The sequence below is a fragment of the Gordionus sp. m RMFG-2023 genome, chromosome 5 (genome assembly GCF_954871325.1).
Source record: "Gordionus sp. m RMFG-2023 chromosome 5, tfGorSpeb1-WG-v2, whole genome shotgun sequence".
Taxonomy (NCBI): Eukaryota; Metazoa; Nematomorpha; class Gordioida; order Chordodea; family Parachordodidae; genus Gordionus; species Gordionus sp. m RMFG-2023.
In genome coordinates, this window is record NC_088779.1 from 27,257,687 (window position 1) to 27,329,775 (window position 72,089).

At 29.4% G+C, this 72,089-nt stretch overlaps 2 protein-coding genes across 5 annotated transcripts; one reads left to right on the forward strand and one right to left on the reverse strand.

Moving 5' to 3' along the window:
• Positions 1-3,834: 3,834 nt before the first annotated feature.
• LOC135930018 (uncharacterized) lies at positions 3,835-41,945 on the forward strand. 3 transcript variants are annotated; one of them, XM_065466783.1, is made up of 32 exons: positions 3,835-4,273; positions 12,651-12,837; positions 13,403-13,585; positions 15,964-16,176; positions 16,269-16,307; positions 17,473-17,667; positions 22,047-22,226; positions 22,492-22,842; positions 25,339-25,462; positions 26,029-26,234; positions 26,831-27,418; positions 27,594-27,821; positions 27,920-28,021; positions 29,000-29,095; positions 30,683-30,805; positions 30,916-31,113; positions 32,368-32,433; positions 33,560-33,808; positions 33,988-34,053; positions 34,626-34,796; positions 34,850-35,234; positions 35,448-35,560; positions 35,663-37,195; positions 37,397-37,504; positions 37,985-38,148; positions 38,450-38,570; positions 38,932-38,970; positions 39,380-39,498; positions 39,586-39,763; positions 39,913-40,061; positions 40,139-40,262; positions 41,346-41,945. In XM_065466783.1, the coding sequence occupies exons 1-32, from the start codon at positions 3,998-4,000 to the stop codon at positions 41,867-41,869; spliced, it is 7,398 nt and encodes a 2,465-aa protein (XP_065322855.1). In that variant the 5' UTR covers positions 3,835-3,997; the 3' UTR covers positions 41,870-41,945. The 3 variants fall into 3 exon arrangements, with proteins under 3 accessions (XP_065322855.1, XP_065322856.1, XP_065322857.1); XM_065466784.1 differs by lacking the exon at positions 16,269-16,307 and having other exon boundaries at positions 3,836-4,273; XM_065466785.1 differs by lacking the exon at positions 13,403-13,585 and having other exon boundaries at positions 3,836-4,273.
• A 5,018-nt stretch (positions 41,946-46,963) lies between these two features.
• LOC135930015 (uncharacterized) lies at positions 46,964-49,922 on the reverse strand. Of its 2 annotated transcripts, XM_065466781.1 has the most exons (6): positions 49,805-49,922; positions 49,674-49,763; positions 49,500-49,629; positions 49,418-49,458; positions 49,322-49,372; positions 46,964-47,313 (listed from the first exon to the last, which is right to left on the reverse strand). In XM_065466781.1, the coding sequence occupies exons 1-6, from the start codon at positions 49,850-49,852 to the stop codon at positions 47,074-47,076; spliced, it is 600 nt and encodes a 199-aa protein (XP_065322853.1). In that variant the 5' UTR covers positions 49,853-49,922; the 3' UTR covers positions 46,964-47,073. The 2 variants fall into 2 exon arrangements, with proteins under 2 accessions (XP_065322853.1, XP_065322854.1); XM_065466782.1 differs by lacking the exon at positions 49,674-49,763 and having other exon boundaries at positions 49,805-49,908.
• Positions 49,923-72,089: the final 22,167 nt, after the last annotated feature.

Genomic DNA, 72,089 nt, shown 5'->3' on the forward strand with positions numbered 1-72,089 from the left:
AATGTTACACGATGGATTTGGATTGGAATATTATCCATCATTTTCCCATATACATTATATTAAAATATTGAGATTATTTTTAAACAAATCATCGAAAAAATAAAATAAATATAATTAGAAACATTACCGGTTATTCCTAAAAAAATTTCCCAAAATAAAATATTTAAAACATGAAATAATAATTTTCTCTCTTTTTTTTATTTAGAAAACAGATTTTTGATATGAACTTATGTTGCCCCAATTAAAAATAATATACACAATATGCTGTGTTTTTTTATAATTATTGGGATCGGTAATAATCTATATTTATTTTAATTGATAAAATATTTAGCTCGCATTTATTATTAGATTTTTTCATTTTGCCTATTTGTGTTATTTGTAATTGTTGCGAAAATTTTAAAAAAATTACAACAACAAAAAAAAAGAGAAGGAAGATAAATCTAAAATATATAGAATGGGCATTGGAATATAGCAGAGTTGTTAACGCTCCTTTTTAAAAGTAGCTAGCTCCCGCTCCTACCTTCTCAAAAGGAGCTAGCTCCTTCGTTCTACATTTTTAAAAGGAGCTAGCTCCCGCTCCAAGTAATGGAGTGCCACTCCATAACCGCTCCTTTGATTTTCCTTCTTTTTTTTTAGAAGATATACGAAACAAACATATTATTTTTATCAAAAAGCTTTATTTATATTAAATAATCTATCAAAATATTTATAACCTTGTATTAGCTTTTAAATGTAATAAATTTTTTGAATTAGAATCTAACAAACATCCACGCCTCTCCCCCAAGACCTCTTGCAATACTAAATAGGCGCTCCACAGGAGCACTAGAGGGAAGGGTGTTGTATTTTATAAAGATATTTTTTAATTCATGGAATTTATCAAAAATAGTAATTTTGGTAACATTATTTAAAAAATATATGTCCAATATATTATCTTCCTGATGATTAATTTCATGAAATTCACAAAATCATTTTGTATTTAAAAGAAAGATTTTTTACTTTTAGATACTTTTTTATTGTAGCTGCTCACTTTTGAAAATTAAATAGTTTTATTTAAACACAAAAGGCATTTTGCCCTTAAATTTGTTTGTTTGGATAAACATCTTTTAGAAGTTTAAAATATTTTTTGTATGATGGAATGGAAATTCTATTTCTTCATCTATGATCTCTAAATCCATGATATGTAAAACTATTTTTTATTATTTATCTATAAAATGAATATTGATATGACTTACAAGATTTTCCAAAAAATTTCGATATAAAAAGGAAAAACTTGATGTTTAATATTTAAAATGATCAGATGAAAAACCAATATAAATCTCGGCTAAACATTTAATAATGCATAAATTTAAAATAAAATTAAAATTTCATTTTTATTGAATTTTAATTAACAGATAGAATTAATATTTAAAAAATAATTTAAATTATACATTAAATTTAAAGGAGCGGTGGAGCGGTGCTCCTTCACTCCAGCCCTAAAGGGAGCAAGCTCCCGCTCCCGCAAGGGGCGCATTCAAAATGAAGGTCAGCGAAAGCTGTCAATCGGGCTAAAAAAAATTTTATTAAATAAATTTTTATCCCGTGTCTCGACCACTCAATTCAAAATAAGCGAGATACAAGTGTAAGCTCACGTGATAAAAAGACCTAGGTCAGCTGGAGGAAAGAAGTAGAAAATGGGGAAATATCTTTAAACTCTTGAAAAGAAAAAAAATAGTCGTTTCGGTGTAGCCTTCTGACATGCGCATTAAAAAAATAATATATTGAATAATCTATCCATCTTTAAAATTGTACTTTAGATTTAAGGAGATGATGGATGGTATAGGATATACCATTTTGCACTTACCACGAAGGAAGAATCTACTTACTAATTTTAGTTGGGTAGTTAGCCGGCTAAAACTAGTTTTTAGAAAATGTAATTCACCTTATGAGAAAGATGTTGAGTGGATTTTCTTCGACCGACGTCTGTAGATTCCAGTAAAATTAGTCGGAATGTAACCCCTAATTCATACTTCGCGGCGAATTTGCGCTAACCGTGAATTAAGGGTACTAGCCATTCATTAATCTAATATTTCACTCACTAGTTATAACTCTTACTGTTACCATAAAATAAGTGGAATTGGAAAATCTTCCATTTGGTTCCCAGATCATCCAAAAAAAGAAGAAGCTGTTTAATCCTTGGACCGGTATGAGTTAACCGAAGTTATAACTCTCTTTCGTTCGGAACAATGTATTTTTTTAGTATTAAAAAAAATATATAGGCTGATAATGATGGCAAATTTGGAGAGGGGCTTTTTTGGAAAAGAAGAAAATTTATTATTATTTACATCATATATTAAAAATTTTTTTTTAAACATTTTTCAAGGATAATTACGCGTTTTTGTTTGATATAAAAGAAGATTTTTTTTTAAAAAAACAATATAAATTTAACCTATTTTAAACTTTACTTTATTATATTTATCTTTTGTTTTAATAAAAAAATTGTGCTATAAAAAAATATCTAAATGTAGAAAGTGTATCTTTATATTTTCTAAGGTAAATAATTATCAAGACTTAGAGTGCCTAATAGTTTTATCCAACTAGTATTTTTTATCATTGCTACAAAGTCCCCAAGCTAAGGGTGGGCTGAAATTTAGAAATAAATTTCTAATTCAAAACAGATATTGTTTTTTCTAGATGGCATTTTATTAAGGAATTGATAATTGAATTTTAATTGTCCAAATTAATAATGTCGGTTATCATCTTTAATAAAATTGCGTATATATTTGCTTAGATACTTCAAAGATATAAGGATTCGTATGAAATTACACAGTAATTGGTTTAATTCCAGGTCCAAATAGATTTTTTTCAATATTAAAACGCATTCTATTTCTTATTATAAACTTTCCGTGCTTGGTAGAATTGAGAATTATTCAGAATATTTAATAAAATAAATACATGGCTTTCTTAATGAAACTCATATGTCCGTTCTGATTCTGATTAATATTTTTTCAAAATAATAATAAATAATATTAATATGTAATTATCAGTTACGGCAACAATCTGGTCTTTTTGAAGCGACGTTTATAATTGCTATAGTGCGTATTAATGAATTGATAAGCTATAAATAATAAAATTAACATGGATAAAAGTTAGAATATTTTTTGTTTTTTTATCAAAAAAGGGACCTTAGTTTTTGTCCAATAAAAAAAAGGTTAATTTAAAACACCGTATACATAATATAATTAATTTCACTTCCCTCGATCCGATGAATGTGCCATACTTAAAAAGAGATAAAAATTTATATAAAAATAAAAATAGAAAAGAAGAAAAAAAATAAAAGGAAAAATTGTTTATATAATTTTTTATAAAAAAAAATAGACACATTAATTACTTATTATATACTAGGAAATGCCCATATTGCAATTGCGAAAAAAAAATATTTCAAGATTCTTTTATACAAATAAACGTATTTTAAATTTGCTTATATAATACTTTCTTCTAATTTTTTTATTTCAGCCTTCTTTTCAAAGCCTGTTTTTCTTCTTCATTCTTTGTAATTGCATTTTGCATTATGAAAAGTAAAGTATTTTTTTTTTGTTATTAGTTAAAGTAACTATCTGTATCTGTTTTATTATGCAAAAAATATATTTAAACATTTATTATTTTATATAATATTTAATTCACAAAAAATAATAAAAATTAATATTAAAATTGCTTTAAATTTTACTACTTTTCTTCCCCAAATCACAAATAATAAATAAATATAAATATCGTAATCCAGTAAATTGATTTAAGTTTTTTAAAAAAAAAATTAATAAAATATATCATCAACTCCAGTTATTATTATTAATTTGTTTTATCAATATAACCCATCGAAAAATTCTTTTTGAGAATAATTTTTATTTTTTTTGCGACAATATAATTTCATTAGCGAAAAATAATCTTTCTTTTTTTTACCCTATATTATTTAATAAAAATATAAAATCTTCTTCCCGGAAATAGGGCAAGTCCCGACACTGCCATGAAAGAAAATAGCTGGTCCGAAGAAGCTGGAAGGTTTACATTTTTTTCCGATCAGATCATATTATCCAAAATGGATTTCCCAAAATCGATCGGTAGTCGCCGAGGCAAGAACATCGACACAAATGAGAAAACCGCGTCACCCTTCGCTTCGCCGTGTAACAGTCTGCTGAGAACTAACTACAATATTCGTCACATGTTATTCATCTCTCTTCTAATAGCATCCTGCATTTCTAATTCCTTATACGTAGCTGGAGCTGCTATCGACTGCCAAAAAGTTTGATTACCTTTTTTTTTTAACCCTAAAAAATATTTCTTCCTTCATATTTTGAATGTTACATAACTATATTTTATTTCAAAAATAAAATAATGGGAATGGTTCGGTCTAAACTTATCTCTCTTTTCTAGCATGTTCAGACCGGCCCAAAATGAGCGAACGTGAATTATATGGGGGCCTCTCCCCTGTCAATTTTTTTTTCTTCTCAAGGGTAAACTCAGATGTATAGTTATTAAGATGAACGGGACTACGCCCTATCCAATTGTAGTATTTTGAGTGAGGTATAATAATGACTTATGTTAGGGAGGAAAAAAAAGGCAAGAAAAAAAAACATCCATTTATTTATTTAATCAAATTATTTTCGTTCAGGTATATTATACGTATTTTGTAATTAGTAAATGGCGTAATATATTATTCTTACGATATATTACAATTTCACTTTGTAATCGGAAAATTTATTTAGAAATCTAATGATTAAGAGTCGTTAAACGGCTGCTAACTCAATATTTTAGGCAGAAAAAAAATTATTGATTATCAGCTTCGATATTTTGATAATATATATGTCTAGGCCATTGTTCCTTCTATAAACAAAATCTTCAGACTTGCGTAAGATTTTTCTGGATGAAATATTGAGTTAGTCATTTTTAAAAATCGGCTCATAACGAACCGTTTAACAACACTACGTAATGATTAATCATTTCTCTTCTCTCAAATTATTGATTGATTGAAAATTTAAAGAAAATATATATATTGCTTCACAAATGTCATTTTTTAAAAACTAAGAGAACTGAAGAAGGGGGGGAAGTGAGGGGGTTATAAATTATTTTAAACAAAATTATAGGCCTTATATGGGTTATTAACTTTTAATTACGAGTTAAAAGGGCTTCCTAGTGGTATTGTTAAATATATTCCTTTTAAAAATTTCTAAATTGTCTGGATAGTAATTTTTAGACTTAAAAAAACATCATATTTTTAAGCCCATTTTAAAGATATCGTCATCTCATGTCAAGATCTAAATTCGAACGAATGAAAATTATAATATTTTTTTAAAATATAAATATATTAAATCGGATTTTCGTTTATAGACTTGCAAGCCAGATACAATTTTAATATTTAAAAAAACCGGGCCGGGATTGGGCCTAAAATAAATTTTTTTTACAAAGATTCTAACTATCTATGCGAAGTTGAAACGTTGGTGTTAGTTGATAAGAGGAAAATGTGCAATTATTTTTTTCGAGGTGAAAAATTATTTCTCCATAACCCTTCACATTATATACCTTTTTGGGTAAGGCGATAGAAAGAAGAAGAGGGTTTACACAACATCTGACGTTTTCTGGGGAAATATTGTTTATCATTTTTTTTATAATACTTCAGTCTGCCTAATTATATTAGTTGGAATATAATTACTATATTTTAAACCTTTAGTCAGAATTTTTATATATATTTTTCGCGCCTAAATACTTGGGTAGAAAAAGAGAATATTATTATTTTTATTATTATATTTCAAACTTTTTCAACTAGGCCTAAAAATATGTAAATCGTGATAAATTTATTTCGACTAAAAAATATAAACGGATTAATCCAGGAGAATTTCGCCGAAAAATGGCAAGATAATTTTGGTCCTTATTATGGCAAAATCTCTTACGCTTGGATTATTATATTTTTTTTTGACTAAAATTGACACCTTGCAATCGCAGTTAGCTACACATACACAATAATGAATGGTAAAATTATTATATTTATTATCATATTTTATATTACTTTGTCATGAATTCTCGCTAACTATGAATGCAGGGTTTATACGTTTTTTTTAAAAAAAATCAGCAAAATCTAGGGTCTTTAATAGCCCTACAAATCACTATATCACAGGTAGGCCCATTCAAAAAATAACGAATATTAACGAATTATACTAAATAATTAAAATTGCTCATTCTGTTCGAATATGAATAAATAATTATAATTTGTGTTATTCGAATTGAATTATTTGATGCAATATAGCGAATTATTCCGAATATAAATTGAATCAACTGTCATTTCTATAGACCTATCAATTTGACACGCGATATGACTGACAAAGGTACACTTCTATCAACTAATCGTGAAAGGTTTTATTTAAGTTCCAAGTCGCAACTTATTTTCTGTCCAAAAAAAAACAAACGGAATGTTTTATAAAGGAAGAAAGAAAAAACTTTATTTGCCCATGCGCATTAATCTTAGTCCATCATCAGAGTTTGTTTAAAACTAAATTGTGCATAAAAAACAAATTCTTGTCGATATATTATTCGTATTGAATTATTTGATGGAAATTATTTGAATCGAATACCTTCGTACGAATTCGAATAATAAATGATTCGTTTCATTTACGAATAATCCGAATTCGAATATAAAATTATTCGATTCGTTTACTAATAATTCAATATTCGATTTATATTCGTTTTCGAATGACCCCTACTAACAAAACTGAACAAATTAATCAAACTTTTCAAAGGTTATACCAAATTTAATCAGTCAGAAAATTATGTATAATTGGGATTATTTTTTAAATTTCATTTTGCTGGTTCATATCTTCAATTTCCTTTTTTTAAGGCTAATGTTCAAAATCTCTCTTTTTTTAAAAAAAATATTCGAAAAGTTCCAAAACTTTCACAAATTTTAATGGAATCCGAGTTTATTGTGTTAATTATTTTTTAGAATCATATTTTGGACATTATTAATATTTTTGTATTTAAAATAACTTGTTTATTTGTTTTTCATTAAAGTTTCAAAAGTTTTGTGAAATTTAATTTTTGGATATTATGAACACAACTCAATTCTGCCCACCCTGAGACCCATAATAATTATATTACTAATGAAAAAAGACATAGATAAGGCTATTTCCTATCCTTAACAAAATTTTTTGCCAATTTTAGGCACGGCTCTGTAAAATATTTTGCGCAAGTTGTCCGGGGCAAGACCTGCCCCGACCTCAAAAAAAAGGCAAGCACAAAAAAAAACTCATAACTTAATTAAGTTTTAAAATATAAAAAATTAATCATTTTTTAACATTTTATCCAAAAAATCCGAAAGCCTAATAAATAATTCTCACGAACACACATAAAAATGTGTAACAAATTATGTTTAAAATAAAAAAAAACGTATTGAGGAAAAAAAAGGTTGATGATCCTCGTTATTCCTTCCATTCCATTTCCCTTCCATATCCTGATTCGAAGGATATCTTCTCTTTCAAAAAAAATCTCTCTTTCTTTCTATCTTTATAAAGTTAGTATATTATAATTTATTTTTTTTTGTAAAAAAATACAAAAAAATTATCAAGGTAAAATTTTATAATATTTCGCATAATATTTTTAAAGATTATTTTTCATTTATTTAAAAAAAAATGAATTCTAAAAATTCTAAATGTTAATATTAAATTCTTTCCTTTCCTTTTTTTTCTTCCTACCACATTTAAAATGGTAACAGAATTTTATTTGTTTTTGTATGTTCTTGAAAAAAGTTAAGTTTTTTAAAGTATTTTTTTTAAAAATCTCAATGTATAAAAATATATATAAATATATTAACTAAATACACCTGCCTTAATTAATTTCACTTCTCAAACTTTTCTTCTTTTTTGATATCCTATCCCTATTAAAAAAAACTAAATTTTTTTTAAGAAGAATTTCATGTAATTCAAATACATACTTTTTAAAAACAATATATATTATATATTGTAAATGTGCAAAGCAAAGCAAATCAAAATTTTTTTTTAAAATATCCTCATTTTATGTTGCGTAAGATTAATCACACAAATATGGCATTTGTTCCCCTCATTTATTTTTTTTTAACGAGATTTTAACCGCATAATTTTATATTATTTTGTGTAAATAATATGAAATAAAATTATTCAATAAATGGAGGAATCAGTAATTATAAGAAACTTAAAAATAATTTAATTTCCCAAAAAGTTTTTTTAAGAAAAGGAACCTATACATAAATTAACTAATGTCACCAAAACTTAATACGACATTTGTTCGTTCTTTTTGAGTTTTTTATAGTTTATAAATAATTAATTTTAAATTAAGATTTCTTTTAAAAAAAAAAGATTTCATGTCAAAAATTGTTAAAAATTGTTATTTTAATAACGGAAAAAAATAAAATAAATTTAATGCCTTATAATCATAGAATTAAGCAATTTTAAGAAAAAATATATTTGAGATGAATAATTGTTAGGAAATGACTCTTCTTAAAAAAAATTAGAATATCACTTCGCAAAAGACGATATACGAGATTTTGTGATCAGTTAATCATGATCGAAGGAGCGGTTCCTACTTGCTTCGATCCGCGAATTCGTTCTCAAGACTATTTAACAATTCCTTACCGAGTCCTTTACATAATGGCGTGGCATAGCGCTCAAAAATTAACTTAAGTTTAGCAACAAATAAAAGGAAAATTTTATAGCCAATGGCGGGAATAAAATAATGAAATCTATATATACAAATTTTTTTTAGCAAAAAATTCGAGGTGCTAAGATGAGCTTCCCCCCACTACCTTCCCCCTTCTAAATAAATTCTTTTATCTACAATGCATTCCAAGAGACCAGTAGTGCGCGCAAATTTAGCGTTTCAAAAACGCCACGCAAATGATACATTTTAAAATGCATTCGTTCAATATGGACAGCATTTTGTTTTTTTTTGTTTTAAATTTAGACGTATCATAATAAAAAACCTAAATCAATGGTTCAATTTAAACATGGCTGCGTTTACGTTTTTATTATTCGCGTTTTGAAACGCTGCGTTAAAACGTTCAATTTGTGCGCACTATAAGGTCTCTGATGTTATCAAAGGGGTTTAGCGTTGTTTCGCTCTCAGAATCTCATTTATAGAAAGTAGGGCTGAACCGATACCTAGCATTTTTATAGATATCTGATCGGGCCGATATATTTTTATTTATTGTTTAGGGTTTATTGTATGATTTGTATATGTTTTAGCGGGCAATGTTTTCTTTTTTTTCCCCGGCGAAATCATTTTTTTGAGCGCGTTTTTTTTTTAAAAATTTAAAAATATGGTTATAACCGGAAATGTATTTCCACCATGTTTGGAATACACATATTCCTATGAATATCACGATAATTTTGCCATAAACCTTTCTACTTAATATAATTTTATATCAGTTTTTTTTCGTATATATTTTCTCGTAAATTATATACTCGAACGTTAAGCGGTAAAAAATTATCTACAATTAGTAAGATAGGTATCCAAACATGCTTGAATACATTATGATCCACGCATGAATTTTTATAACACGTATGATAACCCAAAATAATAGTAATCCTTTATTAATATGATAGGAATAATAATTTTCCATTCCAATAATAAAATCGAAGAGAAATTTTTTTTAAAATTACATAACAATTCGTTTTCCCTTTTATTAGGGAAGCTCTTCTAATTGTAAAAAAAAAAATTATAAATTCCCAGTATCACGCCGAAAAATTCATAATTATAAAATATAAAATTAACTCATAAATGGCAAAACATCGTTATTATACAAAGATTAAATTTAATAAATCTAAAAATATATATAAACTATAATTTACTTAATAATGCCTACAAATGATGATTAAACCAAAATATTTTAACCCTTTTTATACATAATTTCAATAATGATAGATCCAAAATTCAAGTTTATTTGTAATGTAAAAAAAAAATAATGGTAATATTTTAAAAGATTGTGTAGAGCTAAAAATTAGATATTTTATTTTATGTTTATTTATTATCTCCAACAAGATCTAACGAGGTCACACACATCTAGCTAACTGCTAGATTTCTCCAATTTTTTGAAAACGACAGACTCAAGATTTTAGTTTAGTGTAAATTATCCAACCTTAGAGATTTTGCCCACAGATGGCAGAAAGGTTTTGGAAACCTATTGGCGAAATTGGTTTAGGTAATAATTTGGCGATTGATTTAGCTGTTTTTTTAAAAAAAATCTACTAAATAATCTAGCCGTTCAACAACATCACAATTAAGCCCTATAAACATTGCCTCATATTCTAAATGAAATAACTAATTTTTTGGAGAACTATAGAAAATATTGATTTTTCTATGGCATCGATATGAAGACATATGGTAAATAAAAATCTGACTTAATAGTGCTCACAAATTGAGCGCTTCAAACGCTGCGTTGAAGGCGCCAATAATGCATTTCAAATGGCCTCGTGGCAAATTGGTAAAATTACTGTTTGGCGTTAGCAACCATTTAAAAAAACGTATAAATAGTTTTTATTCTTCGCTTTTCAATATTATATAAAAATGTAATATATAAGTAACTTACTACTATCCTAAAAAAGGAATATTTACAAATTAAAGAAATAAGAAGGCAGACGATAATATAATTTGCCAAGACAAATCTTTTTTTTTTTAGAACTTATTTAAAATTTTGAATCGACGGATATTAATAAAAAGGCGACCTCAATTTAAAACAAAAGGGATGCGTTACGTTACGCTCAATTTGTGCACTATAATATCTATATCGGTCACCGGATCGGTTTTATAGTATAATAAATATCGCAAAATATCGGAACGAATAGGTAAAAAAATTTGTGGATCTGCACGGTCCTAATATTAGGCACGATAAAAGCGCGTATCACGGCTCGCGAACAAAATAAAATAATATTTTCGATTTCTCCTTGAAACATTTTTTTCACAATATATTTTTAAAAAAATACCATATCTATTTAAAACAGAGAAATTGTTTAACGCTAAAACGTCTTCCCCCCCCCCCCCACCAATATAAATAGCAACCTGCTTACTCTCTGAAAAAAAGTAAACCAGATACAAAAACTTCAGCAATTTCATATTCTCGCCAATTGCAACTTCGACCAACGGACAGTTCGCTCCTATCACCTTAAATTTAGCTCGCAAAATTAAATCACAAACCTTAAACCTACGGTCTTATTCCTTAGGCAAAACATACAAAGAAACATTTTAAATAAAACTATTGTTCCCTTTTCTTTAGGAACCCAATTATGTTTTTCTTAAAATTATTTTGGTTCAAAAAAAGCCTTTTTTTTGACAAACCAAAAAGAATATATATTAATCTCTTTTTAAAATATTACAAAAACCTATTGATGATAATTATGGTCTTAAGGATTTGATAAAGTCAATATAATTTCGAGTCATTGTTACAATACAATCAAATTACTGTATAATTTAAGTATTATTCGAGGCCTATATTTAGATCTTAGACGGTGCCAAAGATGCGGGTAATGCTCTAGAGTTTTATGATTACTTGCTATTTTTGGGCAAACAAAGTTATTAAGGATATTATGTTTTTATTTATTTTGCTATAATTGAGAAGAAAAGTAAAACAGCTAAAAATTGATTTTATTATATAGCAAAAGATGGGATTTCTAAAAATATTTTTTCATCATCGAAACTTTAGTAAGATTAATTTATAAATAATTCTAATAGTGTTATAAACATCAGTTTCAGGATCCGTTGACCCCCTTTGGTAAGAGATATGGGAGTTTAAAATTGTTTAGCACAAATTTTGCCGAAATTTCGAGAAAAATGATTTGGTCCTGTAAAAGTCCATATTTAATATTTCAATTGTAAACGTCCATTTTATTCATAAAAATATCTAATTAAGATCATAAACTATTTAATAATATAAAACAGTCATCAAATATAATAATAATTATCATAAACTATCCAAAATATGAATTAATTCCAGCTTCCATGTCTTCTCCACCCCAAAGGACACACAAAGAAAACTCCATTGTTCTTCCCCAAAACCCCATGTGATCACTCCTTTTCACTCCTCTCCCTTTAGGAAAAGTTAATCCTCCTGTCAGAAAATGACTGACATTTAATATATTATATTAAATTTATTTCTTCTTTTTTTTCAACGGCTACAACAGTCCAGTTATTCTTTATAATAATATTTAACGAAAGTCACATAAATATTATTTATATATAATAGAAGCTTTTAATATGCATTTTATCATCATAATTATTACCATCATCATCATATAATATTTTCAATAATAATATATATAATATATATTAACTTTCGGATAAGATTGCAATAAATGGAGTAGAAAAATAAGATTTTCTTTTGCATTTAATACCCAACTTTCAAATGTAACTATCATTATTTGTATTTATTAAACGTTTTTGAAGAGAAATGAATTTCTTTGTTTATTAGGAATAAATAATTGATATTTATTTTTTGTTAAAGTGTTTGATTTCCATTGCAGATTTATTTTCTCTCGAAAAGAGGGAAGGAAAGAAAGAAAGAAAGAAAGAAAGGAAAGGAGGGAAGAATATTCAATAAAATATATATTAATATTCTATTCCAATATAACGTAAAATAAACTCAACCAAAAAAACAATTATAATAGAACCCAAACGACCCTCAATGCAAATCAGGGTCGGACATCAAATTGCTTAATATACCGGACTCGCGTAATCTCAGTAAGGAACCCCCACCATCGACATCCGAACGCATACCACCCATACCTGCCCCAAGGCCGGGGGTTAGTGGCCACCCGGATCACGAAAAGAACATGATCAAAGATGAGGATAGAAGTAAACCATTTTATTTTTTAAAAATTAAAGGTTAATCTTCTAATCGATTTTGAGCAAATTATAAACTTCGCTGAGAGGGGATGGCAATTATACAAGTAGTCTTAGAGTTTATAAGTTTAAATTTTAAAATAAAAGTGTTACGCATGAAAATGAATAAAAATCGTTAGTAATGTGTTGATATTCTACATGACTAAGTTTAGATTCGTAATGTGAAAACTCTCGATGTCATAATCTAATATTAAAAGTATGCTACTCATAAGAATTTAAAGATATCACAATATCACAATGTATTAGAGCTGTCTTATTAAAGATAAATTGACAATATAATGTAATAACCTCTATAATTTTTCATGTCTACACATAATTCCTGTTTTAATCAATCAATTCACAAAGAAGCAACCATTCTAGATGACCATTAACCCAATACAATATATAGCCTAATTGGAAGGAAAAAAGATTATTATTTTTTAAAAAAAATAAAAATAAACCTATATTCTATCTAAAACCCATTCTTTTTATAAGAGGAGCGATATATAATAATGACGCTTATAAAAAATAAATTTAGAACCACAGGACTGTTCATTACCATCTGATGAAGGATCATGCATTAACTTTACCATGTACTGGCATTTCGAAAGCAAACAAGGGCAATGCGCCCGTTTTTGGTACGGCGGTTGCGATGGAAACGCGAATCGTTTTAAAAGCAAAGAAGATTGCCTAAAATTTTGCGTTAATTTAGATCCGGAGAGTAATAAATAATAATTTTTTTTTTTTCTTTAAAAAAAAAAAAATGAAAATTGAAATTTACGCTCCATTTACAGGAAAACTTTTATAAAAAAAAAAGAAAGAAGAAAAGGAAATTGGAATATGTATATCCCACGGACATTAGAAACTATCTTATTTTATTTTTAAAAAATAGGGGAGGATCCTATACTATAAAGTTATTTAATTTTTGCATCGTTAGACACTGATTAAAGCATAAATGAATAAATGCATATTTTTGTATTTGAATCTCGAATAAACAATTTATACACCATTACTTTTGCCTATATATACTAGGAAATTGATTAATTTTTCTTCGAAATATCCAATCCTATTCTTGCTGTTTGGCGCAGGGTCCTCTCATTTGAGGTCTACTTTCACCCTATAACATTCTACATGGATTATAAAACCCAACTTAGATCGACTTTTTTTTCTATTTACTATGATTGATACGATTGGTGCAAAATGTTGTGGTCAAGTAGTTACTGATATTGTGCCTGGGTGATATAGGGAAATTGATAAACAAGGTTGTGGAGGCGAAACTGAGCCAATAAGTAATGGGTTGATCACTGGAAAGCAAATGGTAAAAATGGTTTCCATACGTTGCGGGAACGATGAAATTTTTTTTTTACATTGTTGGAAGTGCCATCTTGTTTCAGGGGTAGACGAATTTCCAGGTGGGGACTTGAATGGAGTTATAGGGGTCTTAAGGTTTTTAGATTTGGTACGAAGAAAGGCGAGGGCAAAAGAATTTTGGAGTATGGCGAAGCTATAAAAATTATTGGCGAGAAACCAAAAAAATATGCTGAAAGATACAAAGAATAAATATAGCGATAAAAGTTTCTATTACAAGTATCCGTTAGTTGTAGGAGATATTTTGTCAGAGGCGTGAGCGGAAAGGATTGGGAGAAAAAGATCAGCTGATATTATAACGGTGATTACAAGAGCGGCTAAAGTTTCCAGGATTAGTGTGTTAATGACAATTGGAAAAATTCTGTACTTAGACGAAAGAGGGACGACCTATAAGAAGAACAAAATCTCGGAGGCACAAAGACGCGAGAAACTAAGAGTCAGGAGTTTGTGGTGAGCCGGAGAACGGGGAAAGAAAGAATAATATAATTCTCAATATCAAAAATAATGATATACACAGAATTAAAATGGCGCCTTATAAAATTACTGGCAAATGTTTTAAATAGTGAAGAGAATCGGTTAATGAGCGTTAGTTTTTGACTAATACGAAAGGGGTTGCTGTGGATTTCCAAAAAATGAGACAATTTTGCAGGAGACGGAGAAAGGCAGCGACAAAAATGACAAATAAGTAAGCGGAAATATGAAGTGGCTTCTTTTAAATTATGGTTTATTCCAGTTTATAAATAAAGGAGTTGTCCATTGGAAAAGGGGATGGGGCATATCGAAGCGAAGATCATGAAAGTGATATAGAGGGTGTAAGAAAAGAGACATAGGGATCATATTAAAATGTATGAAATCACTGGGAAGGAAACCAAGAGCTCGAATTTGTTGAGGCTGCAGCAAAGATCTTAACTATTTGTGATGAAAATGGTGAGTGAAGTTTTTCAATTATTGCATGGCGATGAATTTGTTTTGATGGTGAAAAACGTCATGATTGAACGGAAGGAGGGCCGAAAATGTTAAAGAAAAAAATGGTATGCGGCATGTGTTGGAAAGATATTGCAATAAAATCACTCTATTTTACGAGTTACACGAATGGGTGAAGACGTAATGGTAAAGTGGGCGAATAAGATGTTAGCAGTATTGTAAATTTTGCCTTGGATATTAAAAAAAATAGAAGACAGAAGATGTTTTAAAAAAAAATTTTCCAGCAATTATTTATAATTGAAAAGCTCTCTTGGATTGTTTTAATTTTTCCAGCAATTATTTATACTTGAAAAGCAGTTCTCTTGGATGTTTTCTTTTAATCTAAAATTTTATTCTTTCAAATTCACTTTTGGCATGTTCGTTATTTTCCCGTCATTTACTCATATAGCCTATCATTAAAAATTATCTTAATCTTTTTTCCCTTTTCCTTTTTCAACTTTAAGTAAAATCATAACCTATTATCTTAACTAGTGTTGTTAATAAGCCCCTATTTCGACCAGATAAGGATTATAACCAGAATAACATTATGCAAGCCTAAAGATTTTGCTCACAGCTGGGTAGAAATGCTTGGACATCTATTCGCCAAATTTCGATGCTTGCATTCTATTATTCTAGCTAAAATCTTAATCCAACAGTTTTGAAAAATCGACCTAATCAGGCTTTTTAACAACACTAATTTAACCAATGCCATTTTAGCTTGGCTTGAAAGCATATGATTAAATTTTTTGTGCTTTCTTACATGATTAGAATCTTGCAATCTACCCAAAATAGAGGGGACTTGTGAGGAGAGCGTGCCTGTATTTTACTTTGACACGGAGTCGAAGGCCTGCTTCCCGTTCGTTTACAGCGGGTGCGGAGGCAACGGTAACAAATACGCGACGCTAGCGGAATGCGAAAAGGTGTGTCTAAACAAGGAAACTCCTCCTAAACCTCAATCCGCTAAACCCAAAAGACCCGATGGTAATTATATTAACTGTTATACGTGTAATATACAACGTAATTAAAAAAACATATGATATAAACGTCAAATTCATAATATTTTTTTATTTAAGAGCCAGATTGTGAGGGTAAATGTCCACCAACAGAAAAAAGTAAAATGAATTAATCATTTTGCACCACAAAAAAAAATAAAATATAAATCAAATTGAATGTCGCCTTAAAAAACATATATATATATCGTTATAAACTTAAAAAGCATGAATTAGTTCGCGAACCGCGCACTTTATAATTTACTTGTATTCAGAAAAATCGCGAGAGGGTGTCTTTAGGTCACGATTTAGAAGAGAATGAAAATCTTAAATCTATTGATTAGAAACAACCATGGAGGGATGATGGAATAGCCATTTTGCCCTCCTCTCAACTTAAGTTTCCTGGCTATGGGCTTGATTAGATTTTTTGATATGTTTAAATTTTGAAATTGATTTAGTCCGAGCAACACTTTATTAGCTATTGAAAACGGCCAAAGATTATGTTATGTTTAAAGTAAATTTTGAAGCTACAGATTAGCAAATATTTTTCAAGGGCTATTCAAGGGTTACTAAAAATGTTTTAAAAAAAATATTTATTTTGAACAATATAATTTGGGTGATTACAAATTTAGAGTTTGAAAAGGTTTATTTTGGGATTAGCATTTTTCACAGCATACTTTCTATTGCAAGACAAATTTGATAATTATAATTATAATTATATGTATTATATAGTTTTGTATGTAACCTCAGAGAACAGATATATATAATATATATTATTAATTGATAAGAAATTTTTATATGCATGCATTGCCTTGCAAATCTTTTACACAATGTGCATTTGTTTCCGGGATCTATATATTTCTGACTTTGTGTTTAACAATACATTATAATTATTTCTAATGATTCAGTTCAGCTGGTTTAAATTGTATTTAAATCTTATAGTTTTGTTTTCAGGGCAAATTTTTATTAATTTATTACTACGCATGCGCATGAATATATAACAGGATGTTCTCAAGAATAATTTCTATTTTTTTTTTTTTATATATCAAAAGCTGGGCAAGATGCTTTCTTGTCTATTCATTATATGCTCAAATATTTTTGAATGAGTTTTTTTCTAAAAATATATAATTTCCTATGCTTTCTTGCCTAATTAAAAATGTAACTTTTGTTATCTTAGTAAATAATATTTTAACGCCTTTTTTTTTTGCCTGAACTATATGAATTATAAATTTTTACTATTAAATCGGTGTGTCTTTTTTTTCTTCCAACAAAATAACTATGTTGCTAGGTGTGTGTATTTCCCCTAAACCTCAAATAGCGTCAGAACCTGGTTGCGAGGGAGAGGCCATTAAACTCTATTATTTTAACCTTAAAGAGTGGCTTTGCACGCCTTTCAATTTTTCTGGGTGCGGCGAAATATCTGAAAATGTGTTTCAAACGTTGGAAGAATGCGAAACCATTTGTTCCGATCACAATTTAGCCAGTAAACTTCCTTTTTTTTATCAGTATATTGAAATATATTATCATATATTTAGTAAAGGTAATATAAACCTAACCCTAAAGGGTGAGAGAGTATTATACCTTATAAATTTTGCTAATATAATACATTACTTAATTTTAGGATGAGTTGTTATTTATTTTAATTGTTCACGCAGGATTGTGAGTATATAACTTCTTTGTTATAAAATGAGGATTGGAGAATTTACGTCGCGCGATATTTTATTGGAGACAAACGTAAAATCCGAATCAGAAAATAAAAATTGCGAAATTTTAAAGATCGAATATTTCGTTTTCCTCATATAAATATATATATACCAGGGGGTGGGTATGATACAAGCATTGAGCTTGCACTCTCTTTAGTTTATTTTGCCAAATTGATGTCATAATCTTTCTGTCATCGATAAGGCAACAATCTTCAAACTTTGGTAATGCTCCTGCCTAAAATCTTGAATTAGAGCCTTTTTATAAAAAAATTGGCGAAATCTAGCCCCGTTCAACCAAGTTTTTTTTTTTTTTTGTAGAATTAAAAATAATTTCATATTTATATAAAGAAATTTAAAAAGTAACGTTCAAACTATGTATTAAATAAACATACTAAAAAAAATGTAATTTAAAATACATATCAAAAAATTAAAAAAAAAAATCATTTTAAAAACATGCATTGAAAAAAAAGTCACTAAATCTGACGACGGGGATGATGTAATATACACCTCAAATTACTACAGCGAGTCCATAAGATATATCCATATATCATTTTGATGCACTTTCATCTGAATATAAAAATAAAATTAGCATATTTCCTGTATAAGTTATTACAATAACCAAGGTAAACAAGGAGGAAAATGGATCGAAGTTTACTAAAACAGCTGCCCTCCATTCTTGGAAGAACTATGAATACCCTTAATCCTAAAGGGTGGGAGAATACATTAGTATTAGGATAATTTAAAACTTAAAATTTCTAAGCTGATTTGATTTTTGATCATAAAAAAAACCTTCGAAATTGTTGTTTTATGGTCCTGTTGACTGATTCGTTTGATTAGGAATTTAGCCTGTTTTTCCTTATGAGCAGTTTTGTAGTTACCACGATTGGTATGAATAAATTGTTTGCGAATAGATGTCAATATTTTTGTGATTATCTTTTCTCGGTAACATCTAATAGATCGAGATTATTATCAGATGGGGCAAGAATATCTATGGACCTAAAATCTAGATTATATGTGTTTCCCAATATCCCAGGGAATTAAATTGTATCCACCAGGCCGTGAATTTATAGATAGCTGAAGTAATCTCGCGGTTCTAGACGTCAAAGAGACATCGGCTTTAAATAACGAGTTTTTTATTATTTAATTATTTTTTTTCATGCTTTAAGTATTTGTATATATTAGAAAGGTAATGGAGAGGATGTCTTGCTTTTCATTCACTTGTGCTAGATATCCTTGACAGTAAGAAATATTTTTTTACCCCTAACCTGGTTGCCACTACATAAATAAATTCGGTGTCTGTAAGAAGTGATCTTATAGTTTAGTGAATAGGTCCAGCCATTTATAGCCGAACTTGTCCATAACCATTGACAGGAGTTTTGCAATCTGCTCTGTGGCATTCCTCTAAAATTAATAATCAATGGAGCATGACACTATAGCTACATCTCAATCCTTTTGTGAGTTGTGGGAAAATTTGTTCCCTTTTACATTTGCTGACCAGTGAATAGCGAAAAATTAAGTAACAAATCTTCGGCTGGTTTGATTATATGCAGAATAAGTTCATGGTTACGGATGGAAGATCAGTTTGATAGAAATAAAGGAGAACGTAGCCCATGTCACCCAGATTTTGCGGGGAGGGTAATTTGTAGCCATGTTCTCTGGATAAATTTAATATTAAAAATATCTTTCATTATGGATTTGATTTTGATTTCGTTGGAGAATTTCTGAAAATAGGAATGCCCCTGATGATTTGAAGCTGTAAAGAATTTTGGGTACGTTTAAAAGTTTTTAATTATATATTAGGCTTGATGTGAAGGCAAAGGATATTTTGCTTTAATCTTAGAATATGGAGGTTCATTTATAGAAATTTTTGAATAATGGCTGTGCCGCCTATTAGTGACCCAAGAACACAGATTTCATTCTTGGTCATAAGAGTAAATGGTTTAGGATGGAAGAAGAGTATTTTATTCTTGAATATATTTCAAATTTTTTTATAAAATAATGATAAGTTGCTGAAAGCTTTATTTATTTCTTTTATAGGGCCCGACAGTGTAGCATTATCCAGATGCTAAATATTCAGGTTAACGCCATAATTAATCTTATTTTTATTTATTGCTAAACAGAACGGGTGGGCCGAGCCTATAGAATTACCCTGTTGTGGGGTCCTTACTATGACAAAACTGTTCCTTTTTGGTAACGTTAATTATTGATAGTGTTCTATAGCTAGATTGTATGTAATTAAAGAATTTCGGATATTTTTTGGAAAAACTATGGGTTATAATGTTGCGGTTTAAATGAGTTGAAAGCATTCGCTATATTAAGCTCGATTGAATGATCTGAAGGCAAATAATTCTCCAGAGTAATTCAAGCTGTATGGCTTGCGGTTTCGCATCCACCTTTATTCCCAAATTCTAATTTGATTAGATGCTAAAATATTAGGTAAGGAATCATTATGTTTGCAAATTTCTCAATAAATTACCCGAAAGCGATAGGACTAATGTGCCTCGATTTGTTTTTCAAATGCTATTAGTCATGCACCAAAGACTAGAGGAATTGAATCATGTGGGTTTTCCCCGTTTTTTCCCCTTTTTCCCGGCCTTCGATCGGGTGCCTACTATAAAAAATTCTTCAATATTATTGAATGTTCGGCGGTATTTATAATGATCCCCGTTAAAGTTGGCTGAACAAGCCCTAATTCTAAATATAGCAATGTTTTGTGTTTTATTAGTGTTTTACTTTAACTAGTATAGTAGCCAGTATGAAGGAAAAAATTATTGTAACAAGATTTGGCTAACCTTAAGATTTTAAATGACTGTCAGTAAAATTTTATCTTTGTTTAGATCATAATGTTTGGTAGACAGTATAAATATCGTGGTAAAATGGGAAAATATGAAAAACTATATATCTGGCGTGCGCTAATATTTAATGCCTGATTATTACTTTCAATTTCTCACTCAACACAAATACTAACTATGATATTACGTCTTAAATCGTTAAAGTAAGCTAAACAATCTGGAAGCATTATCGCAGAAATTTATGTCAATAATTAGTGCGTATTTCAATACTTCTTTACCGCTTCAACCCGTTTGGTAGATATTTTAAAAGAAAAACATTTTTGGCAAAATAAAAAATAAATTGGCATCATTGCTATAAGGAAAGTTATAGAAGCAATGAACAATATGTAATGCATGATTAGTAGCTACTAGTTCCATCGATCAGTATTTTTTTTTCAGCCAATAAATAAAAAGCAGTACCAAAAGTCTTCGGATGAATTTTAAATATCAAATTTTAAGGTTTCTCTTTCACCGATTAAAGATATTTTTGGATTTTATGATTCTATGAACTTCATTAGATGTTATAAATCTCATTAAACAAGATAAATCTAAGATTCTAGTAGCACAAAAGCAAGTTAAAAAAAATTAAATAAAACTAAAATAAGTTTTTTGCTATTATTATCATTATAAAAAAAATCCAATCACCTTTTAAAAATTTTAGAGAGACTAAATGTGGTAGTAGCTAATAAAGGCATAAAAAGGCAGACAAATAAACTTGTGGCATATCTGTGCTTACCATTCGTTGAAATAAGGAATAAATTATCGATTCTTTCCTTGTAATAAAATTGACAAAGTAGATTTTTTTTTAAAAAAAGAAGGAATATGACAATTTAGACAGGTTTTTTGTCACAATTTAAAATTTATTTAAAAAAATATAAAAAATAAATCAAATACAGTAGGTCAAAATTGTTATTTATAAATTAAAAACATGGGGGGAGGGGGCTCTAACCTCCACCATGCCTACGCTATTAATTAAATTCATAATTTTCTTTATCAAAATGTTCTATAACTACTTAACTACTAATGAGGGCCAACCAGGATAGGTTCAAACTGCCCCACAAGACGGAAAAAAAATTAAAAATAATTAGTTGCATTATTCAGATTAGAAATCAAATGGAATCTAATTACTTTGACTGACAAAATAACTAGATTCCATCCGTTAAGTTTATGAACTCGATCTGAAATCGTAGAATGCCTAAACCTTTTCGGTTGACCACTACTAGTTCATAACTGAGAAATGGATCATTATTCTAACTAATTACTATAGATTTTCATACAAAATATTTAAAATTTTTCAAAAAATAATAATGATGTAATATTTCCTTCAGAGATTTGTCTTTTGCCTAAGAAATCCGGGGCTGGAAATGAAGAAAAATCACGATACTATTTCGATCCATTCACTGTCATGTGTCAGCCTTTCAAATTTAAAGGTTCCGGTGGGAATCCTAACAATTTCGAAACGAAGGAAGCTTGCGAAAGTGCTTGCCAAAGCGCTGGGATTGATCCAGGTAATTTAAATATCATACTTAACTATAACATTATGCGATAAGAAATTTTTGACAATGTCTATTCGTTTTAGGAGTGCTTAAACACACACATTATATCAATTAGATTAAAACCGATTACTAATTAACTTAGTTGGGGGTGATTTGCAAATTCGCCGAAGTAACCAAAATTAAATTTTATCGCTTGTTTTTGGTCCCGCTAAAAATGGAGAGATTACCCCATATGCTTATAAGTGATTAAATTGCTATATATTTAATTAAAAAAAAGACGTCTCCATTTGTTCCTTGCCGACCGAGCCAGGTAATTGTCAAAAGAACGAAAGACGTTTTTCATTCGATCCCCGCGGTCAAAGGTGTACACCATTTACCTACACGGGTTGCGGTGGAAATGCCAACAATTTTGGCTCCGAAACCGATTGCAAGGAATTCTGCTTGCAAGATTTGGACGATGATGATGCAGAATCTCCAGGTGAGGCGGACGAATATGGTAGAAGGCCAAGTTACCCACCGCCTCTTCAAGCTCAACCCCAAGCGCAATACCCTCCCCAACCGAGTTATCCAAGACAACCAGGTTTACCCGGTTATCCAAGACAGCCCGGTCCACCTTTTCCTTCCGTGGGTAATATATTCTTTATTTATTTTAATATTCTTTTTCTTTATTTCTTTCTTTCTTTCTTTCTTTCTTTCTTTATAAAATGGAAACGGGGAATCATTTATATATTACAAATATTTTTCGTTTTTATCTACGATTAATAATGATCATATTTTATCTAGTCCTTTATTAAAGATCAGATTCTATTATATTAATAAGACTGAAGACATTATAAACTTCCAAGTTTAGCCTTAACCTAAAGATTTGAGATAATTTTATTTTAGGAATTTTTTTTGTTATATCTATAATTTCCATTGTTTAAAGATGGCCCTTTTTTTTTATAATTCTGATTAAAAATCGAGACAAATACAAATATCCTGTATTAATTATCATAAATACTCTTGATTTTTTAAAAGATGAGCGCTAAATGAAAATTGTCCTTATCGTTAGCTATTCACTTTAATATTAGACAAAATTGTTTATAATATAGTATTCACCTAAATAATAATAATAATTATATATAAATTAGCAGTGCACCAATACCACTTTTAGGAGGCCTATCCGATATGATATATCTTATTTTGTATTCTGGAAAACATACTAATTATTACAGTTATTCGGAATTGTTCTCTCCTTTGAAGAATCACTTATTCACTTAATTGAGTTGAAAAAGAATAACTTTATTGACTTTGGAAAATACTTGTTAAAATTTTTTAATTCAAAATAAAAAAAAACTGACTCATTCTGAGTCTTCCATTTCAAAGTCAAATAATGACGCCTAGGTTACAAAATAAATTAATCCGCTAGAAAAAAAAAAGACTTTACAAATAATCCAAATATGTATTAATACAATAATAACTAAAAAAAAAGAAACTCCCATCACAACATCTCCTCTCTTCCCCACTCCAACATTCCTCATCAGGGGGGGGGGGGGTAAGGTTCATTCTCCAATCCGAACAATTCCTCCAGTTATCGAGCGGCTACTCCTAGCTCTAAAAATTCCTCCTCCGTCACCTTTTGTTTTTCCGGAACCTCAAATACCAGGCCTCCTCTGTTGAGACGTTGACGTCATCTTCAAAGTTTCCTGTCTCCTCAGCGGCAGCATCTGTTGTGGCGGCGGCTTCCCCATGGTTTCGGGTCTCCTCGGCCGTGGCGGCGGCATCTGCAGTACTCTCCCCATTTTCCCCCTCATTTCCACGTTTATTTTCCTCCTCCGTGGCTCATTCACTTGCGGACAGACCCTCCTCAAATGTCCCTCCATATCGCACCGGAAACATTGCACTTTGCTCGTCTCCTATCTCGTCTGTGGCACCAACCGGGTTTCCGCACTTCTGGCTCGGGGGTTTCGGGCATCCTGATCTCTTGAGATCAATCTCCATTCACTCATCCTTGCTGATAATGGTGGTCCGGAGCATGTGAGATCCTAAAAATCTACCCAATCCAAACAGAAATATTTGCTAAACATTGAGTGTACAGATATATAGATTAAGGATCTCACATGCTTCGGAACACCATTATCAGCAATGATATGGAACTTTTGGTGAGTGAATGAGATTGATCTCAAGAGATCAGGATGCCCGAACCCCGCTAGCCAAAAGTGCAGAAACCAGGTTAGTGCCACAGACGAGATAGGAGACGAGCAAAGTGCAATGTTTCCGGTGCGGTATGAAGGGACATTTGAGAAGGGACTGTCCGCAAGTGAATGTTCCGCGGAGGAGGGAAATAAACGTGGAAAGGAGGGGGGGAATAGGGGAAGTACTGCAGATGCCGTCGCCGAGAAGACCGGAGACTTTGGGGATGCCGTCAACGTCTCAACAGAGGCGGCCTGTTGTATTTTCTGGAAAAACAAGCGGTGACAGAGGAGGAATTTTTAGAGCTAGGAGTAGCCGCTCGATAACTGGAGGAATTGTTCGGATTGGAGAATAAAGATCCTTACCCCCTCTAATGAGGAACGTTGGAGTGGGGAAGGGTTGAGATATTGTGATGGGAGTTCCTTTTAGTTATTATTGTATTTATACATATTTGGATTATTTGTAAACATTTTTTTTTCTCGCGGATTAATTTATTTTATATAGGCGTCATTATTTGACTTCCCATCACACACAACACCAATCGTTTAAATTTTTTAATGCATACATCTAGTGTTGGTTCCATCTGAGTCTCTTTTTAAAAACGGCGAACTCACCATTTTATCCAGAAAAATGTTACGCTTGGCCTGTAGATTTCGCTTATAGATGGCACAAAGGTTTGAACATCCTATCGGCAGAATCTCGAGGCCTAGACAATATTTTATTGGCTAAAATATAGATATAGCTTTTAAAAATCGGCTCGAGCAGTATAACATCTATAATTTAACCTTACCATAAACACAAGTCATTTAAATATATTGTAATGATCAAGTTATAGTTTATATTCATGAATCTATCTACAAGTATATGAATGACTTAAGATATTGGCCTGATCCGATAGTAAATATTTAGTTTACATCCCTAATATAAATAAATATTATTTATTTAAAACAAGATCCCTGCTCTCAACCCACGGATCCTGGCCGTTGCAATAAATACGAAATGAAATGGACTTATGACGCTCAGTCACGACAATGCAAACAGTTTTACTATGGGGGATGCCCGGGAAACGATAATCGGTATTTTTTAAAATATATAGATTTTAATATATTCTGAATTTAGTTACTTTAGTATTATTCTCCATTCCGGGGAGGGGGGTGGTAATATATTCGAAGATATTTTTTGATAAGGACTAAAATAAGAGTATACATTAATTATAGACCATATTTTAGAACTCTCGCAAAGCCCACTTTATGAAGTATTTCATGGTATGTTGCCATTATCGCAATAACAAAAATAAATATTACTTATATTTATATACGATTTTTTTTTACAGAGCCTTTAGCAGAGTTAATAAGTTTCTAACATTTACTGTATTTTTAAAAAAAAAACTTAAAAGAAGTAAGGTAAGGTATGTGTTGTTTTTGTGTGTGAAATTGTCCAAATTATCATTATAATTTTTTTTTGGTATTAAGAGATCGTTATTTGTCAAGATTAATTTAAATATATTTTATTTTAGATTATTTTAACAAATTTTATTTATTTTTTTTTCTCGCGAAATATATAAGACGTGAAAAAAAAGAAAGAATTAAAGTTACTATTAGTTTCGCAAATTTGTCAACTTATTGTGTTAATATTAAATCAGTTTCACGACTCAAGAAGAATGCCAACAGAAATGTCTAAGAGGCTCTCCACCACAACAACCTCTATCACCTTACCCTCTACCTCCATCTTATCAGCAATCTCGTCAACAGGCTCAGCCATCTCTTCCTCGTCCAAACCCACAACAACAATACCTACCTCAATATGATGCCTCGTCCCTACAACAGAGGCAACCCCCTAGTCCACAAGGTTGCCGCCTAACCTCTTTTAATTTATAATCTTTTAAAATGAACTATCAAATTATGCCCTTGCATCTAGGAATAGAAAAATAATATACGTACAATGAATGAAATTAAGAAAAATATAAGCAATTTAAAAACGAAATGTTTTGATTTTAGGCTAAGAAAATTGCTAAGTTGGCTTGTAAAATTTTATTATTTTACGGTTGTATTATACTAATGGTAATTAGAATAATTATTTATTCAATAAATCCAAGCGTTTCTACACCCCCATAAGCCAATAACGTTATTATCCCTCTCTTTACCTCCACAAGTAGATCTAATTAATATAATTACAAAAAAATCCAAATTAACATATCCCTCTTAGACCATTTTCCCTATAATTTGAATCCCCCCTATGGTAGCATGCCGCATTTTAAACTGATCAATTTTATTCCTATTTTAAAAGAGCCATAAATCTCTGTTAAAATTCTGAATCTGACATTTATAAAATATTTTAATGGCCGGAATAAATCTAATTATTATTTTCAATAATCTATTTTTTAAAAAAAAAAAATATATTTATGTTCAAATTGGATAAGTTTAAAATGCACAAAATTTTTGAAGGTCATCCACCGGCTCCTCAACAAGCCCGATATCTACCTGCTAGACAACCTGGCCCACCTCAACAATCCTACCCACCGCCTCAACCAGCCTACCCACCGCCTCAACCAACCTACCCACCGCCTCAACCAACCTACCCACCGCCTCAACCAACCTACCCACCGCCTCAACCAGCCTACCCTCCTCAACAACCAGCCTACCCTCCTCAACAACCAGCCTACCCTCCTCAACAACCTCGAATGGATAGCCACCCACCTCAACATCCGACAGGTGTAGTTGTACCAAATACTGAACTAATCACAGATCTATTTATGATGCCTACCGGAACAGTTTATTCAAATGTAGGTTCAACCGTAACTTTCAATTGCACACCCTACGGACCTGGTGGATTGATGGGATCTAAACCCGGAGCCGAAAATGTTAAATGGTCAAAATCAGGCGGGGATTTACCTGCAAACGCCAGGGTCGATAAAGGGCTCCTAACTATAAATAACCTAGCGGAATCGGATTTCGGTACTTATGGCTGCTCCCATTCTAGTGTCGATTACGTAGTACCAGTGTTCTTGAAGAAGGCCATCCACGGACCAGCCGGTAATATATTGTTATTACTTGCTTCTCTTTCATTATATTTTTTTTTCTTCCTTACTCTTCAATAATGCCTTCCAGTAACTCCTTAAAAAACCTTACTTAACTTGAAAGTTGATTATTTATTTATACAATATTTTCACAAATATGTGTTTAACCAAATTTTTTAAAAAAATTATAGGGCCATCAGTTCAACCTCTACCTGGCGGAGCAAATATATGTTCCTTGCCCAAAGACCCTGGTTCCTGCAGAGATTTCGTTATTCGCTGGTTTTACGATCCCCAGACCCAAAAATGCGATCGTTTTTATTATGGTGGTTGCGAAGGCAATAAAAATAATTTTAACGATGCTAATGAATGCGCGGCTAAATGCTCTTCTCAAAATTTTGGAGGAGGACCTATGCCACCAGGTGATTATATATATATATATTTATAAATATATAGTTTGATCTGATATATATATATTTCATAATTCGAAACTATTTAATCTTGGTTTTCATACCCATAGATACAACCATAACCACTCCCGTTCCGCAAGCTCAACCAGCTCCCAATATTGATGGACGTTCTAGACCTATAGGTTACGTTTCTACCAATCGATTACCGCCAGGTTAATGACTTTTTTTAGATAAATTTTTTAATGTTGTCAAAATTAGTAGTTACATTGATTATTAGTGCTGTTAAAGTAACGTCGTTACTTTTTTTTGATGAAAAGGAAAACGCCATATGTGACTTGTTTTAAAAAGTAACGATAAACGCTACTTTAATTTTTTTTTTTCAAAATAATATATATATATTTTTTTTTAAAATTTAACATTAAATTTAAACCCAGTTTTTATTTAAAATCTACTACCAAATTTTTATTTTATTTATTATTTTTGTTGTTGAATTTTATATAGTCAAGATTGTTATTCTAATTGATATTGAATCAATCAAGGTATTTATATTCTTTAATATTATGATCTATTCTATAAATTTTTCCGATGAAGATGACTTTACTCTGCCCTGGCCCCATCATGATATATTTTTTACTCAAATAAAGAAAATTAAGTGCACTAAGTCTACACTTTATAAGTTTATAATTGTGCCTTAATTCACATATTCCAACTTCGATGTCCAGTAGCTCAAATAAAAAAAAAAGGTGAATTCTGATAAAAATAATAAGAATTTTGGATCAAGATATGAATGAAAATTCTATGTCAATCATTCTTTAAATATTAATTTAATAAATTCCCCAAATTAAGTTTTTATTTAATCATTAAATATAATACAACCCTCCTATCCTCTCCGCAAGTTGATCATGTGTATAGTATATATAGCACAGCTAAATATCCGATCAAAATTTTGAAATTAGTTGTTTAAAAAAATTCACAAAAAGGTATTTTTAAGTAACGCGTTACATTTTTTTGGAAAGGCGAGTAACGCCTTCCCTTTTTCGCAAGATAATGAGTAACGGTAACGCGTTCCTCTTTAACTTAGTACGAGTAACGCGTTTTTTTTAAAGTAACTTTTACAGTACTGATTATTATTTATTTACTGAATCAATAATATAATTTATTATTTATTTATTTATTTAATCGTTTGGCAGAATGCGATTTACCTAAAGTCACTGGCCACTGCAAGGAGAGTAATCCTCGCTGGTTTTTCGATTACATAAAGAAGGAATGCATCCAGTTCATATATAGTAAATAAATTAAAAAAAAATACTTGAGCATTACACGCAGGAAGACAATTCCACAAAAGGTTGAGTAATTCCACTACCCTATAGAGGGCCCAACCAGTGTAGTAGATTATCGTTTATATTGGGCAGTAATTTTTTTTATATCAAGTCCATTTAATCATAGAGGCATGATGACGGTCCCCCCTAAGTCTGTTATAATAGAGAGAAGGCAGATATAGATAATATAGCGGTGATGAATCAGCTCCAATAATTGCATAAAATGAGTAAATTTGATCCATTTCGAAGATTTCGCAAGCTAGCAATAATATTATTTATTTGATTTGAAATGTTTTACGTTATTGTGTTTGTTTTATGCTTTCTTTACTATTCTATCACACTATTTTCCCTAATATAATATTTTAGAGTTTGATTATCAGAAATATAATATTTTAATTAAATTGGTTTAAGAATTTTGATTGGTTTTAATAATGTTGTTAAACGGGCTCGATTTGAAAAATATTTCGCAGGCCTGAAGATTTTGCTCATAGATGGCACGAAGGTTTAGACATCTATCAGCGAAATCTCTAGGATTAGGCCATATTTTTATTAGCTATAATATTTAGTTAGCCGTTTTTAAAAATCGACTAAAGATGAGCCGTTTAACAACACTAGGTTTTGATATTATTCAAAATGTTACACAAGTTTAACCATTAGATGATGCCTAATAAATGTGTGATTGGGATAAGCATTAAAATATATTTGGTCTGATTTGTTTTAAAAATTTAATTTCTTAATGATAGACAATCAATATAATTTGTATATAATGTTTTGGTTAGCATTAACGTCTTCCCGGTATTTATGTTAGATCAAATCTTTGCATTTGGGTGTACATTTTGATATTTTTATCTTTTTCCTATTTATTTTAGGATTTCAGAAATTACACACTTTAAAAACTCCCAATATTGCCTAGAAAATCATTTAGCCTAAAGACCAATTTTTAAGATTAAAACTTGACTAAAATCATTCTTGGAGAATTTAAAAGACAAATTTTGGGTTATTTTTTTCTTTTGATATTGCCATTAAAATTAAATTTCGTTTTCGTCTACCTTTTCATTGACACTGACTCTATAAACTATTGGGAAAGTACAATGTCAATTAAATGGAAATATTGAATAACTTACGTTATTATGCTCAAATATTATAAGTGGAAATAAGTAACTATAATGTAAGGGTGTGTGCCTTGTGTATCTGTTATATAGTAGTCGGACCATTTGTTATTTTGCTGGGCCGCAAGGGAATTTTCCTATTTATAACCTTGAATAATTCAAATTTTTTTTATTATCCACCAGGCCAGGAAAGCGACCCGGGTGAAAGCAATTACTGGCCCGGCTATTTTGTAAAATTCTGGCCGGGTCGCTTATAAGCCTAATCGTGCCAATATCAAAATATAATATATATAAACAGAATCATTAATTTTTCTTAGACCTATAAACGATATTTTATAGTTTTTCTTCCTTTCTTGTTAATAATCTTAAAACCATATTCAATAATATATATATACACACACATATATATCTGTTTATAATGAAATTATCTTTAACCCTTAATAAGCTGGATGCGATGGGAACGCCAACAATTACGAAACTAAAGAACTGTGTTATCTGCATTGTCCTACTCAAAATAATATCGCCGCTCAATCTGTAATTTCTTCTCAATCGGCATCCTCTTATCCAGGTTAGCATATTTTGGCCCATGCAATTTAAATAATAAAATAAATATATATATATATAAATATAAGGTGAAAAGATGGCATTCTTTTATACATATATTTTTGAATTATAAAGGCCAACAAAGTGCTCCAGGTTATCCAGGTATTCCAGGCTACCCGGCTGTTCCAGGCTATCCAGGTGCTCCAGGCTACCCAGGTGCTCCAGGCTACCCAGGTGCTCCAGGCTACCCAGGTGCTCCAAGCTACCCGAGCGCTCCAGGCTACCCAGGTGCTCCAGGCTACCCCGGTGCTCCAGGCTACCCCGGGAGTCCAGGTAATCTAAGTTAATATTTTAGGATTTTACCAGTTAACATATTTCGTGTATGATATCTATTTTATACCGTTAAAAACTATGAATTTGCTGATAAGATATTTTACCCGATATTTCGAAATTGGTTTGGTATTTTACAATTATGCCTATTCAAATAATGAATACGAATATCTAAGGCTCCATTTATAATAAACGCGTTATCTTCAAGCGTTGCGTTATTTAACGCAGCGTTATGATAGCTGATTTAGTTTTTAAAAACTAATTTAAGATAAAGTTAAAATAGAGATAATTATTTTGTACATTTTTTTTAAGAAAAATTATATACCTTTTTTTTAACGAATTTGCTATTATTATTTTATCATATCGCATATTTCTTTTTCAACGCATCGCAACATACGTTTTTCAAATTTCATCATAGCGTTATCATTATAACGCGTCATATAAATTTACACCTATTTATTAGCTTGATTTTATAATAACGCAACGCTCGAACATAACGCATTTACCATAAATGTGGCCTAACAGCGGTGTTCGCATTCGAGTCGTTTATCCAATAATTTATCTACAAGGATAAATTTATTTTTAAAAAAATTACGAATAATTCAATGACATATAATAATACCTAACTAAACTGACGATGCATTCATAATAATGCATTTGAAAGCGTCGTTGAATGCAAATCAGCTGGGCCCGCCATTTTGGTAACACATATAATAATTATTCTCGTGTTAAAAAATATCTCTATCCATGATCTGGTAATTCATTAATAAAGTTTGCCTCAGACATAGTAACGAATTGGCCCAGCGTTTAAAAATTTTATTAATGATATGGGGTAACCAATATGGCGTCTCCAGCTGTTTTTCATTGTTGTGCACTTTTAATGAGGCATTATATTGTATGTCATTGGAATAATCACGATAATTTTTATTTATTTGATTCATAACTTTGGTTCTAAATGGTGTCGCTATAAACGGCTTGATTTGAGCCGATTTTTTAAAACCGGTTAACTCAATATTTTCAGCCAGTAAAATATTTCCTAAACCCCGAGATTTTGTTAATAGTTGTCCAAACATTTGGGCCATCTATGACCAAAGTCTTCAGGTTCGCGCAATATTTTTCTGGATGAAATATTATTAAGTTCTCAATAAAGTTTTGATTCACTTTTAAATACTATAATATTCTAACAAAACAAAAAAAAAATTTGTAAAATTGTATTTCCGTTATTTTTAAAAAATATTTTATAATGGTTACTTATAGGCCACCAAATCCCTCCAACCAGACCAGGTTATCCAGGAGGCCCTGCGCCTAATCAAGCTCCTATAGGTATTACCTTATTTTTCTACTCTCTGTTATTATATATATTTTTTCTTTCTTCAACTTTTAATAACTTTAAACAAAGATGCGAAAAAAAATGTATAATTAATAGATTATTTTTTTAACCCCTTACATTTTAAAGTCTTCCCTCATTAAATGAAATAATTCATTTTTTAGGATTTAAAAACTATAAATATTCGGATATTCGGAAAAGAGTGTTGTTAAAAACCCCGATTCGGGTCGATTTTAAAAAACCGCCCGGTTAAGATTATAACCAAAATAAACATGATTGCAAAAGCCCTTAAGATTTTGCGCTCATAGCTGGGCAGGAAATGCTTCGACGACATCTATTTGCCTTTTTAGCCAAAATCTTAATCGGGCTGTTTTGAAAAATTCGACCCAAAACCGGCTTTTTAACGGCTCACTAATTCGGATTTAGCAGCTGATTATTATATTTTTAACCAATTGGCATTATTTAAAAGGAAATTTAACCAAAATAAAACAACTTGTTATTTGATTATTGCTATTCAGGGTCCAATTCGATTCCCCAATTAGAAGTTTTTAGACATGTCACGATGGAAGTCATTAAAAATGGTTATTACATACTCTTCTTTTTTTTTTTTGCTTTTAATTTACAAGGGTAAAAGAGTGATGAAGTCCCTTCAAAAAAAATAATTAATAAATATCGGTATTATTTCTTTCCTCCGTTCATATACTTCTTTATATAATTTACTACGAGTCTTCGATTGTCATAATAAATCGCCTGATAATGTTCTGGAACAAAAAGACCCGATGTACCCCGGTCAAAAATATTAAAAGCCACCATTTTTTTGGTCTATGTGGGTATTTCTGTCTAATGTTTTTCCCCGCGTTACTCTTATCCTGGTATTTTTGTCCAAGACATTTATGTCCGTGACTTTATGATTATTAGAAGACATTCATTATTCAAACATCCTAATAAAATAATAAAATAAGCAACATTACGATAATATCAACGTAGAGATATTTTTTCAATTAGATATGTCTAATATTCTAGGGTTTAAACTTTAAAATGTTAATCAATCTGATAGGTTTAAAATTATAACAGTTACTAACCATCGATTGCATTGCCATTTCTCTTAAACTATATTATCAGATGTCAGAATTTGCGGATTAGCGCCGGAGGTTGGAAGATGTCAGAATTGGCAACCACAATGGCATTTCGATCCCATCACAAAGACTTGCAAGCAATTCATGTACGGGGGATGTGAGGGAAATCAAAATAGGTTCGCTAGCCAACAACTGTGCCTACTAAGTTGCGCAGCTGGAGGGGCTGGAGCAGGGCAGCCTATATATTCTGTACTACCACCGCAGCAATCTCATTACCAACAAGACGCTCATCATGGTAATAAAACAATATTACAATAATTTAAAAACTAGTTAAATATATTTTTTAAAGATTAAATGGTTTTCTTTATATTAAGTTTGGGCTTATGAGATAAATTATATAAAATATAGATATTAATAATTGTAATCCCATGAGGCATTACACATATCTAATATTCTAACTATTTGTTTATTCAGCTCAACCAGGCAGTCAGCATCATCAGCAAAGGCCGCAAAGTCAACATTCACCCCAAGATATCTCTCGTTAATATATATAATATTATATTCACTTTAGCGACTCGCAGAAAACAATTTAACGGATGAATACTTACATTATTTTAAGATTCTAATAAACCTTTTGGCAAAATAATAATTAATTTTCTTATTCAAGTTATAAATTTTAATTTATGGTCTATACTGGTTATCCAATCTGCAATATTGTAACTTTACTTTAATCCCATCTTAGTGCCCAGTAATGGAGGTTTAAATACCTCATGTCATTGACCACGCCTTTTGTACATATAATCTTTGGTCTCCCACAGGGCATCGTTCCCAAGACTTTTCTTGTAATATTAATGAGTGTCTCAACCAGCGTCTACATAAGGAAAATACTTGGAGGCAACACGCCTGAAATGTACTCCCCCCTATTCATGTAGACTTTCAGCCAAGGTTTAAATTTGAAGATACCCTAAGCCCACGAGGAAAATCTTAGAGATCTTTTAAATTAGTCAAATATTTGCTCGCATAATTGTTATATAATATATTAATTTCTTGATTTGGCGCGACATATCTGGACAAATTTTTGAAGTATTCACATTTATTTATTATGACAAAAGCCATTTGTAATCTTCCTCGTGCTACTGGAAATTGTTCGGAAACACATTTACGTTATTACTTTGCGGATAACGGCTGCAAACCTTTTAGATTCAGCGGATGCGATGGCAACGCTAACAATTTTAAAACGCGGGAAACCTGCGAAAGGAAATGTGGAATATATAAAGATATTGGTACATTTATATCAACAAAAATTTGATATCTTATATCTATACGAATATTGTAGATGTATGTTCCCAAGTCAAAGATCCCGGTAGCTGTAAATCAGAAATACCAATGTGGTACTTTGATCGTTCACAAGGACGTTGCTATCCTTTTACTTATGGAGGTTGTGAGGGTAATGGAAATCGTTTCCTGGATCAACAAGAATGCTCTGAAGTGTGCTCCAATAGGGGAGTGGAATCAGGGGTTCATAGAGATGGGGGCGCACAGCCACAACCTGGCAACTATTATCCAGGCGAGGCTCCCAGAAGACCTTCAACAGTTGATGTTGCCAGAATGCCTTTCAATCCCTCACCCGGGTTCGAACCGCAGAGAACTGTGGCGGCTCAAGAATATATGAAAGAACAAGAAGCTCTACGAAACAAGGAGAAACAAGATAAAATAGCTAGGTTTATTTCTTTATTAGTATATGTTAAGTGGATCCATGCATCTGACGTATTTTCATCCCTGGATCGATAAAAAAAATTGCCAGAACCAATCCAATTTTTTTCTCGAAAGATTTGATTCCGAGAAATATTTTATAAAAGCATCAGAAAAAAATGAGATTTCTTCCTGTTCGAATGAAAATAAATTCATAATTTATATATAAATATATTATATAGAGAAAGATTATCAAGTGGATCCTTGTCTAGTAATGACGTGATGGCTTTACAGCCTGGACCTCAAGAAGTCATTTCTCTTGACCAAAACAGAGGACAAATGATTATTAATGAAGGTTTAAATTTAATAGATTAATTAACCTGTTTTTTTAGTAATATTATAATTTCAAGAGTGATAACGCTAATATATCAATTTTTTAATATATAATTAATAAAAGGTGGTGTATCCATATCGGGACGTCCTTGTGCATCAGTTCAATGCGTAAGATTTTGTCCTTATGGGTACGGTCAAAATGCGGGCTGTCAAACTTGCGATTGCTTAGATCCATGCCAAACACATAATTGTCCAGGAGATTCCCAGTGTTTGCTAGAAAGAACCCCGAACTCCGGGCCAGGTTGTGATAAGCAGACCTCTACACCTGGTACCCCTAAATGTGTGCCTCAACCAGTGTGCAAGCCTAAGAAGAAACCTGGTACATGTCCACCCCCAGATTCACCACCGGGTGGTCAATGCCCTCCTAGAATGGGGGCCGATGGTAAATCTATTAATTACGAAAAATGTGCTAACGATGCATACTGCCCCGATAGCTCTAAATGTTGTAGCGACACGTGTGGTGCGACCAAGTGTTTAGAACCCATTGAACCACACCTGAGAAAATCTCAAGCCGTGGCGGGAGTTGGATATGGTACAGGATCTTACCCAGGACAGGCTGGCTCGCCAGGAATATCGGTCTACCCCGGACAAGCAGGCGCCCCAGGGTTATCTACAGGCGAACAACAGCGTATATGGTTACAGCAAGAGCAGGATCGTCTAAATCAAGAGAGAGCCAGGCAACAGCAACAAAGAGGCCGACCTCAAGGGCCAGGGGGTGCCGCTGCTCAATTGCCAGGGCAACCTGGCCAACCAGATGTTGTACAACCAAGTTATGGACGACCAGGAAAACCTGGTTTAGCTGGACAATCAGGGCAACCTGGTTCACCTGGTCAGCCAGGACAACCAATTCCAGAACGACGGCCAAGTCAGCCGGGTTATCCGGCCGATTCAATTCATTCGAGCATAGCAGTATATCCTGGTTATCCAGGATACCCTAGTGGATCGGCACCTCCAGGGTACCCATCGAGACCTAGCACTCCAGGCAGTCCGGGTTATCCCGCGATTCCTGGGTCTCCAGGTTATCCTGGCATTCCATACCCCGGAGCACCAGGATATCTAGCTATTCCTGGACAAAGACCTTCGATATCACAGGGTTTACAGCCTGGTCAACAATTAGGCCAGCCACCAATCGTACCGGGACAAGACCCTAGTTACGGTGCGGCAAGATATCCACCTTACAGCCAACCTGGTCAACCTCCTACGCAACCCGGGTACCCAGGAGCTCCAGGATCCCCCGGTTATCCAGGATCTCCCGGTTATCCAGGATCCCCCGGTTATCCAGGTGGAGTTTTACCGATCAATTACGAAACACAAATCAGGCAGCAGCAGAGGGGTCCCCCGGGTTCACCCTCTCAGCAGCAACAAAAATATCCTCAACAATATGGTCAAGGACAACCCGGCGCATACCCTCCACAGCCAGGATATCCAGGTCAACAACCCAGTTATCCAGGTCAACAACCCAGCTATCCAGGCCAACAACCGGCTTATCCAGGTCAACAACCGGCTTATCCAGGTCAACAACCAGCTTATCCAGGTCAACAACCGGGTTATCCAGGTCAACAACCTGGTTATCCTGGCCAAGAACCGGCTTACCCAGGTCAGTAAGATTTGTTATACATGAACTATTTAAATGATCCATATTTTCCTTTAGATTTGATTGTAAATTCTATTGAAATTTTATTAGGAGTGATTAATTTAGTTGGCTGATTCTTATTTTTGTTTTACCTCTACAACCAATCTAAACCATGAGAAAAGTTATAGAAAGTTTTAATCGGTTTTATTATAATGATTTTAAAAGGTCAACAACAACGGCCAAGTGATCCTAGAGCTGCTCAAGCTGCTGCCGCCGCCGCCGCGGCTGCTGCTGCTGCTGCAGGTGTGGCTGTTGCGAGACAACCACCTTCCGGTATATTTAACTTAGTATTTTAAAATGTTGGCGTGGTTCTAATCCTATCCCGCATAAATTACAAAATAAAGGGTCTAAGAAAATATTTACTAGTCTAAGGGATCTTGAGTTCGATTTGATCGTAAAATAACACAAAAATCAAAATTTGAAGAGTTAAGTCTCACGTTATATTAAATTTTCATAATATAAGGTTTTTTTTATTTACAATCCTAATAATTCATATTTTACCAAACTCAACTTTTTGGAAAACTGAATAAATTTTATTTTTTAAATACGCTTTTGTTAATGATCATTTGCTTTAGCTTTCATAGGGTATATAAATTATTTTCGACACCCTTGAATTATAAAAGAAAACAAGCCATATATTAATTTTAATTATATAAGATTCTTAAGAACTCTATTCAAGTAAATTCTATTCAGGATTTATTGAGTATAATATAAATTAGTTTTGTTCATTACAAATTAAAAAAAAAATCTCAGCAGGCCAAAGCGCGCCTAAGATATCCCCAGCTCCGGGTGAATATGTGGTTAGACCTGCAGACAATGTTGAACTCCCTTGCGATGCTCAAGGAAATCCGAAACCTAGAATAATTTGGTACAAAGACCGAAATATAATACAGCCCGATAACGCCCATACAATCTTGGTTAGTTTATCTATATATTTTTTTAAAATAATTCTGTAAGTTTCTTGTAGAAGGATGGATAATATATATATTATCAATACTCATCGTAGGGAATATAGGCTTATGATGCAGAGATTCGTTAGAAATTTTACGCATTCAAATTTTATGCACAAGTTAATGTTTCTTAAAATTTGATGTCTTTTTTTAAAGTTATGTAACTGTTTAAAAAAAAACTTAAGTTAAAGCGGTTATTTAATTCCATATTAACAATCTCAACATCATTCATTTATCAATTTCCATTTTTAAAAAAAAATACTAAAAGTTGAACAACGGAAGTTTAAAAATTAATCAAGCAAAGGCGGAAGATTCGGGTGCTTATATATGTCGAGCGGATAACGGAGTCGGACCCTCTGCTTTATCCGATATAAAATTAGTTGTTAGCGGTAAATATTTTAAATCATTTAAATCACATTTTTATTGCCTTATTGATTTGTAATTTTTTAAAATGTTGTATATTTTAGTATGATATCATTTTTGGAAGGTTTTCTTTTTATTTATTTGTTAAAAAAAAATCTTTTTTTGATTGCTTTTAAAATAATTTGGAACCGGAAATGAAACTCGAAACTCACGGACATTATATTTAGGAATCCGGACCAAAAACCCGTTTCACCAAGATTTTTGAAACCAGAAGTGGAAACACTTTTTATATGATTTATTTGGAACCCGAATCATAACCCTTTTTCATTCGTTCAATATTCTGATTAATGTTCTCAACCTAAATATAAAATTTATATATTATTTAAGATACTTATACTGTTCCCGGAGTCACACCAGATGCAGGAAGTATCAAAATAAATATATATTGAATTATGTAAAATCTTTCTCTTCTCTTCTCTTCTCTTCTCTCTCTCTTCTCTTCTCTTCTCTTCTCTTCTCTCCTCTTCTCTTCTCTTCTCTTCTCTTCTCTTCTCTTCTCTTCTCTTCTCTTCTCTTCTCTTCTCTTCTCTTCTCTTCTCTTCTCTTCTCTTCTCTTCTCTTCTCTTCTCTTCTCTTCTCTTCTCTTCTCTTCTCTTCTCTTCTCTTCTCTTCTCTTCTCTTCTCTCTCTTCTTCTCTTCTCTTCTCTTCTCTTCTCTTCTCTTCTCTTCTCTTCTCTTCTCTTCTCTTCTCTTCTCTTCTCTTCTCTTCTCTTCTCTTCTCTTTCTTTTATAAATAGAATTTTTTTTATATAGTCATAATTTTTTCTATTATAAGGACCTCCAACACAGGCGCCCCAGGCGACCCCTACCCCATCTGCTTCAGCTGTTGGGCAAGGTGCTTTAGGAGCAAGATTAGTATTAGATTGTCCAATGCAAGATATAATCGAACCATATGTAAAAAATAGGAATTTTATGATATTTTCATCCTTATTTAAAATTTTATTTTAACATTTTTTATAATATTTTTTTATTTTATTTTAGGCTATGTGGCTTAAGGGTGGTAACAAGGTAGACTTGGATAGCGGAAGATACACTCAATTGGACAACATGTCTTTAGTTATAGACCCAGTATTGGCTCAGGATGAAGGCGTCTACAAATGTTTAGTCAATAACCCCTATGGCGAATCGGGAAGCGGAGAAGTTGTGGTTCAATTACAAGGTTAGTTTTTTTTCGCGTGTGGTAAAATAATACCTAATTAAATGGAATAGGAATGGTGAAGATTGGATTCAAGAAAGGATGGAAAGCTTCTATTATAAAACTTTGTTTTCATTCACCTATTGAATATTAAATCTATACTCAACAAAAAGAATCCATAGGAGCCAAAATCGATAGTCATAGTAAGGAATACCACAAAGGCGAAAGTATCAAATTGACCTGCGGAGGTTCGGGTAATTACGAAAAGATGGAATGGTTTAAGGACGATACTCAAATTCCTGAAAATGATCCGAGAATTAAAGTTTTTAATTTTCATATGAATATTATTCCCAGTCATTTTTTGCAACCTACTATTATATATATATATTTCTTTTAAAGATATTAGGTAATGGTACTCTGATAATAACCGGTGCTAATAAATGGGACGGAGGCGAATATGAATGCAGAGCCAAGAACAAGCTCACAACTGCATCGGATAAGACGAAAGTTGTCATATTAGAACGTAAATCTTAATTTTTCTTGTTTTTAAAAAATATCAATTTTGCAAAATTATCAAAAAGACAAAATACTTTACCCAAAGACTGTTAAAATAGTTTTATAAACGCATGACCTTCACTATAATTTCAATAATTTTTATGATAACACGGCCTTGATTATATGCGCAAAATATCGTATTATCTGTAAAAATTTAAAATAAATAAAATATTGCGTATCATAGAACCAACATATCGCTATTCATTCACTTATCATATTTCCTATTTCCATTTTTTTCAATCCTTAGTAATTTTTTTTTTTTTTTAACATTAAAATTTTTTATTCAAAATAGTTTTCTTACATCAAATATAAAATAAAATAAAACAATATTATATAAAAACGGAGGTGGGACTACAAGTTTCCAAAAAACATGAGTAATTATATTTTAAAATTGTGATTTGAAGGTTTTGTTATCCTTAGTAATTATTCAACTAATAATTATTTTAGGTTACTATTCAATCAAATTGAAAATAAAAGATACATTCAATAATATTATAAATTCACTTTTTTAAGGGTAAAATGTATTATAGTATTATAGATAAAGTGCAATTTTATCTCGTTTTTCTCTTTAATGTTGTTAAGCGGCTAACTCAATATTTTAGCCAATATTACCCAAGCCTCGAGATTTCGATAATATATGCCCATACCTTTGTTCCTTCTATGAGCAAAATCTTCTGCGTAATATTTTTCTGGATGAAATATTAAGTTAGCCATTTTTAAAATCGACTCAAAATGAGCCCTTTATAACAACACAAGATCTTATCGTATTCGTTAAGTATATATAATAGGATTGAATTAAGTTATAAAGCTCTAACTCTTAACTTTCCATTTTATCTTCACAGGAGTACCATTAAAAATTTATTATTGAGGAGTGGGGGGGGGGGGGTGGGTGAAAATGAGTGTTAAGAATAAAATTATGACCATATTTTATTTCGGCCCAAAGTGACAAAGAAATGCATAAAACCTAGTTGTCAACCTATAATGGCATTCCATTTTTTAATATTATTTCCAAAAATAATAATTTATTATTATTTTTTCTTTTAAATGTAAGGTGGCGAAGTAGTTCCCGATTCCGAAGAAGCTGAGTCTAAAGGCGACGAATTTGGAGGTGGCGAAGCCGAGGTAGGTGGTGAGGAACACAAAGATGAAGTAGAACCAAAGGATGATGGAGAACCTAAGGATGCTGGTGAACCTAAAGAAGGCGGGACCGAAGAGGTAGGAGAAGGAGCCGGAGAAACTTTAGGGGAGACTGGCGAGGGCGGAGTGACAGGAATACCACCACCCATAAAACCCGAGAGTGAGGCCGCGGGAGGCGAGGAAGTTGAAAAGGGCGATGAAGAGCTTCCGCCAGCAGCGGGCGCTTGCGTGGACAACTCTGCTCTCATGCAATGTCAGCTCGTGGTTCAAGCCAAGCTATGTCACAACCCTTACTTTGCCCAGTTCTGCTGCGAATCTTGTACGAAGGCCGGACAAAGTCCCAATATGGCGCCAAACATAGCTACAATGGGAAATATGGCTCCTGGCACAGAATATTATAGATTGACTAAAAGACGTTTCAGGGAAAGATCGCAATAACAAAAAAATAATTCTTTCGAAAAATTTTTTTTAAAAAAGTTATAAAATATATATTTGTAAATTTATTATCGAAAAGATTCAGGATTATCCTATTATATCTTATTGCAATTATATATATATTTTATTTTATTTAAAAAAAAAGGTTTAATTTATTATAATAATTACTAATTCTCATTAAAATACTTAGAAATAAATGCTAAATATTTCTTTTTTTTTGATATATTAAATAAATTATTTTATCAACTATTTTAAGATGAGTTTAAGTAGTTACAATTAACAATGATTCGGATAACAATTACTATTTTTTAATGTAATAGACTTTAAAAAATGAATATTTATTGTATTATTCGTTATGCAAAATTATTAATAAACTATTTTGTAATACTTTATTCAAGCCAGTTTTTTACTTTTAAAAAAATATTGTACAATAACTTTATGAGATATTTTTACTTATTCTTCAAAAAAAATATATATTAAATGCATTATCAATGAATTTATCAATTTTTTTTTAAACTTCTTTTTTTTTTGATGATGAACACACTTATAAATCATGGTTAAAATAATTAAAATTGTAATGATTAATATATAAATAATAATGATATTTTTATCCGATTTTCAATAAAATATTGATAAAATATAATGCCTTGCATCTTACGTAGCATTTTATGAATTTTTTTTTATTTCAAATAATAAAAGCTGGGAATATTATACTAATTAATATCTCTCAAACGGTAGTTGACTATTAGAGGATTATAGTTTAATAAAAAAATTATACAAAACTTTTAGGGGGGGGGGAGAAAAAACTTTATCTGCTAAATAAGGATACAAATAGTCAGCGCCACGCAATACATGACTGTGGATGACCTAACGTTGGGGGAATGATGTATAGCGTAGAACGTTATTGATTTTTTAATTAAAATATTAGATAGCGTTGTAATTTTACTCCTATTAGATAGGGCGTGACCACGTGATTACGTTTAGGTATATGAAAAAATATAAGGATTTTTCTTATTGCTATTTTGATAAATTTTAGTCGTGGCTTACCTTGGATTCATACGATTGCGATCGCGATTTAACAGTTGATCGATTTTAACAAATCTATTTACGAGATCAATTTTTATTTATTAATATTAATTTTAATAATTTTTTAAAAAATTGTCAGCTGCTAAAATCGCTCCACCATGATTTATCATTACCCCCTAAAATGGCGAGTATATCTAAAATTTCATTAGTAAACTATCAACATGAATATTATCAAAATTCCAGTTAAATCGATAATTTAGTATATAGTTAATATATTATATATAATGTTACCAAGCCAGTATCGCCACATACCCTTGGTCTATCTATGTATTGCAATTATATAAATTAAAAGATGATTCCACAATAGTTTTGAAATCTACAAGATAGACATTTTACATATAGTGGGAATCAATGATATTCATTGACGTGCGATGCGGGGTGAGCTAAAAAAAATGCATCTGGCTAAAATATTTTGTTTTATTATTATTACATTTACATATTCAGAAATAAACACACTACTAATTTATTATATGAATTAATATCTAACAAAAATAGCAAACAACTTAATTTAAAAAAATAATGATTATACTTTCAAAAATATAATCGTACAAAACTTACTTCCAAAAATACGAAGAAAAAGCCACAATCAAATGAATCCAACAATCTCAAAATAAAGCAATTTAATTAAAAAAATTTAATTTCCATGTCCACCATAGCTGCCTAGAGTTATTAAAAGTTACTTTTTAAATGGATCTAATATGAAAAAATCCAGAAATCTTTGAAAAATCGTAAAAAAATTAATTGATTTTTAAGCATAAATTAACAATCATGTAAAAAAAATGCTTTTACAAAAAAAACGATAAAATTTTATCATCATGATTGTCATTCTAATAAAAAAAAAATCTTACAATTTATGACAATATCGATCTCAAATGTTTTCCCCATTAAAACATTTTTCCTCCAAAACTAAAGTAAAATATTTCAAGCATCGATCTGATTGAGGTTAGAATAGCTGAAAGCATTATTTGGAGTTTTAAGGAAATTAGGGCCAATGTAGATGATTAATTTCATAAATTAAATGTTGTTTAGTCAAAAGTTGAGTTTTATGAATTTAAGGCAACCAAACAAACCCATCATTACGATATTAATATAGGGTCTATCGAAGAGTATTATATAATAAATTGCTTTATCTACTTGGATACTTTTATAACTCAAATGAATGAAAGGTTCATGATCAATCAGTCAACACAAACAAATCTGCAAATTTTATTACCGCTTCTTCATAATCTATTTGAGATGATAGAGGGGAAAAAATGAATTACGGCAGATTTCTATTTTGAAGATATTAAGGTATCCCATGTAATACATTACTACCTGAATACAAACTATGTCAGTTTAATAATGTTGCAAAAAAATGCTAAATACTTCACATGATTTCAAACCTATTTTCCTAATACATTGAAATTATTATGTTTTGGCAACTACCCATTTAGTACTTCTACTAATGAAAGAACATTGTCTTCTTAACAGCAAAAAAGATACCTGAGAAGTAGTGATGTTAAATAGCTAGAATTGACCCCCGATTTAAAAAAGGCTAACTCAATATTTTGGCAAGAAAAATATTGCTTAAACCTTGAGATTTCCCAAAAGATATCCATATCTTTTGCGCCATCTATGTGCGAAATCTCGAGGCTGAGTAATCTTTTTTAGGATAATATGCCGTTTTTAAAAATTAATTCATATCGACCCTTTAACAAAACTGTAGAGTACTGCCTCTAAAAACAAATTGAATGTCTTAGACCTCTTTATTATACATAGGGAGTTCCAACTGATAAAATAATTATAAAATTAACTCAATCCAAAGAGTGCTTTTTATTGATATTTTTTTCCCATTAATTTATATTTTAATTGTCAATATTCTATAGTTACTATAGTCCTAAGAAATTACTGATTAAATAACTCCTAGAGTAATTCTAAAATTTTAAAATTATTACCACCTTACCCCCCCCCCCCCCCCCACAGCAAATTCCCGCGTACGCGCCTGATATCAGTACTAACTTCGACTGGTGATTGATCTATTTAAAAAGTGTACCTTACACTGAATTCAGGCGTAGCAGACGCCACTGAAAGGCATTTCGTCTAAATGTCTCTTAAATTTCGTCTTAATGCCGTATGTACACCTTTTAATAAATGAATCGTCATTCTAGGTTGATATTAAATTCATATACTGGAACACTTTTTCAGAGAATAGGATATTTTTCAAAAAAAAAGAAGCCCTACTACAAATGATTGTGCCATTTTCAAACTGTTTTAATAAATTTGATTTTGTTTGAAATGTATCTACCAAGGGCTGTGAACCCAAACCCTGAAATTTTATTCAACCAGAGCCTTTAGGGTTCAGGGTTGATAAATTTTTAAAAATTTTATTTTCTATAAGTTATAAAAAAATTGAACAGTATTAAAAATATAACATGTACAATATTTATATAATTAAAAAACAATGTTAAATATTTAAAACATATTTGTTTTTTTTATTTTATTTTCAATATTAAAATCGTGGAATCGTTTTTTTTATATTAGAGCTTAGTGATCTGAATCGGGCCTAATTTTTCAAGTCCGGCCCGGTCCGAAATTTTTTTTAAAAAAAATCTACCGACCTGGCCCGGCCCGAATTTATTTAAATATAGTAATTATTTTTTATAATTACTCAAAATAAAAGACATATGTTATAAGTCGTATAGTTTCAATAAATAAAATCAAATATTTTTATTTTACAATAAAAAATTTTAATATAAAATTAATAAATTTAGATATATTTAAAAAAATTCCCAGGGTCGACCCGAATTTTTTTTTAAAAGCCCGACCCGCTCGAACCCGATCATTTTTAATAAAATTAGCCGAATACGAAAACCCTTTTTTGAAGAGTTCACAGCCCTGTTATCTACTACCATATTCAAACAAATTTGTAAGAGATTACACATGCTGACCTAAAGCGGTACATGTATTGGTTGATAATCGGAAATTGAACATATATAGTTGTTCATATTTTAATTATAAGGTATAAAAGTAACATAGCTCATTCCCTATTCATCAAAAATAAAATAAAGGAGTCTCAATTTTACAAATTATTACTTTAAAAAAAAGGCCGCCAAGCTAAATTGATATTATGGGGTTGTGAGTTAGTTTTCGTTATATTTTACATTTTATCAAATGACCTTTCAGCTGTAATAATCGAATCAATGTTTGGGTTAGAGGAAAATTGGAGACACATGTGAAATTCCAAATAAGGTGTTTTTCTCTAAACCAGGGTATGTGACAGCATCTGGTCTTTTCCCATCAGACAGGGATACGTGAGTTCCAGAAGGTTTGGGTTAAGGCCAACCCTAATTTGTTGGAGATTATAGAGTTAATAGCTCTATAGCATTAAACCGTTCTTTAGATTATAAACAAGTTAGGTCATGTCGACCCTTAATTTGATAGAATAATTAATTACAATAAAAATAATTAAATAAATTAATTTAGAAGGAAAACGAATAGCGGAAAATTAAAAACTTAGTTGGGAAATGATCCTTAAGAGATGGGAAACTGAGAAAATTGCTCTTCAAGATTTGGATATGGGCCAATGCCATGCCAGTTTTAAGGCTTTTTTAAAAAATTCACATTCTAATGACATGATGATAAAATTTCTTTTATTAATATATTAAAAATTATTCTACAATCAGTATGTAAAATTAATAATTTATAAATATAATAAATACATTGTTGATAGATAGATAGATATAAAACTATAAATAAATACTATTAATTCTTAAGTAAAAGTTGGGTATATTTAGAGAATCAATTTTCCATGAGGCATATATAACATATCACAGAGTATTACAATACAATTTAAATATTCATAGAGAATTGATAAGATTTATCGGATTTATATTATATAATTTAGTGAAAAAATATATTGTATTTCCATGCTTTATAATAATTTGTTAATTCCCCCCCCCCCCCTTATTTTGTTTAATATATTAAAATAACTTTAAGAAAAAAAAAATGTTTAATCAAGTATGATTAGTAATTTTGTTATAAAAATATTGCATTCAGAATTTATCAAATGCCAAGTTTCTTGTTGATATAATCATATTTGAAGAAAATAAATCTTCTTTTTTGTAAATTTGAAAAATACACTGTTAAAAAAATTGAATTTTATGGTCAAAAAAGTCTCCACTATCATGATAGTCATCATAACACACTGAACAGTAATATTTATTTTCACAATCTAAACATATGATAACAGCAAGGTGAGGGCATAATTCACAAATTTTAATATCATCATCAGTTTCTAAGTCCTTAGATTCCTGAGATAAGGATGGTTCAGAGGAGGACTGATATTTGGCCATAGCATTTTCAATCTCTACCTCTTTAATGATCTAATATAATTTGTCAAAAAAAAAATAGGAAATAACATGTACAATCACTTGATAAAATATAAGGCTAATATTATTAACCAATCCAATGATTGATGCTCATAATAATAACCCTTTAAAATTTTTAAGAAAATTAGCCTACATATTAATTCATGAATTGATAAAAAATAAATATAAAAAATAAACTACAGCTAAAATTCATTTAAAGGAATTTTTATGGAAATGAAGATTTTTTTGGATTATATTTAATTTTTAAATTGGTACTGGCAAAGTTGGAGCATGACTAAAATACGCGTCCCCGGTCAAACGGGTTTAATTTATATAATATTAATAAAAAATCTTATTTAGCTTTATAAGATGAGTTAAGAAATGTTATTTATGATTTTTTAAAAAACTTAGTAAATTTTTTGAAAAATTATTTTTTTACATCAAAAAACTACGCGTCCCCGGTCAAGATACATTTTTTTTAAAAAAAATAAAAGCAGAAGCTCATTATATGAATATAGAAATTGTTTTTTATGATTTAAAAAAAAAAGATAACTTAAAATTTTTAAAAAATTATTTTTTTAAATTAAAAACTACGCGTCCCCGGTCAAGATACATTTTTTTAAAAAAAATAAAAGCAGATTCATATTTAGCTCATTAAATGGATATAGAAAATGTTTTTTTTGATTTAAAAAAAAGTGGTAACTTAGTAAAATTTTTAAAATACTAATTTTTTACATAAAAAAAACTACGCGTCCCAGGTCAAGATACATATTTTTAAAAAAATAAAAGCAGATTCATATTTAGCTCATTAAATGGATACAGAAAATGTTTTTTTTTATTTAAAAAAAAAGTGGTAACTTAGTAAAATTTTGAAAAAAACACTTTTTTTTCTTCATTTTTTGACTAAAATACGGGTCCCCGGTCAAGATAGATTATTTTTATAAAAATGAATATAGAATCGTGTAGTTTTTCAAGGAAATTCCGAAAATGGTATTTATAATTTTTTTTTCGAAAATTTTTTTTTTTGACTAAACTACGCGTCTATATCCATTTAATGAGCTTAATATGAATCTGCTTTTATTTTTTTTAAAAAAATGTATCTTGACCGGGGACGCGTAGTTTTTAATTTTAAAAAAATAATTTTTAAAAATTTTCTAAGTTATCATTTTTTTTTTAAATCATAAAAAAACAATTTCTGTATTCATTTAATGAGCCTGCTTTTATTTTTTTTAAAAAAATGTATCTTGACCGAGGGCGTAGTTTTTTGATGTAAAAAAAATAATTTTTAAAAAAATTTACTAAGTTATCATTTTTTTTAAAAATCATAAAAAACATTTCTTAACTCATCTTATAAAGCTAAATAAGATTTTTTTATCAATATTATATAAATTAAACCCGTTTGACCAGGGACGCGTAGTTTTCGGGGATGTACTTTAGTCATGCCCGGCAAAGTTGTATTGCTAAAATATCTGATTGATATACTAAATTATATTTTTATTTCATGTATTATGAAAATATAATGATTGGAATTGGCAATGCAGCTAAGCAAATAATAATTAAAAACATTACTACATATGTATCATAACCATAGAAGGTGTAAATAATATTGACAAATTTTTTAAAATTTGTATATGCTAACAATAAGTTACTAATTTTAATTAAAATTATTATCAATGAGATATTCTCATATCTGTAAAAAAAGAACTAAGCATATCGAAAGGAAAGGCATGGTAATATTATTTGGCATAAGCAATAACTGTTATTTTATATATTGAATTAAAGAAATTATAAAGACATTATTTCATACTAAGTCTATGCATTACCAAGTTATAAAAAATAGTAATATTCTATATAGACTTTTTTGATCCAATCCCCATAAAGTTTTAGAAATGTAATAATTTTTTTTTAAAAATCAAAATGTAAAAGGTGCGTGAAATAAGTTAAAAGTCAAAGGTATATTTATTGTTTGAAGCAAAAAAAATTGTAATGTTATATTAATAATTCTACTATATTTATTTATTACATTAGAAACAATTTGATCAGTTTCTTCTTCTTCAGTAAGAGTTGGTAAATCCTAAGATAAATAAGTAATTAATAAATCAAGGATCACACTACTTACATTATTTGGCAATCCTGAAGGTTCAAGAAAATTTCCACATTCTATCAAAAAAAATATAATGGAATAGATAATTATATTATGCCTCTTAATCTTTTTAAACGTTCTCTTATTTGATTCTCAGTTAAATCAGGTATTAATTTATTCTCAAGTTGTATTAATTGTGTGGTTTGTTTAATGAGATCTTCAGGAGTCTGAGGATGATTTAATTTCATCTAGTTTTTTTTTTAAATTATAAAGATAATAATTAATAGTGTACGTTATTATTATCAAAATAAGTAATGTTAGGTTTATCCTGCAATTCTTTTAGTTTTTTTTCTAATTCTTCTATATTAGGTATAGTTTTGTCCTTAATAATATAAATAAGCTAATATCATAATTTTTAATTACTCCTCTCAAGTCATGTAATCTTTTTTCTAAATCGGTTAAATTTGACATATTTATATTTATAATAGCGGAACGGAATAGTTAAAAATTTTAGAGCAATTTAAAAACAGATGTTTAGGAAATTACAAATTTATTTAATGCATGATGAAAATATCACTAATAATTTATATATATCATATGCTAAACGGTAACTGTCGTTACATATCATGACAGAACAACAGGGCCGTAGCCAGGAATTTTCACTTAGGGGGCAAAGTGCTTACATAGGGAAGGGGGGCACTATTTTTTTAAAATCAAACAAATAATTAAGCATTCATAAAAAAATTTTCCTATTTTTATTAAAAATTTAATAATAAAATAATACTATAATATGAATATACAAAACAAAATAATACTATAATATGCATATACAAAACAAAATATTACTATAATAGAATACGGCGATTTTTATTTTTAAATTTTAATATAAATGAACTAAAAGATAAATTCTGCATTATTCTTTTTTCATACGCCATTAATACTAAATTTTGTTTACGTTTATCCTTCATAGACTCTCTACTGCTCGATAAAACTCTCTTTAATGTAGAGAACGAGGCCTCAAGAAGCCGTTGATATCCCAGATTGTCGCTGCTGAGTAGCATTTATATAATTCTTTAAATGCATGATTATATTTTTTTTATAATATGTAAGATATTTTCAAAATTATGATTTTCTTTAGCTTCTGAAGCTAGCAATCCTTTCATTTCATGATGCAGTGTTTCCATATTTAAGTTTAACAGGGATTTTAATGAGGCCATTTTATCTGATAAAAAATAATCATCAAGGGGGGACAAAGTATTAAAAGATGAAAAAAGATTAAAATAATCTTCTGTAAATCGGTCTAAAAAACGATCCAGAAAGTTATCTATAATTTCATAAAATATCCCTTTTAAAGAACTCCAATTGGAATCTTTTTCACAATCGAATTCCAGTTTGCTATCAACTAAAAAATCTTGGAAATTTTTAGGCGTTTTACTTACCCGTGATGATTTTTGGGGAGTAAGATTAAATTTTGATAAAAGTTTTTCAGCCTTAAACATAATCAAAGCAAAAGAATTATCACTTCTTTTATTTTTTAATATATTGATAGTAGAATCAATACAATTTTTAGCATCCACTAGATTAGTACCTACTGATTGTAGATACTTATTTATGGATCTATTGTAATTAATATCTCATAAATTATGATGGCTAATATAATGTAATTTATATTAATAAATTGAGATAAAAGACCAGAGGCTTCGACTGAATCATGAATTGAGCCTCTGAATTAAGAGTTCTATTAGAAAAGTAAAATAATACTTCACCAATAGCCTCAAAATTCTCACAAATAATGCGAGATGTTTCCAAATGACCAGTCCACCTCTGGTCTAAAAGTCTCTTAAGGGTGTGGCCTGTATATTTACAGGATACGTTAAAACGCCTGAAAAAATTATACAATGCATTTGATAAATTAAAAAAATTAGAAATAATAACAATATTATTATACCAATTTTGAACCACAAGATGCAACTTGTGGTTGTAGCACTGTATAAAAGGAACATTTTTATTAATTTTTTTTTGAAGAAGTGTTTGCACTCCTCCATTTCGGCCAGAGATAACGTTTGCACCATCATATGCCTGGCTTATTATATTAGCTGAATTAATATTTAGATCATTAAGTTGCTTTAAAATACAATCTGTAATGCTTTCAGCAGAAAGACACTCTAAATTAATGATTCCTATTAAATTTTATTGGATTTCTCCAGAAAAAATATAGCGAATTATTATGCCCAGGTTTTCACAACCTGAAGCATCTTTTGTCTCATCAGCCTTAAGACAAAAAAAAGGCATCTCGCTTTTATTATATTTGTCTGAAATATGTTCAAGCACCATATCTGCCATAATGGATATTACTTCGTTTTGAATCTGTGGTGATGTATACTGGGCATTTTGGGGTATAAATTTCATAATTTTATTTAATTCAGGGTCTTTTTGGATGGTGTAGGAAAACATTGCTATAAATAGCCCAGAAGAATAAATTATGTTTTCATCTTTTGCAGCATCCATAATATTTGTTGAACCAGTCCCACGGAAAGGTATCTCTTGTATGCTAAGAAATAGCATCAAATCAAATATTGATTTAATATAATATTGATTACGATTAATTTGATCACCTCCCAACATTTTAGTTATTTCTGTACCTTTGTTTATATTTTGATTTTTATCATGACATATTGTAATTGAATTTAAATGAGCTTTTGCGCTCTCGTGTTTTAGCAGTCCCTTCTTGGCAGCTAATGCATTTTTCCAATTTCTGAATCCCGTTTGTCCAAATTCATTACTTGGATTACACAAGTATTTCCTACATGGAAAACAAAAGGCACCGTCAGCTTCTACACTATACTCCAACCAGTCTCGGCCTCTATACCATGATTTTTGAAATGATCTTTGCCTTCCATGGATATCTTTTTTCGCGTAATTGTTTAATTGTGATTTATTCAAAAGATCACCTGGGATTTGAATTGAACCATTAGAGGACTTTTTTTACACTAAATATATTATAATTAATAAATTGTAATGAGGGAAAGGGTCATAAATAATAATGGTCATTAGGATGGGCGAAGGAAGGGCATACTGAAAATGAACAAACACAAAATTTATCTTGTATTTAAGATACAAATATTTGCTATATTGTAGTGCCCAACCCTGATGAAGATTATCAGTAAAGTTGATCATTAAAATTATAGATATTCATATTAAAAACTAGAAAAAGGTCATAAACATTATAACTTTAAAGATTAACCAAAAAATATAATATTTTTATATTTATAAATCAATTACTAGTTGCCTCTTGACAATGAGAGACTGAGCTGCTAGATGAAGAAAATTGAGTCTCTTCTTCGTCTTTATTTGTTTTAAAATCAAAATGTAAAAATGAAACACCATAATCTCCTTCTCCTATTGATATTGTCAAAAATATATAAATAGAAAAATTTGGGTTAAATTTTAAACTATTCACCATCTTCCTCCACCTGAGTGTAGTGAGGATCATTTTCTAGATTATTAGCTTCATTCATATCTTGAAATATGAGTGAATATATTTATTTTAATAATTAAAATTATTATACAAAAATGATAATATTAATAATAAATGTCTGTTTCTTATTTTATATAAAATAAATAAATATGAAATAATAATATATAGGTATTGCCCTATATCAATATCATATAAGTCATGAAATAATAATATAAATTTATACTAACTATGAGAAGAAACAGTTTCTAAAATTTCTGATGTAGTATTACTAGTAGTTTGTAGAGGTGATGTTGCTTGACATTTGTTTAACTTTAACTTTAAATAAGAGTTATAACTGATTGTTTCTTCATAATTTTAAAATAAACGCTGTAAAATAAAATAACTGCTTATATATTATAATATAAATGTGATACCTATAGAGAATGTTATACACAACAAAAACAAATGAAAAAAAATGAATGAATGATAATTTAATATTGGGTAAAAATAAAAATAAAACAGGATAGAAAAATATTCAAAATTTATTTTAAAAATATAAAAATAATCAATTCTTAATAGACATGTTTTTTGAATATTTTTGAATTTAAATTAAAAAATATAAAAATAATCAATTCTAAAAATAATTTTCAAATGGGGGGGGGGGGGCGAAAAATTTTTGGGGGCCAAAGATTTTTTCTGGAAGCCAGATTTGGGGGCCAAAAAATTTTTTTTTTGGGGGGAGGGCTGTCTTAAACTAGAAAAATTTTATCTTTGTACTACTAAATGGCTAATGAAACTGAAAGATAAAATTAAGACTAATAAAGGAATCTTTGAGTATATTAATTTGTATATATTATTTAAAGCAATTGAAATTTTATTTGATAGTAGCATTAAACATTTAGTTATTTTTGCCTAAATTTGGAATCCATTTATTCTAATCTCAATCAAATTATGTCAAATGGTATGTATTAACTATTATATATTAAAGGATTTAACGAAAAATTAATTAAGATCAGCCTACTAGCAAATTATTTTAATTTGCTTTAGTTAAATTAAATAAAATCAATATTAACAATATTTCGCTAAAATAAATTTTTCTATAAATTCACTTTATTTCATATTCATATATATATGATTTTATATAACCCCAATGAAAATGATCATAGCAGGGTCTTTAGAAAAAAAACTAGATTTTGATTCTTTATAAATAAATATATCCTCGATGAAGATATAAATTTTCAAAAATTTAAAAAAAAATATAAGATACTTGGATTGTTTACAAAATAAAAGATTCTAAGATATAAGATATTCTTTTTATTTTTAGCTGATAGTTATTTGCAAAATAAAAATAGTAAAATAAAATTTATAATCACATTTTTTAGTATTTATTTCTGTAGAACATCTTGAATATAATATGGAAAATAAGACATTGAATGCAAATATTAATATAGGTCATTATTATATTAACGTCATAATTATCATATTAAATTTAAATATAATTACAAAGTTGGATATAATATTGAATAATTTAATTATATAAAATTGCAAATTTGTCACGCCCAATCAAGGTCTACTGAGAGATGGAGGTAATCCCTCTTCCAAAATATAATCTAAACCATAAAAGCTTCGTCTATAATATTATTTGTAGTAAAGTAACCTCATGATATAAATAAAAAATATAATAAGCCACCGTTTATAACCTCCCAGGAAAATATAATTAATATCTTTCAAGATTCATAATTATTTAGGCTAGTAATTACAAATAAACTTTAGTTGGTGAGAATCAAGTAGGTGTTACCAATCGTAACCTTAATTTAAAAAATTAGCCACCAATGTGTTAAAATTCTTATATACTAAAATGTTCTCCGCGAATGAATAATTTACAATTTAATTAACTATTAAAATAAAAATAATTATCTATTAATAAATTAGGATCTCTGCACTAGTTAGCATTGGCATTTATTTTTGCCCTACCAGCCTACCCGCCTCTCATTTATAAATAGCTATTTCAGGCCTTCAGAAATTTGGAAACAGATGGCTCACACTTTGCATCTAATATACACCACGCATAATAAAATTTAAAGTTTTTAAATAGTCAAGAACCCTCCAGTCCGTGGCTCATAATGCTTCTACATTTATCCAATTTTATACCCAACTACAATAAAAATTGACTATGATCAAAGATAAAGAGATTGAATATAACAATAAGATTGGAGATACATAAATGAACCAACAGATATACATAGGTAAATACGATGTGTAAAATATGTTAAACGTTTGAACGAGATGAAATATAGATTCGAAATAACTAAATTCAACAATCAGCGTCTACATGAGTGGAGGGGGTGCATCCAATTTTTATTGAGAGGGGAGGGAGGATAGGAGGTAGGCGTCTTTAAGGGGGCGAGGATTAGGATAAATTTATTGGGTTATCTCTTAAATTTTTATATGAAATAGGACAAAATATATTGCTGTATCAATCCCTTTTCAGCCGACCCCTTTCGATTTCGATAAAAAATCGTAGGCTGGTTATATATGTCCCCATTAGATTATAAACAAAATTTTAGCGCATTAGCAACTATATTAGCGGAGATAATCGGGGTTAAAGGTCCAAAAAACGTCTGTTTTTGCTTTTTACTGATGTTAAATAATTAGTTTTAATTTAAAACTAAATACGATCAAATATTGAATCTAATATCAATAGCTAAGTTAATAATTGATAATTATGGCGAAAACATGAAAATTAATTTTTGATAAAATATGGGTCATCTTATGGTCAGTTGGAAACTTAAAATTAATATTTCGAAATGTATATGATCTCCGAATTTTAATTTTTTTAAGAAATATTATCCGTTTACTGTTTCTTTAACAATTAGCATGGCTGGATATTTATTTAAAAAAATATCGCGATTTTTATACTTTAAAAAAATAGGTGGCGCTATATATAATGTTTTAATATGTTAAAATTCATTTTTTTTATTGATTAAAAATAATTTAATGTATATATATCATACTAAATCGATTACAATGTGCATTATATATTTTTATTTGTAATTCAGATCATGAAATTTTTAAAATCTTCACAAATTTTGCCTAATTAAAATAGTTTTTGTATCATTTTTTCGATTATAAATCCTAACCACCATTTATCATCATATACACATGTTACATATACATTAATATATTTAAATATAATTTTATCATTTAAAAACGAAACTTGTTTTATATTATATTTTTTGGAATTTGAATATATTTTGGTTTTTAGTCTATTTTGATCAATGGGAATAAACCCGTGAATTTTTTAGGTCCCATGTATGGGCAGTGCAGAATTAAATCTTATATGAATGGCTAATTCCCCTTCGATATATTCTAGATTGGATATATATTCATTGAATTCCATTAATATTTTCTTTAGCATAATTATATAATTCTAATGGGGTTAGGATTTGATTATTATTTGGCCTTTGAGGACTAACTCTGACAACTAATTTTTGATAGTTCCTCTGATGCCGTCACATGCATTTTTGACGTGAGTGGCGAAGAAATGCCATTCAGCAGAAATATTAAAATCGTATTTGTGAAGACATATGTTCAAGAAAATTTTTGCGATTTTTGTATTGAGACGCGGCATCTGAAAAATAATAATTTTTTTCTGGTTTAGAATTAAATTTTGCTGTCAAGAAATTAATAAATTTTTTTTTGATAAAGGTGGACTGCACTAGTATTATGGCTTAATGATTCGGATAAAATAACAAAATTTATATTTCTTAATTCTTCTCCAGATTTATAATATGCTACAAATGGATGTATAGTGGCCTGCACATTGTTTCAATGAAATCACTGAACTTCATCTTGTAAAATGAAGGAATTATTATCAGAATAATCTAGAATTGTTAAAAATTCCCCATCTTTTAAATTTTCTTTGGAATTCTAAAAATAAACTTCGTTGTTTAGCTATAAACGAGTGACGCAGTAAAATTTGAACTTTTTCTAATAGATATTCGATGAAATCATCAATGGACATTATAATAGTTTCAAGGTTTGCTCTCTCTACCATGATCCATTGTTTAAACGTGACATATTCTATACGAATTCCCTGAAATAATTGGAACACTTGGTCCTTAAGAGATTCTACACCAGGGCATTGATCACAATTTGTTAAAAAACATTTTAGCTGAGATGGATTACAAACAAATAATTTGCGCCCAAAGATAGTTATAAGAATTTATACAGTAATCTTCTCCTGTAATTTCAGCTATTACATTTGTCATTAATTAATTTCACATTCTGATGAATGGCGCAGACACAAACAGTGTGTGTGCCACTTTGGTCTAAGTTCGGCAAATTTAGAGAATCTAATCGATATATTTGCATATTTTTCCTTAAACATCTTGATTATCTTTAAGATTATTTAATATAAGTCTTTTTTGGACTGGTTTTTCTCGCCTTTAACAGATACACAATATTTTATTCCAGGCATGAGTCAGCTTATTTCATCAGAACTATAATTTTGTTATTTTTATTGCTTAAAAATTTTTTCAAAATCTCCCAAATTTTATTTATCTCTATTTTAATAATTTAAGGTAATGACAATTTCATAACATTCTTCGTCTTGATGGGTATGACTTAGTCTGAAGGGGGGGGGTGTGGATGGAGGGGGGGGGTAGGCCTGGTAATTAATGTGATTTTCGATTTTTCCCTTAATGATTTTCCTGCATTCCTTTAATCCTGCATTTTTGTTCGTGTGCTAGTCGGATTTTTTAATTATTTTAATTTACAATGAAATATTAAAAAATTTATTAGAATTTTTTATGCTGCGAATATCTCAGGGGATTAAGGTTTACAAAGTTATATAATCGAATTTTATGATATATTATACATTAAAATATTTTTAATCAATAAAAAAATTTTTTTAACATATTATAACTATTATATATAGCGCCATCTATTTTTTTAAAGTATAAAAATCGCTATAATTTTTTTAAATAAATATCCAGCCATGATAATTGTTAAAGAAATTATTAAAAATATAGTAAACGGATAATATTTCTTAAAAAAATTAAAAATCGGTGATCATATACATTTCGAAATATTAATTTCAAATTTTCAACTGACCATAAGATGACCCATATTTAAAAAAAAAATTAATTTTGATGTTTTCGCCAAAATTATCAATTATTAACTTAGCTATTGATATTAGATTCAATATCTGATCATATTTAGTTATAAATTAAAAACTAATTATTTAACATCAGTAAAAAGTAAAAAAACGTTTTTTGGACCTTTAACCCCGATTATCTGCGCTAATATAGTTGCTAATGCGCTAAAATTTTGTTTACAATATAATGGGAACATATATAACCAGTCTACAACTTTTTATCAAAATTGAAAGGGGTCGGCTGAAAATCTTGATTTTTTTGCTCATTTGACATGGAATGACCTTATAGACTTATTTTGATACAATGATATACATCATCGACTAAATCTATATATTGTAAACAATAAGTTTTATTTTCTAAATAAAACTTTATCTTATCCTTTTAATTGTAATTTAAGAGGGTTAGACATTCTTAGAAAATTCATATTAATACCTAAGAATATGCTATAATGATACTTTCATTGTAAATGAGGGTTTTTTTTAAATTGAATTCATGATCTAAAAAATAACTCATATATATTCACAATATTTTGATAGTTGTTAGTGGAGCTAAAATAATTTAAGTTAATCTTTTTATAATTTATATAAGGAGTGCCATTATAATTAAAAAAGTATAATTAATAATGAAAAACATCACCTTCGAAGGTGGATAAATATTTTTAGGGGGTAGGCATAGGTTTTTTGTGGGGGGGGGGAGGTGCATTCAGTGAAAATCCCATCATGTAGACTCGCATCAACCATCGATATTACATAAATATTACTACTTTTAATACCCAGTTTTTTGTGTCCAAATACAATTAAAAAATGTTTAGAAATATAATAATAAATATATTTTACCTTTCTTCCCTTTTAAAAATAGATATAATTATTTGAATACAATGATAAAGTGATAAGAATGGTGATTCTTTAAAATGTTATTTAATATGATACTACACATTATCGATATTTGCAGAATAGGTAAAATACATATTTCGGTATTGATATTAGCCTATTCATCATTATTAATTATAAATAATACTATATATGTATGTACAGATATATATAATTTACAATAAAGGGTATGATGATTTTGCCAAAACATATGTAATGATTAAAATAATTAAGATATAAAATAAAAATGAAAAACAACGATATTAATTCTAAATAATAATTTAAAAATAATTAAAAAAACTATCTGCTTTCTTTGTCAATAAGAATCTCTTGGAAATGAAGATAGTAAAAGTGTCTTTTAACAAATGTTATAGGTCCTGCTAAACTCCGCTTGTAATCAATTGTAAAGAATTACATAATATTAATTTTGATAACATCATATGGGCACACATTTTTATCATTGTTTCGAAAACTAAATACTTACATTATTATGATTGCTGTTTTAAAATATCAAAATCAAGCCTGCCCTCAATTTAAAAGAATATTTAGATAAATTTTAATACATTTAATCGCCTAACAAAAGATTTCAACACATGTTACCATAAAATCCTTTAAACATCCCCGATAAAATTATAAATCTAACAAAAAATATAAATTAAAATTAGAATAATTTCTTAAGCGATGTTTATCAGAAGGACCTCTCATGTTAAATTTAATGGCAGCGGTAATTTGACCATTCGATTGTTGCATAATCATTTGCAAATTGATTGTTTGCTAGGATGAATTGCATGACTTATTTTGAGTTATATTAATTAATAAAATTGAATTTAATTTTTGGGTGAAAAATCCTAAAATAAATAAAAAGAGGGAAAGACCCTAGGAGCTTCTGTAAGATTACAGTTAGTTGGGGCAACTAGGGCTAAAATTAAAACTATCCTATAAGATATGAGTGATAATAGGATATATTTTAGAAAGATCCAATTTTCTATTAAAACCCAAAAACCTTACTAAAGGATAATAGACATATTCGTACAAATTTTAAAAAACATTTTTTTCGCTTGTAAGCAATAACTATAGTAATAATAAAATAATTGGATAATCTACTAACCTTTCCCTATACCTCATTCCTTCTTCCAAGAACATTTCGCTTAAAAATTTCAAATCTTTACCCATGGCTGATTACAAAAGTCTAGCTTGATTATAGCGGTATTAGGAGGAGTTAAATAAATGGCGTGTGAAACCATTATTATCCCCCCTTGACTTCGAACCCTAACCAAATTTGCTAATAATATCCTGAATATAGAATCTTTAGCAAGAGATGGACACTTCCGTTGCGTTTTCTCAAGGCGATAAGATTAGCACCGTATTGAATTTACTGAATCTGTATAGGGAAATCTTTGTTTATAAGGCTTATCTTAAGAAGGTTTTAAGGATGTTCAGAAAATGATTATTCGATGTAAGTGTGTTAGACGTTTAAAAAGAAATTGTAAATAACAGCCAAAAATTTGTTAAGAGGTTACCATTTTTAGTTTGCTCAAAACTTTTCGATTTCCTATTTTATGTCTTGCTAAGGCCGGGTTTGCAGGTGTTTGGCATTGAGGTCTGCTTTGGGCGGGGTTTCAGCCCACCCGCCTACGCCCGCCCATCTAAATGGGCAGGCATGCGGGTTAAAAAAATTTGAAACTATGGGCTGGCATGGAGGGTGGGTTAAGGAAATTTAAAATTTTTGTTCAAAAACAAACTAAAAAAAATAATTGTTTAAATGATCTATAACAATATTTCTTTTATTACCGTACCAATCGTTTTTTTTTTTTAAAGTGAGGAACATTTACCTAACTATATTATGTAATAAACACATCAATAAAACTTTTTTTTTTTTAGAATAAATAAACATTTTTGTATTTTTTTTTTCTTCATAAATATTCAATTTGATCAAATAAATTGTCCATAATTTACATTGATCATTTATATACTTGTATTAATTTCCTAAATTATAAACTTTTTGTAGAGGTTGTAATGCTGAAATATTTTTATTTAGATGCTTAAAAAAAATGAAAGAATGACCAAAATTAAATTTTATAAGCGGGCTTGGGTTAGAAATATTTTATAATTAACGCGCGGGCTGGTGAAATTTTATTTAAAACATTGGATGGGAGGGCTTTTGGTCTAAAAACCCTCTGCAGGTGGTATTTCTTCAAAATATAATCATGGGTTTATTTATTTAAAAAGTATAAAAACATTTAGTTAGAAAAAAAAACACTTTTCTAACAAAAATATTAATTATACATTTTTTGAGAAAATAAGAATGTAGAATAAATGATTATCTAGATTCATATTTTGAGATTTCTTTTCGTTAATTTTGTCGTTATCATGTTTTAAAATTTTTTTTTATATTTCCAATATCAATGCCAATGTTAAGATTTTAATTGGCATAAGTATTAGTATTGTTAAAGATTACTCTTAAAATGTAATTCATTATAGTTACAAGTTACATTCTAGATAGCCAACTAGTTACTAGTTAAATCTTTTTTTAAAAAAAACTGGCTAGTAACATTGCAAATTACCTTAATAAATTAAACATAAAACTCTTTACTATTTAATATAATTTTTTTTAAAAAAATTATTCAAAATGATTTTATGATTTACCAAATTCTAATCAAAAGAAATTTAAAAAAAATATAATCAAAATAAAGATATAATCGCACTGGAAAAAAAAATATATCACCACGAGGTAACTTTCATTTGAAAAAAAATATTTAAATATTGCGGTATTTATTTTATTTTAACTTTAAAAATAAACTTAATTTATTAAATTTGTATCTAAAGGAGGTTCAATTCTCGTTTTTATACAAGAATAAGCTTCACGTAAGAGGGGATTTTATGTGAGTGAGAAATTATATTTAATAAACAAGTAATTTTAAAATTTGCGAAATTATCCTATTAAGATAATTAATAAGATATATACTATATAATAATAGTAACGGCTACCTCAATATTTTAGCCAGAAAAAGTATTGCCTAAGCCACGAAATTTCGTTAATATATGTCTAGACCTTTGTTCCTTCTATGAACAAAATCTTCAGGCTTACGTAATATTTTTTCTGGATAAAATATTGATTTAGCCGTTTTAAAAAATCGGCTTAAAGCAAGCCTTTTAACAACCCTGCTAAATAATTGCAGTGTTGTGCAGATAATTTAAAACATTCCCATATTTTTTTTTAAATTCGTTCGTAAATAAAATTTACTTAAGTTGCAAAAATTGCTAAGAATATATGAGTATGTTTATATTTAACGAATTTTTGGAAGTCGAATTATTTTGTTTTCAAATAAATTAATAAATATGGAAACTGCACAACACTGTATTTAGCAGATTTTTTAAAAGTAACTTAAAATGTAACTAGTTACTTTTAGTCTCTATGTTTTTCCCCAAAGTATTCAAGAGTTAAATATTTAACATATTTTAATACTTTTTTATCGGTACATTCCTACAAAAAAAAATTAGTTTATACTTTAAGAAAGCACTGATAAATTTATAAGGATATCTCGTACCATTTACAGTCAATTATATCTACTTAAAAAAATCTATACCCGGGAGAGTCTAATAATCTCCATAAAATATAGTCGAAAACGCTTCAGGGCTTCTTCTAAAATCCAGTAGGGGAGGGGGGAATCACCTTCTAAAATATATAATATTTTGTGATTTTTGATAAACCCAGTTGTCCAGTTTGAATCAATAAGAATTGATCATCATCAAAAAAAAATAAATATTAAATTCGCGAATCTCATTCATATGTTCACTAATTATACTTTATATTTTAATTTTTTTAAAAAAAAGTGTTATTTAAAGTATTACATTATACATTTTCATCTTTAATATGAATGGTTTGTTGATCTCTCCCTCTCTATATCTAATTTAAAGTCTTAAGCCACCACGAATATTATAACGCGAGTGAATCGATGATGGAACCAATCAAACTAAAATAGGGGGTGGAATTCATAAAGATTTTTTTTTTGCCAATATTGCCATGCCAGTTTGTTTATTTGCTGACCATATTTATTTATCTTATAGTTCAAATAAAAATGAATATTTCATTTAAAAAAAAATGTGTAATTGATATATTTCTTTTATATTTTTTTTACTTAACAAATTAATAAAAAAAATTATCTCTTATTTTAAATATGGTCAAAAATCAGGTCATTGGCCATTAATTAATAACTTTTAAATATTTTATTAAATATATAAATATATTTAAAAGACAGTTTATAATAAAAAATAAATAAAATATCAAAACAATGAGAAAAGAAATATGTAATTTTAACAATATTATTTTTTGTACTTTTTGTACTTTTTATCTTTACTTTTTTTTTTTAAAAAATAAAATATTTTATACGCGACAGCGACATTTGATTTTGAAAAATATTTTGAATGAAATCGTTATAGAGGAGTTTTTATAAAATAAATAAATTAAATATATTATTATATTTTTCTCAAATATTTTTTTGACCCTTTTAAAAATTAAAATGAAGAATTTAAATTTTATGAACAAAAACCAAAAGTGTTTATAAAAATATTAGATAGATATATAAAAAACGTTATATTGAAAAAGGAGCTTATATAATAAAAGTTCTACCTTATTTTTACCATTTTGTTATCCCAATACTTTCAAATTTTTAATTAAATTGATTTGAAATTATTGCTTTTTTTTTCCCTCAAAAATGATGTGGTAAATTCTTAAAAATTGAGAGAATTTTGGAAAAGATAAACATTTACATCCATTACGTCTGAAAAAAAAGAAGAAAAGAAATACAAATAAACTATAAAAATATCTCATAAAATTTCTGCTAATTAAAATTCCGAAAAAAAAATAAAGATGATTAGACACCTAGGCTATATAATTAGAGAGAAGGAGAGTTAAATCGTTTAGGCTAAATCTGAATGGATTATTGGGATTTTGGATCAATAAATTTCAGGGGATTTCTAAATTGGGATTTGGGATTTATCCCCATTCATAAAATCTATCCGATATTTTTTTTAAAAAATATTTGGTTCAATTAAGGAATTGCGACCCGGCCCCGACCATAATTTTTTAATTTAAATTTTCGTTATTTCGAATAAATTTTGGGTTTTTTTTTCTGTAAACAGTTTTAAATTGTAAATAATACGAAACAAGTAAATGAATATTAAACGTTCTCTATTTATATAAGATTTTCCCATCTGATTATGCACGGCTTGAATTTTGCAAAAAAAATATATTCCTAGACCTAGCCCATGGTTTATTTGTTAAAATATTTTCGTATATACCTAGGAAAGATAACTTGATTCTAAGCCTGCAAGTCTCTGATAACTAGAGTTACAACCTATCGAAACCTCTCTTGGTATCTAAGAAGACCCTAAATTTTGCTGTTACCAAATAAAAGTATCACAAGGCCCTCATAGGAGAATCACAGATGAAATCCAAAGCAAGATAGAAATCGTAAACCCCCCCCCCCCTCTCCCCATTGATTCATTGCTTCCACCAAAAAAAATCCGATACATTTGATTTAATTATTAATATCTATTTTTTTAGAAAAAAATTATCGTTCTCGTTCGTTCTCGTTTCCCTTTATTATAAAATGTTATGGTTGGGCAAACATTTTCTTCATTAATTACCAAACCATGAAACCCAACCACCCTAGTTTTTCATCATAAAAATTTTTTTTTTAAAAAAAATCCATTTTCATGCATGCTAACACCCCATTTAAAATTTGAAATCTTACTCCTTTGTTTTCGATTTGAATTTAATAAAATCACAAGTTTAAAACAAGTATATATATATAAATTATTATAGTAAGTTTACTTAGGTCAAACTTGGTTATAATAAAAAAAAAGGTAAACGATGTCCAGTTTTACAATATCTAATAAGAAGGCCTATTTTCTTTCTTTTATGTCCACTCATGATTGAACACACAAAAAAATTAAATAAAATAAATAAAAAGATATGAAAATTCATTTAAAATAAAAAATTTTATCGTTTAAATTTTTTTATAGGTTTTTTTATCATTAAAAAATAACTGACCAATATTAATAATAATATAATAAATATAAATTTTGGCTCAAGTCATGGTTTGGCCCTTTTCTTTTCATTATTACATGTTTGATTTTGTGGTAATTTTTTTTAATTTTATTTTAAAACCTTTTTTTTATATATTTATACAATATATATTTTTCACACTTATTCATTAATATTTTGTGTTTTTTATTAAAAAAAAAGTTTTTTTTTTTTAAACAAAATAAGAATTCTTTTATATATATGTAAAATTGTTATAGGTCAAGCCCAGTTTTAATGAATGGTCATTTTTTATAATATTTTTTTAAAAAATATTTATAAAATTATTTAAAAAAGTTATTAATATTATATATATTAAATAATTTTAAAAAGGAATTATGTGTTTTTGAATCATTATCTAAGCGAATATATATATAAAAATAGAAGAAAAATAAAATTAAAAGGTCAAATTAAGGATGAGCTCTTTTTTTTAATATAAAAAATTGACTGTTATATACAAAATAAATAAAAAATAAATTAATTCATTTTAATTTTTTTTTATAATGTAATTTTCTTTATTTTTTGAAATAAAATTTAAAAAAAGTTATTTATTTTATTCGATATGACACACTAGAAAGTCCCTTGAATGGAAGTGATAATTGCTTTTATCTTTATACTTTTCTTCTATTTTTCCAATATTTCCACCTTTTAAAAATTCATCAAAAAATGACCACTCAATTTATTATATTATTTAAATATTAACACTAAAAATTAATAATAATTATTTTGTAATTATTATTATAATTGGATGTATAATAAAATTTAAGGTTTTTTTTTTGAAAAATTAATTTCGAGATTGTGGCTAGCTTATTAAAAAGTGGAAATAATCTGAAAAAATTTTGATTTGGGAAAGAATAATAAAATATGTAATTTGAAAAGGATATGATAATATATTTATTATAGTATATTTTCAGTCCTAAACTGTTAGTCACTAATGATAAATAATTACTTGGGACGAAATATTGTTAAAATTGATCAATTAATTCTAACCTCAAACGAAATTTTAGGCATAAAAGTTTATTTAAATATTATTTTTCTTGCCATATTGTATATATAGGTGATACTTCCCCCAAAAAATAAACCTAAGACATATTATCCTTTTAACGATTCATATATATGACAGGCTAAAATAAATAACACGCTATCATTAAGTAAATGGAATAATAAAATCTTATCCATCAACATAGAATAGGAAACTGATATAAGTTGCTATTCTTTGTCTCAGATAAAAGCCTTCATTTGAATTTTAGGTCATCGATGTAATGGCGATGCCCTAGATTCCCTGAAGAAAGCTAGGGAGGGAGAGTACTAAAAGAGAGTTAGCGATGTAGCTATTATTGGTATGAATAAATGGTTGGGAGGTAAAACTATGGAAGATTTACTTAATTCTGCGTCAACAACAGCGTTATGGTTTGGGTCTAGACAGTAAAAATCACAGGTTAAGAAGTGACCACTCTTCCATGGAATTTAGGGATAAACCATCGGGACGTTTTATTGTATATCATACAAAAATAATATATATAATATAATAAATATAAGGTTTAAAATATCAGAGGTGAGCTATCCAGGGCCACTTCGTAGATTGGTTTTTGTTACAATGATAGAGTCAGTTTAAATAATTTTAAAAGAAATGGAATTGTATATAAATAGAATATTAGAAATGTTAAATAATTAAATGAGGTTAAGTATAATAAATAAGGGGCCGAAGCGAATGTATAATAAAAAAAAAATTAAATGTTGATATTTTTTATTATAATGCCGTATATAAAAAAAAGAACGTGGTGGTGATAAAATGAAATGACCACTGTGTTGTGGATAAAAAAAATAATATGATATATTTTATTTTTTAAATTAAAGATTTGATTTTTTATATTACGGTCATCTCATGCATATTTTTATGTTTGTGCATTTTAATAAAAAAAAATTTATATATTATATATAAAGAAATTAATAGTTAGAGTAAAAATTAAATATAAAAAATATAAATTATATAAATTTAATATTTCTTAAAAAGAAAATTTTTTTATAAATAAGACAAAAATATCAAATTAAATGGCAAATATTAAAATGACCATAACGAAAATATATTAAATTTTTTTTATATATCTTAATATACTCTGTATGTATGTATCTTAGACCTTTAATAAAATATAAAATTTTGCTTCAATTTTTTTTCATTTAAAAAAAAACATTCTTAATCTAAATGGCCGAAAAGATAAATAGGAGGGGAAGAAACTACACCAGCGGTTCCGCCATCGATAAAACACTTCGCCAGGCCATAGTGGAAGAAATTCTGACGCAAGGAGGAGACGCCCGTACCCGTCAGTTTCCCGGAACTTACATTGGCGTGGCAGAGAGGCACCGCGTAAGCACACAGACCGTGAAGAATATATGGGAGCGGTATTGCGATAGCGGGTCCTGCTCGCCTAAACCGCACGCTGGTGGCAGACAAAAGAAACTTGGTCCGTCAGACCTGGCCTTCATTAGAGAACTCAAGTGCCGCGCGCCGTCCATCACCTACGCCCAAATCCAAAAATGCCTGATGGTGAAAAACGGTAAAGGGCGAAAACGGCTGATGGAAAGACTTTTATCGTCCACTGGTGGTAAGATAACTAGCGAAAGAAGCAACGAGACGATAACCTGTTTCGAAGAAAGCGATAACGTTCGCGATGAGGAAGTATCGTTATCTTATAAAGAACTTTCGAAACATGAATGTACTGACAGAAGGAATAATGTCCAAATTAACCTGGGTGAGTTAACACCAGTAGACCTAACGGCGAATAGAAATGGCGAGATCAAAAGGGAAATACTTGACGATGACTTTTCCATGGACATTGTTATAAGAAGACCCGGAGAGGAGTCAAGTAATTAAAAAATTTTTCATCATTTATTATTCCTTATATAAACTCAAATCCTAACTTATATATGAGTGTAAAAAAATTTATTATTTATTACGTTTACATAATTATTTTTTAGCCGAAATTACTGCGAATACTGCGAAAACCTACGATATTCATCAACAAACTTTCATAGATGGTAATGACTTTAAGAACGAATTTGGCGGGAGTGATCAGGCGGAGGATGGTATCGATGACGTGGAAGATTTTTATTTGCCCGGAGAAAAAATTTCAACGTCGACAATATGCAGAGCCGTTAAAGGTTTTTTTAAAAAAAAATGATATTAAGTTTGAAATACCGATTTTCGCAATTAATTAATCATCTGTTAATAGCATTCCCTCCATCTTTAAATATATGAGAACGGATAGCGATTTTTTTTAAGATTCAATTTTTAATCATCATAACCTATTTAAATGTAAGGCTTCACCTTGATAGAATAGATAGTTGGCGTGACCGAACCTACCGAACCGGCGAATAGAAATTTTCTATAGCATTTTTTCGGCCGATTCGTAATTTTTCTTAACTCTGACCGGCCCTTAAAATTTTTTTTTGAGCAAGTTTATCCGACTCGGATTTTTTTCAATGAAGGAAACCGACATAAATTTAAAACATTTTTTAAAACTATGGCCAAGAACCCGTAAAAATATTTCTCACAATTTGTTCCGGGCCGGGCATTTGTTAAATTATCAATTTAAGACGTGTTGTTAAACGGTTCGATTTTTAAAATACGGCTAACCCGATATTCTGGTCAAAAAAATATTACGCTTATAGATGGTAGAATGGCTTGATCATCCTTAATATTTGATTGGCCGATTTTTTTAAAAATCTAGCCGTTTTAACCATATTAATTCGGAAGGACTTTAAAAAAAATATGTATAAAATTAAAATGAACGTTAAGTAATAAGAAAAAAATGATTTTATTTTGTCTACTTTGAATTTCTTAATTTCTTTCGTCAGAATAATATTAATAAATATTAATCCTAAATTATATTATAGACCGCACGCACCCCCCGTTGATTATCATCAATCAGTTGTATAATTTTTATTTAAAATTTTATAGAATATAGGTTAGGGCAGTATAAATTTAAGAAATTTTTTTTTTAATTTTGATTGGAGATTACGTCTAACATATAAAAAAGATTGGGTAAGATCTAGTGCTTAATTTCTAAATAAGACTAACCCGCCCTAAAAAACTATATGGAGTGTCAACCCCTCAGTGGGCCGGGGGCTAAAAAAGAATTTTGCGCGGAACATAAATTTTGGCGAGGGTAAGGGGAGTGGATAACTTGTACAACATTATTTAACGGACCGGGTCCAATATTTTATTCGAAAAAATTTCACGCGTTTCGGGTATTCCACCGTTTTAATCTATATAACATATGTTTTTATTACTTTAAATGTCGAGAATTGAATCACTCCAAAAATCATCAACCGACCATTATACTGACAATAAAACAATTTTTTATCATTTTTCTTTTTAAATTTCAAGTTGGAAATCTTACTATATATAATTTTAAGAAAACTCTCTAATAAAAATAAAAACTGACCTTGCACCTTTTAATTACTTATAGGAATTTTGAAGAAGAAAAAAATGATTGTATTATTATAACAAAATAATCTAATCATTTATTAAGGGACTCATTTTAATTATAAAAGAGTGCTCGTTTTGAGCCGATTTGAAGGAACAAAGGTTTAGACATATATTATCGAAATCCGGGGACTTAGGCAATATTTTTCTAGCCAAGATATTGAGTTAGCCATTTTGAAAAAAAAATTGGCTCAAAACGAGCCGTTTGACAACACTACTATAAAACTTAAAGATAATATTGCGACCCTAATCTCGCGTTAGAGTTTCGTTATTAAGCGAAACGCGAAGAATGCGTTACAAATGGTATTCTTGCAAATTGATAACCTAAACGATTTTTAAACATTAAATAAAAAACGTAAACAAGGTTTTAACTTTTGATTTCTTTTTCGAAAATGCTCAATTTTAGTTAGCACTTATAAGGAGGGAAAAAAAACAAAAACGCAGGGAAGAAAAATTATCGTTAGATATTTTCCAGAGACCTGCAGGTCCGGCCCGAATCTAGGGCCTGGCCGGGTCGGGCCGGACCATATATTTTAAAACCAAATATTTGAAATCGCCATTATTAGCTATAAATATCAAAAATAAATATAATATATTTTGAAAAAATCCGGGCCGGGCCGCTAAAACGGGCAGGGTCATACATTAGGTCTCTAATATCTTCTTAATTTCATATTTTTAAATAATATTGTTTGATTATTATAAATGTCATGGAAAAATGGGGAAGATATGAAACTTTATTATAATGATATTTATTTTTCAAGGACAAAAAAAAACACACCGTTATGAATATATATATTAAAATTAAAATTCCATTAATAAATATAACAGCAAATAATAATTCTTTTTATATTCATGGAAATGCCACCTCTTGCTCCATCCCCTCCCACTATATCCCTTATTATAATTGTAATTTAATTTCTCTCTCCTGTGGTCAGTTGTAATGGTTAAAGGTCAAAATTTATATATTTAAATATAATATTTCTTTTATTTCCATAAAAAAAAATATATATAACAAAATTATTGTATAACAAGGGCGGGGAGGAAAAGAAAATAATAATATTCAATTGTTTTCGCGCAAAAATTGAGGAAAGGCAGACAGTGCCTTGGTGTGATGTGAAGGACAAAATGACCTTCATGCATTTATTTATATATTTTTTTTTTTCAAAATTTTTTGTAAGTTAAGAAAAACATACAATTACCTAAATATATAGTGGTAATATGTATATTAGTGATCTTCATCGGGCCTAATTTTTCAAGCCCGGCCCGGCCCGGCCCGGCCCGAAATCTTTTTAAAAAATATTCGGCCCGACCCAGCCCTAACTCGATTTTTTTGGCCGGGCTTACTTTTGCAGATCTCTAATGTATAGATAGCCAAATAATTTGAAAAAACATTTTAAAATCCCACCTAAAATGAATTAGGCCAAATGATAAGTTTTATTTTTAACTAAAATAATTGATGTATAAATACAAAGAAAAGGAATATCACCATAAGGAATAGGGTGTGAGTGTTAAAATTGCGGCAGATTTTGAATAAATTTTTTTTGGCTAGCAATGTTCTGTGTCTGAATCTGTTTTCTTGCCTCAGGATTTTAATGGAGTGCTTTTCTACAGAAATGAAGACCTAGGGGGGTGTTAACTAGTAATGACCATAGGCGTAAAAACCTTATTAACGGCATATCTATTTTTCTTTCGAATTTTAAGCATAATTACTACAGTGTATCAAGATGTCACGTTTATATTCTAACCAGAGACCTGCAGAGCTACCATTTGCACGTCGCGGCCCGGATTTTTTTTTCAAAAATTATTTTCGACCCGGCCCGAGTTGTTTCTTAAAAAATATTTCCCAGGCCCGGCCCGGGTATATTTAAAAAAAAAAGGATTTTAAAATTCAAGTCGATTTTTTTTTTGTTTTTTATTTCCCCGATATAAATATAAGAAGTTTATAAGCGTCAATGTGTGTTTTTTTTAAAATTATGTTTGATCATGTTTAGAATACTTAGCCTTATAAATTTAGGACAATTTTTGCCATGAACCTTTGAACTTCCGGCTCAAATACATTTCCGCTAAAATCAGATTTTTAAATTTATAAAAAAAATAACGAGCTTAAAAATATGATTTAATAGTTGAAAAAATAACACATTTCCGCTAACATATATAAATATATAACGTGTGTAATCGTTAAAATATAAATTTAAGAAACCTGCCAAGATGTATGGCCAGCATCACAGAATTATTAAAATTTTCGTCATTTCAGATGATTTTGGTTCTTAGTTTATAAAAAAATTTATACAAGGGAAATTGAAATCGAAAATATGGGAATGATGAATCTTAAACGCGTCCATTATATGATTTTCCTTAAAAATAAAAAAAATTTTGAATCGACCCGGCCCGAATTTTGTAAAAATACTTGGTCCGGTTGCCGATCTTTGATTAAAGAATAATTACAAATTACTTGAATACAATATTGGACTAACGTGAATTCGAGAAAATATGTGTAATTTATGCAGGATTGTCCCTTCCGCCTTCCAGGAAATCGGACCTCGCCTCGAAAAATGGGTACAATCCAATCAAACTCATGGAAAGTTTGCGAAAATCAATGAACAAGCCTAAAACTCTCTCAAAAATTTCCAAATCCCCTCAAAGCGAAGACCT

Bases quoted from the DNA above. Each gene is read 5' to 3' on its own strand.
- LOC135930018 (XM_065466783.1), top strand. From the start codon at position 3,998: ATGAAAGAAAATAGCTGGTCCGAAGAAGCTGGAAGGTTTACATTTTTT. The intron at 29,096-30,682 runs GTAAATAAATTA...ACCCTTAATAAG, and splicing joins ATGCATCCAGTTCATATATA to CTGGATGCGATGGGAACGCC. The intron at 31,114-32,367 runs GTAATCTAAGTT...GGTTACTTATAG, and splicing joins AGGCTACCCCGGGAGTCCAG to GCCACCAAATCCCTCCAACC.
- LOC135930015 (XM_065466781.1), bottom strand. From the start codon at position 49,852: ATGTCAAATTTAACCGATTTAGAAAAAAGATTACATGACTTGAGAGGA. The intron at 49,459-49,499 runs GCATAATATAAT...TTTTTTTGATAG, and splicing joins ACGTTTAAAAAGATTAAGAG to AATGTGGAAATTTTCTTGAA. The intron at 47,314-49,321 runs GTAATAAATAAA...AAATTATATTAG, and splicing joins CTGATCAAATTGTTTCTAAT to ATCATTAAAGAGGTAGAGAT.